The sequence below is a fragment of the Pteronotus mesoamericanus genome, unplaced genomic scaffold (genome assembly GCF_021234165.1).
Source record: "Pteronotus mesoamericanus isolate MK-2021 breed Mesoamerican mustached bat unplaced genomic scaffold, CSHL_Meso_final scaffold_550, whole genome shotgun sequence".
Taxonomy (NCBI): domain Eukaryota; kingdom Metazoa; phylum Chordata; class Mammalia; order Chiroptera; family Mormoopidae; genus Pteronotus; species Pteronotus mesoamericanus.
Genome location: NW_026555322.1, coordinates 433,496 through 505,584, shown reverse-complemented (window position 1 = coordinate 505,584; position 72,089 = coordinate 433,496). Strand labels below are relative to the sequence as shown.

At 42.6% G+C, this 72,089-nt stretch overlaps 3 protein-coding genes across 3 annotated transcripts; 1 reads left to right on the top strand and 2 right to left on the bottom strand.

The window, feature by feature from the left end:
* Positions 1-15,880: 15,880 nt before the first annotated feature.
* MORF4L2 (mortality factor 4 like 2) lies at positions 15,881-27,135 on the bottom strand. The gene is made up of 4 exons (XM_054561866.1): positions 27,054-27,135; positions 25,624-25,695; positions 19,478-19,579; positions 15,881-17,432 (listed from the first exon to the last, which is right to left on the bottom strand). Exon 4 carries the CDS (start codon positions 17,405-17,407, stop codon positions 16,541-16,543), a length of 867 nt encoding a protein of 288 aa, XP_054417841.1. The 5' UTR covers positions 17,408-17,432; positions 19,478-19,579; positions 25,624-25,695; positions 27,054-27,135; the 3' UTR covers positions 15,881-16,540.
* A 25,637-nt stretch (positions 27,136-52,772) lies between these two features.
* TMEM31 (transmembrane protein 31) lies at positions 52,773-53,907 on the top strand. The gene is given in 3 exon segments (XM_054561844.1): positions 52,773-52,871; positions 53,444-53,641; positions 53,643-53,907. Coding segments are annotated over 3 exon segments (498 nt in total). The 3' UTR covers positions 53,844-53,907.
* A 4,367-nt stretch (positions 53,908-58,274) lies between these two features.
* Positions 58,275-68,122, bottom strand: LOC129061192 (glycine receptor subunit alpha-4-like). The gene is given in 8 exon segments (XM_054561845.1): positions 58,275-58,582; positions 61,330-61,470; positions 63,007-63,089; positions 63,217-63,239; positions 63,241-63,441; positions 64,065-64,129; positions 64,415-64,545; positions 68,052-68,122. Coding segments are annotated over 8 exon segments (1,023 nt in total).
* Positions 68,123-72,089: the final 3,967 nt, after the last annotated feature.

The window sequence follows — 72,089 nt, the reverse complement described above, 5'->3', positions numbered from 1 at the left end:
TAGACAAGTGCAGCTAGCTGTCTTCAAAGTTTGTTTTCATTTGGAAGTTGAAACTGGGTTTGGGACACCATCAGTGATGCTCAGTTTACAGGCAAGAAGGATCTGTCAAAATGTCACTGTTAAGTGTCATTCTAGCAAAGGCCTTGCAACTGGATATCTTCCTAAAAGATAGTCTTGCAGACTCAGAGACTAGTTTGTGGGCTGTTGTGTGAACTAAACTGTGTGTTCTTCCTTCTATTTTAATAAGACATAAGCTTATGACCTCATTATCTGAGAGGTTTACACTATATAGGCCTCACTTTAAGAGCTCATTGGCATTGCCACCTCCTGAGACTCAACAGTTTGGCTCAGCTTAAGTGGTTGGACTGGTGAGGTATGGGGCAGTCTGTGGGCTTAAAAAAAGAGGAGATCCTAAAATATTCACCTCAGCCCAAGCTAAGTATAGTGAGCAAAAGGGCTTTGGACTGGTGTGACATGCTTTGCACACCTTCCTCCAGAGAAGCCACTCTTTTTGTAATGTAAGACATTGCAGAATTGGTCCCTACCTTTGTCATTTAGTGGTTATGGTTTTAATTGTGCCTTCTAACCCTCTGGCCAGATTTGTCCCCTCCAAAATACAAAAAGGATGCCAACTTGTCTAGCAATGCCAACCTCTGGACACCAAACATGTCGCTCTCTAGAGACAGCTAACTGACCTAGACTCTGCAAGGTCATTCCCTTGGCATGAAGGCCACACTCCACTATATACCTCCACTGTGTTAAGGATATCTGGACCCAGGGGTAGATAGGACTACATCCATGGCCAGCAGGATATAGATCCAGAAAATTACAAGACCTTCGCCCACTGTTCCTTGTGATATTACAAAGGGTCCAGAAATCTAGAAGTAGGGGTTATAATTGAGTGCAGAGTGTGGGTCTCCTGAAACTAGGGAAACAACTCCCACAATCCTGATTGGGGGAAGGAAAGAGTAGATGGTACAACATTTAAGATACAGTGCATAACAAAAGGCAAGTTAACAGCTGTGCTTTTCTGAAGGGAGGAGGGCTGCCATCCAGGGCAAATTGTATAGTGGCATGTGGAGTGACTCATGACATAGTCCAGCGGGTAGCTCATACAGCACCTGTGTGAGAGGAAAGGTGAGGATGCCCACCCCAGATGCCCATGCATCACTGGAAACTTTTGCCCTGACTAAAGATGGCAGGCAAAAGAGAGTAAACGACACTGTGGAACTGTCAGAATGGTGGACTCTAACATACCATAGGAAGGGCAGAATGTGAGGTCAAGCAGGAAGTTTGAGGCCGAGTATTTAAATTAGGGCATGCTGAATGTCAGAGAGAGAGCCAGGTGAGGTCTAGAGTGAGAGAGAAGGTCCACTGGGAGGTCTGAAAGTCAAGGAGAGAGGGCCATGAGGTCTGCAGTGAGAAAGCAGGCCTGAAAGTCAGAAGCTCAGTGAGTCTCCAGAGCTGGCGGTGTGGAGGGAAACCTACCCAGTCACTCAAATTTGAGTCTGACTGGAGAAGACGGTGGCAGAACTGGCAGAACTGTGGGGATCTGTCAGCCACCCAGATTTGTGAGAGATACTTGGAGCTGAACCATGAGCAGGAATGCTGAGCTTCAGACTTGTGCTTTTCAGAAAGATGGTACCTCTAAGTGGCATATTCTGAAACCGGTCTGGTTTAGCAAACGCAAGCAGTACTCTGTGTTTTGGGGTGGTTGTAAAGGGCGTGAGACTTAACAGCAGAAATCTGCCACTATTCTAAATCTGTATATCCTTTAAATAAACAATACCTTTCCTTTTTCACCAAACTCTTGCATTGGGAGTCATGCTTCTTGGCAGCGGGCAATGGAACCCCACAGCTGTTCCACATGAGCATTGGTGGAGTTCTGTAACATATATATATAAATATATATATATATATATATATGATTTATATACCATTGATATATATATAACCTTTTACATATCAATGTACTTTTTATATAGTATACATGTATATCACTTTACATATTATACATTCAAATATCCTTATTTGTTCATATATATTTGTAGTTAGAGCTTATATTGTAAGCATATATTTTACTATTCTTGACTTTTTCATTTTTTAAAGATAAGAATTTTTTAAAAAAGATTTTACTGATTTATTTTTAGAGAGAGGAGATGGGGGTGAGAAAGAGAAGGAGAGAAACATTGATGTGAGAGACATCGATTGGTTCCCTCTCCTAAGGGACCAAACCTGCAACCCAGGCATGTGCCCTGACCAGGAATCAAACCAGCAACCTTTCACTTTGTAGAACGATGCCCAACCACCTGAGCCACTAGCAGTCAGGGCTAGTCTTTTCTTTTTCTATGCACATGACATTCAACCATATGGGTATTATATCAGCCACACCCCTTGGTGAGAGAGATAATCTTTATTTAAACTGGCTATAATTGAACAGGTTTATTATGAGGGTTTCGACCATAAGCTTTTATGTCAATAGTGTACTTATGTAAAAACTAAAATTTAACTTTTTTTTCTCTGTTGAAAGGACAACATTTCTGGACTATTGGTCTATTCTTAATAAGAGATTGTGAAAGGGTTTTCTTTACATTTTTGATGAGTTGCAAGGATTATTTATAGATATAGAAAGCAAGTATTTTGTGTCTTACCAAAATACTTTAGAGTAACCTACAAGGCAATAAATCTGTTACTCAGTAAGCCACTTCACTAACGTCTAATATCCAGGCTCTAGGTCTTGATATTCTTTCTGTAAACAGCACTGAGAATGCCTCTCTGCTGTGTTTGCTTTCAGGGGAGTAATTTTCGATGCATGTTAACTTTAGGGGCTTTTTTGTGGACAAAACTGGCCATAATCTACTTTACTGGGAGGGGAATATTTCCACCTATGCTTAGTATGGCAGAAGAAAAGTCCTAGGGCGTTTATTCAAAGAGTGCATGGAAAGGAATATATAGCACTAGAAGAGGCATGAGGAAGGATGGGAAAAGACATCAAAGGTGTTCAAAGTGAAGGTGATCTTTTGTGTACCATGATAAGTGATGAAACCAGATGTAGACTACAAACCAAGTGATAGGTCCACAGTGCTTTGAAAGAATCCCTTTTTTTCCTAGCTTAAGCTAAACTATCTGGGTTCTCTCCAAAAGTAATGGTGGTACAAAGTCTTTGCTGTCATAGGGCTGGTTACTTAATGGCTCTCAGGACCTGTGGTCTATTTTTATATTCCTGAAACATTCCTAAAAGCTGTTCCTTTGAGATGTACATTTGCTTATATTACCTATTCCTATTCCTTTATAGTAGTAGGTCTGGGGAAATCACTCATTCTAGGACAATGGTACAGCAAGAGCACGGAGTGCACAGGTATAAAGTATGTTTGGGTCACACTGAGTTGGAGTCTTTGGGGCTGAAACAGAGGAAAAGTGGTTGACAAAGTTTAGAATATGTGACTCAGGCTGGATCTTGTAGAGCCCTGAATGTGAGGATAGGGAACCTAAGAATATTCAGTGGATCGTGGGGTTACCACCCAGAGCCTTTGAGCAGGAGAATGGCAAGATGTAATCAGGAAATAAGGTAAATCGATTTGATCATTTACTTGTTCTTTGAATTTTTCTCTGATAACTCCAGTCCACACTGCACATTATCGTCTCCAAATTCTTATTGGTCTGCTAGTGATCCCTACCTTACAAACTGGTGGTGAGGCGCATAGCAGGTACAGTAATGATGAAGTTCTCAGAGGTCTCTACAGGACAAGCATCATTTTCTTGTGGTTGGCCTTTCTGTCTCTCCAACTAATCCACCCTTACCCTAACATACCCTGGTGGATATATAAGAAATCATGACTGCCTTTTACTGCATGCCCAACTTAGATAAATGCTAAAAATCTTAGCAGCAAAGAAAATGTTGTTCAATTCAGTTTGTAACTTCTATTGGAACTGTAAGCAGTAACTAAGCCATAATCATGTATGGGAGAGGTCTGGGGAACTCACAAGTATAACACAGTTGTTTAGGTGAAGTGAAAAACTAAATGGATGCAGAAATGTAGAGGTGAATTTACCTTGAAGCTAATGAAGCTTAAGCTTCATGGCCCCTTCATTTATATGGGCACCATTTAAGGCCTCTAGGAAGGATTGTGGTAGGCAAAGTTCTAAGATGATCCCCAGTGGCCTTCACACTTGTATGATTCCCCCCCTCTTGACTGTAGATGGAACCTGCAAATGTGATATCATTCCCAACGATGCAATCAAGTTCCAAAATCATTGAGTTAATCAAAAGGCCACTGATGCGCTGACCAGTGTGGGTCAGTGAGTTGGGTGTCACCCTGCAAAGCAAAAGGTCACCAGTTTGATTCTCAGTCAGGGCACATGCCTGGGTTGTGGGTTTGGTCCCCAGGTGGGACACGAGTGAGAGGCAACCAATCAACATTTCTCTCTTTTTCTCTCTTCCTTCCTCTCTCTCTAATAAATAAATATTTTTTAATAAGGGCCAATGACTAAGTAGGCCTAACCTAATCAAATGAGCCCTTAAAGAGATGGCCTTTTCTTAGTCAGACTTGAAGCATGAAAGAGATTCCATGTAAGGGAGATTTTCTACTTTAGGCTTTGAAGATAGAGGGGCCATGTGGCAAGGAATGTGGGTGACAGCTGAGCTGAGAGTGGCTGCCAGCTGATGGATAGGATGAAAATAGTACTTCAATCCTCCAACCACAAAAAACTGAATTCTGCCACAACCATGTAAGCGTGGGAAAGAAATCTAAACTCCAGGTGAGAGTGTAGCTTGGCTGACACCTTGACTTCAGCCTTATGAGATCCTGAGCAGAGAACCCAGTCATGACGTGTCTAGACTTCTGGCTTACTGAACTGTGAGCCAAATAAATGAATGTTATTTAATTTAAGCAGCTAAGTTTGGTATTTTGCTACACGGCAATATAAAACTAATATAGGAGCTATCCTATGTCTCATATTTTTTAAAGTTAGCACAAACCACAATTTAAGACTACTTTCTTTTTCTACTTCAACTTCTTTCGTTGTTGGGATCCAGCTAAGGGGAAGTTGGCTTGGAATTACATTTTGTTTGATTTTAATTGGATAATTTATTCATGGTTTCTCAGTCCCTTCTATGTGTAATTAATTAATTACTAGTAAAAGTTCACAGGGTAGTGAGTTGCTCTAGGATTCAAAGTAGGGTTGTCTGACTCTAATGTTAATGAGCCTAAGGCTATACTCTATTGCCTTTCATATGTCCAGTGAACCATGAACAAACCTTACAGCTCAAATTAAAAGCATGATAGTTTAACATCAGCCACTTACCAGCATTTGATTCTATTTCCCACTTCATTACCTGATTTCAAGATACTTTTCTAGTCTTGGCTCCCATTGCTGTCCTATAGATACAATATGATTGATAAAAAATGGACTCAGTCTTTGTTACACCAAGCATGCTTGCGGCTTTCCCCAATCATATCCACACAGGTTCATATTAATTTCTTGGCGACTTGGCAAGAGACACTGACAGTGACAAAGATACCATAAAACTCAATCTACTACCATGAGAACTGTGGGGGAGAAAAATAATGTTACCTATACATTTCTAGGTGCTTGGCACAGAGCTCCCACTTCTATCTTCCCATAATAAAAGACAGATTAACAAGAGAAAAATAGAAGTTTAATAAGATGTATACCTCCTGTATATCTGGGAGACCCAGAAAAACTAAATAACTCCTCAAAATGTCCCAAGCAACCACTGTGAGTACCTTGTCCAGCTAGACACAATAGATGTGGAGGTGGGAAAGGCCAGGTATGGGAGGTTACCCGCAAAAGCACAGGTTGTTATGCAGATTTAAGTCCTTGTCTTCTTCCTTGATCAGAGTTTCTGGAGTTTCAGTCATCCTATTCTTCACTTTTACAAATGCTTTCCCTCATAAATGTAAATGTGTCTTACAAAAGGGTAACTTCTACTCAGTTTTCAGAGCTTTTCCTATTTCTGTTGTATTTTTTTTTATTTTTAAAATTATTTATTTATTTATTTTTAGAGAGAGGGGAAGGAAGGGAGAGAGAGAGGGAGAGAAACATTAATGTGTGGTTGCCTTTCGCACACCCCCAACTGGAGACCTGGCCTGCAACCCAGGCATGTGCCCTGACTGGGAATTGAACAGGCGACCCTTTGGTTCGCAGGCTGGCACTCAATCCACTGAGGCACACCAGCCAGGGCTCTGTTGTAATTTTTTAAGAGAATTAGCCAAAATAATCCTTATGCCAAAGAGGCATATTTTGGGGTGGAAAATTATGCTCCCTTTCAGGACATTGACATCAAATTGGTTTGTGAGTGTAGTTATTAAAAATATTTATGGTAATAATCTACACAAGAAAAAAATAAATCTGAAGCCCATGTAAGAAAGAAACTAGGTAGAGGTCGACAGCAGTTTACTTAAATTTAACAATACTAAAAATCTACCCATCACCAATAATGAGCTGTAAAGCTTAAACTTTTATCAGTAATGATAAATTGATCAACCATGCAAAAGGATTGAATTATATTTTCGTTTTCTGTAGGAAAAATGATATTGCAAAGATATCATATGAAGAGGGAATCAAAGAATTTGCAGTCACAAATTGTAGAGGAAAAAGACAGAGGTGTGCCAGGCAGTTAATTAATCAAAATGTTATTCGTATGGAAATCGGGATGTTTTGTATATGTTAGCTGTTCAAATTTTGTAATTTGCTATGATTTCTCATTATAAGTAAATATTAACTTTAGTACCTAATTGCCTACATTGCCCATACCTTTTTAAATATCCTTTTTAAAAAAGATTTTATTTATTTATTTTTAGAGAGGGAAAGGGAGGGAGGACAGGGATAGAAATATCCATGTGTGGTTGCCTCTCGCACGTCCCCTGCTGGGGACCTGGACTGCAACCCAGGCATGTGCCCTGTCTGGGAATCGATCCTATGACCCTTTGGTTTGCAGGCTGGCACTCAATCCACAGAGCCACACCGGCCAGGGCAATATCCTTTTTTCTTAACTAGTGTCCCCCCAATTTTGTTTCAGGCCCCACAATCTAGATCTGTCCTTGACAAGTTAAGAAGTAGTAGGAAATTTTGGTTGCAATTGGAAAGGGTTAATAGGGACATGGATGTGGTAGGGAACTGGCAAATAGAGCAGTTGTGAAGGTTTTTCTAATAATAATTTTGAAGACCAGAACATTGGTACTGTGAGATTATGTGACCTGAGGCTGACTTCATGGAAAGCCCTCTACCCCAAAACACACACACAGAGGACCCCCCACGAGGGGCACCTCTAGTTGCTCTGTATATTTCAAACTTCCAAAAAAAGAGGGCAGCCTAAAGGATCTATATTTGTATTATCACTGAGCAGGGAAAGCAGGTGGCTGGGTTATTTCCTCCTCCCACCACGCACTTGAATCCACCTCCTGCTTCCCAAACGACCATAGATGGCTCTTTTCTATTTTTTAATGACTAACAGGATGTAGGCTGATAGTAATAACAGTAATGATAATAATAACCATAAGGTACGGAGCTGGCAAATATTAAAATAATTAGTAAAAATCTTTCACTCACTCCTAGCCTCATTTCCACAACCCCATTTCAGTGCCTGGACACGATGGCAGGAAAAGTGAGAGACCTTGGGTCTTGAGAGGGTGTGGAGGAAGAGTGTAGGGAGCAGGAGAGAGAAAAAAAATCCTCTCTGATAATCTGAGAAAGGTAAAGAGATACATTTCAGGGAGATGATAAATTTTTTCGTGCTTCTGGCAAAAACTGAAAAGATGAACAGTGTCAGGTGGGGCGGGGGCCCGGCAGGGAGGGATCACCTGGCTCCTGCTGAGCCGCTGTTGGGTTAATTTGGGTCCCAACCTCACTGTTAACACGGGCTTCGCTGGACAAAGGGCTGACAGGAGTTAAAGTCACTGTACAGCCTGAGTCCTTTCCCACCTGAGCACGATCTTAGTCCCTTGGACACCAGGCAACGACAAGGTCTACTGCCTGCTCGTGGTCTGAGGAGGTCTGAAGGAGCATAGGATATCCGAAGACAAGGGTCAACACCAAAGCGAGTCCAGCATATTGACTTTGTCCCTTTCCTGCCGCTGCTCTGGCCCATTCTGGGGAGGGGTCGGGGGCCGGCACTCAGGTTTGGGAACAAGCTCCCTCTTGCAAGGAGAGCAGGCTGGGCTTTGGCCCAGAGAAACAGGAGGCTTCCCTGCAATTGGACGTGAAGGTCGGAGCTACCTGCAAAGTACTGGAAAGGAAGAGCGGGGCAGTGAGCGGACCGGCAGCACAGCCACGTCCTCTATCCATTTTGATTCACAAAATGGTGAGCAACGGAGAATGCTGGGGCCTGCGTAGGCTCCAGCTTCCTATTGCAGAGGATGTGGGCGTGTCCAAAAGAGAAGATGGAGGAAAAGAGGTAAGCACCCGGGATCCTCGAAGATGGGTGCGAGAGCGGCTAGTGCCTGCAGCCCCCAGGGGTGGGGGCGGGCAGACTTGGACGCGAATCCTTCCCAGAACGGCATTTCCCCCACTCACTCGCCCTGCTGTGTGCGTTACATGTACATTCCCACACTATCGACCTGCTGCGTGTACATTCCCCAGGTCTTGCCCTGCCATGTGTGTATGGGCGCATTCCCCATTCCCTCACTTTGCCGTTTGTGTGTGCGCGTTCCCCTAACACTTAACCTGCCATGTGTGCATTTCCCATAATCGCGCCCCGTGCTGTGCGAGTGTGAGCATTCTCCACAACTCTCCACCTGCCATGTGTGTCCATTTCCCACACTCTAGACCTTCCCTGTGCATTTAGCGCGCATTCCAAACCATTTGCCCTGCCTGTATGTGCATTCCTCACACTAGCTCCCTGCTGCTTGTGTGCATTCCCTACAGTCTGGCTCTGCTGTGTGTATGTATTACACACACTCACCCAGCCATGTGTGTGTGCATATCCCACACTTTCACCCTGCTCTATGTGAGTTGTGTGTGCATTCCCCAGTCTTGCCCTGCTGTGTGCCTGTGTGTACGTTTCCATGTCATTGACCTGTGTCCATTTGTGCACATTCCCCACTCTTGCCCTTTGTGTGCATGTGTGTGCATCCCTCACACTGTTGCCCTGCTGTGTGTGCACATTCCCCATATACTCACCCTTCCATGTGCATTTGTATGTACCCCATACTTTCACCCTGCGGTGTGCATGTATATGCATTTCCAACACTCATACCCTTTTGTGTATGTGAATTCCCCAAACTCTTGCCCTGCGTTTTGTATATGTATTCCTTACACTCTCACCCTGACATTGTATTCCCCATATGCTTCCCAAGCTGTGTGTGTGCATTTCCCAAACACTCGCCCTGCCATCAATGTAAATTTCCTAGATCTCTCCTTCTATGTATTACCCACACTCTCCTCCTGCTATGTCTGCATTCCCTACATTCTGGCTCTGCCTTGGTTGTGTATTTTCTACTCTCGCCTTGCTGTAAGTGTGCATTCCCTGCAGCCATCCTTCCCTGTGTGTGTGCATTTGCTACACTCTTGTCCTGCTATTTGTGTGTGTGTGTGTGTGTGTGTGTGTGTGTGTGCGCGTGCGTGCACAAAACTCTCACAAGGAATACTATGGATTCTTTTTTCCATTCCTCTCTTGTAGGGAAAGGATGGCCTTTTTCAACAAGAAAATTCCTGACATGATAACATGCTAGAACGTTAACAAAATTTCTCTGTGTGTCAGAGTTCTGGATTTTTATTTTTGTTTTTCCTCTTTGCTTGTGCCTTCTCATTTCTCCAAATAGAGTATCTGTTATCTGGGTAACAAATACTATTATAAGGTTAAAAAATGAACAAGTATACAATTCTAAAGGATACGTCAATGAGCTGATAAATCGTGTTTTTCTCCCATCATAATTCATGTCTGTCCCCCAATATATTTTGTCATACAACAAACTTTTAAACAAGTTTCACAGGTGACTCTATTACTCCCTAAACTTTGAGAGCCATTGCTTAGTTTGTTAGGTTAGGCTAATCCTATGCTGGGATAACCTCCAAACCTCAGCGGCTTAACACAGCAAAGGCGCCTTTCTAACACACAATAAATGCCCAACATGTGTTGAGAAGGTCAGGAGTAGGGGGGTCCTGCTTCCCATAGTCTGTCAGGGATGCTGGCTCACAGAGGCTCCATGATTAGAACACTGTTGGTCACTGTGGCAAAGGGGGGGTGTCTTAGACTCTTAGACTCTCTCACCAACTCTTCTAAAGTAACTTTAGCCTAGAAGTAACATATGTCACTGCTGTGCACAGCTTATTGGCCCAAAACAATCATGTGGCCTCACCTAACAACATGGATTTGCGGGTGGCTATGGGCCTAGGAAGTACTGCTTTCTGTGTGCTCAGGGAGTGTAAACTATAAAGTGAGAAAAAGAAACTAAGAAAAATAGTCACAAGAATTCCAGAGTGAATGCCTTTCTAAAGTACTCAAACAAAAAATTATAAATTAAAAAACGAGAAGTGTAACATAAGAAAATTAGGTTTCTATGAAGCAAAGCCGTTGAATGTGCCCTTGGCTTTCTGTTTTCTCTGTGATACCCATTCTAGGAACCGTGTATCTAAACCAGTCTTCAAGGTTATGGCATACTGGTCACTGTTGGTCAGGCTGGATTCAGGCTGCACTGAAATGAGGGTCCAAGGGACTCACAATAGCAGTTTTACAGACAGGATGAACCCATCTCCTTGGTGCTCTGAGGATGTAGAAGGACTTACCCCCACCACACTCCTCTCCAGCGGGGTCTGACTTTGGTTTCTTTGCTCCTGCCTGCAGCAGGCACCAGACCCTCCTAGGCTGATGGTGGGCTGTCCTGGACATATGTACCTGGAAGACGATGACTGTCCCCATCTGAACTCAGAGCACTTTGCCTTCCCCTCCTCTTTTTCTTTTGGGGAATATTTCGTAGGGGAGGACGTAAAGCCCCAAGGATTTCTAACTGGGAACATTGGTTGGGATCACCTTTGAGCAAGATGTCTGACCTGGGCCTGGTCAGGTAACATGGAGCTGAAGCAGAAGGGGCTGGCCCTTACCTCAGAGTCCAGTGAAGCAGCCCCCCTCCCAATGGGGATGGACTTCAGACAGGACCTCTCCCATCGCCCTCCTACCCACCCTGCTCAGACTCCCAGAAGGGCCTTGGATGTGCTCCGGCCTGTTGGGGTGGTTGTGCAGTGACTTTAGCTGTGTGTGTGCCTGGTGCAGTGCTTGTGATGTCTGCATCAGCCCAGGCCCAGAGGCACAGGAGACTATAGGTAAAGGGAGCTTGCAAAAGCATGTGGCTCTTCAACTCGGGGGAAAAGGGTGTCACCACCCGTGTCAATACCCCTATGCGCTGCAAGTCCAGCCACGACTCGGGGGCCAGGGCCATCAAGCTGTGAGCTGCTGTGAAGATGCTTTTGAAGGCATCGATGGTGAGGGGTCAGCAGCACCCAGAGCCTGGTTCTCTGGACCCCTCACCCCCTCCCTGACCAGACAGAAGGCTGGTATCTCCATCACATGTCCAAGAGGTGGCTTGCCTGACTAACTCCAGAGCAGACAGCACCGAGACTCCTGGACCCTGGAGAGAGAGCCCTGTGCAAACCAGGATGCCCTGGCCCTAAGGAACAGTACTTGAGAGCGTGAGCCCCTGTGGTGAGGCAGCGGAGAGGGATCAGTTTAGGGTCCTTGCAAAATACCCAGAGATTCCTCTCTCCACGATTCAGAAACACTAATCGAAACTCAATTACTTTTACACATGAGGAATAAGATTATACGGATAAATAAGGGACCAATCCTGCGTTCTAACTCAGATTTGTCTGAATAAAATTCTGCCTTGTCCTCACTCTACCACAGTGCCTCCAATTTTTTTATTGTGGCTCTCCAGGGCTCAGGAAACAATTAATTTAGACTTGCTAAGTATTAGCTCAACTGAGTGTTATCTTCATAATGAATTACTGAATTAGTAAAAAAGGAAGAGGAGGAAAGAAGGGATGAGAAAAAAGCTCTTTAGCTTTCACCCGAGGACTTTTCATTGCTTTTGTTTAATTGCATTTTAATCCATTACCATTTATCCTCCCTATACTCTCTTCCACCTCTACCTATTTCCTTGCCTCCTGCAATCACCACCCAGAGATGTCAGCCTGGTCTCTACGCTTTTTCATTGCTTTTAGAGAGGGAGGGAGAGAAAAACAGTGATTCACAAGAGAAGCACTGATTGGTTGTCTCCCATACACAACCGTGGTATCTGGACCGGGGATCCCACCTGCAACCTTTTCAGTTACAGGATGGCACTCCAATGAACTAAATCACACCAGCCAGGGCAAGAGCTCTTTAGTTCTTAATGGTATCTTTAAAGACCTTAAGAGTGTGTATACCCCAGGCTGAGAACCACAGATCTTAGGGATGTATTTTTTCACCTTTTCCTTTTGGGAAGGGAGAGAGAATGATCATGTTTGAACATTTATTCTGTGCCAGACATTTGTCTTAGGCAAGACAGGCCTTATATTTAATGGCTACCTTCTTTACTTTTTAAAGTTTTATGGGATCATTAGAGTTATTTCACAATATGCTTCTGTAAATCCACATACATTCTCCTGAACAGAAAATGGATTTATTTATGTTGATAATGATATTGATGAAAATAACAATTTTAACAGTTATTTATTATGGACCCCCAATGTCAGCTGGGTGTTGAACCTCATGGGGAAAATATACAGTACTCCAAAACCACCCTTTAGTTTTAGAAGGGAAGCCATTTAGGCATCCAGATGGTTAGATGAAAGTACATCACTTGTGTAGTTTCAGAACCAAGAACATTGCTAAATCAACAGAGATTTGGGTAATAGTTCGGGTACACTTATTAAAATTGATTTATTTTATCAATGGGATAGACTGATTTAGGTCCTAATAAAATACTTTAGGCCTCTCTTGAATGTTCCTATGGTGTTTTTCTTTTTTTAAATGAAACAATCAACAAGGAAAAATCAGCTAAAATAAAAAGAAACCACCTATGAACTCAACTGGAAAATGCTGAATTATTAGTCATTGATTTGCTAACATGCATATTGTATTCTTTTATCTTTCTCTCTCCCATTTCCTGTAGAGATCCAGGAGAGAGAGGTTTGTGTCAGGGATACAAGTAGAAGCTGCTGGAAGCCAGTGTCTTTTGTATTTTGAAAAGACTATATAATACAGGATTATATTCCTTGATGAAATCAAGCCAGATGTCCCTGGACGGGAATGAAGGGCATTTGAGGGCATTAAGAGAGGTCAGGGTTTGTGGGTCCTTCCAGTAGCAGAGAGATGAGTATTTCTCCATGCCAGGACCCAAGGGAGACTGTGGCGGGCTAAAGGAAGCTGAGCACCTAGTCTTGTCAGAGATTCCCCTAACTAGAGGATTGGATAGAGGCAGCAGGGACAAGGGAGTTGCAGATACTGTAAATGAGCAGCTCATTCCTAGGTAGTGTGGACAGGTATCTGAAGACAGTGGGGAGCTCCTTAGGATTTGGTGCTAGGTTGTTTGTACAGCTAATGGAGATGAGTATTCCCCCAGTAACAACTTAAATGGATATCCGACTAACATGCTATGTTTGGCTCTTAGGGTCATATTTATGTTCAGTTAGACAATTTTAAAACGTGGTATTTCTAACACCCATCTGTTTGCTAGGCATCCTATTCAAGTTTCAATAACAAAGGAAACAAACCTTCAGAGTGTTTCCTGAGTGACACAAGCAATTTTACAACTGTCCTCTGAATTGATAAGAATTCTTAAGAACTCATCTATTTGCAGGCCCGAGGTCCCAGAGAGGACATAATTCTTCTAAGAATACAGAATACATAGCAAAATATGAAGTATGGTTATTTCAGGAGTATGTGTACTAAAAATCTCTCATTTGTCCCCCTGATTTTTTCTCCTGGGCATTGTCTGCATAGACTACATCAAAGACTTCCTTGCCCTCTGGCTTCCAGTTTGGCCAAAGGGAACTACCCAGAAGCAGATAAAAAGGAGGGAAGAGTGAGGTCAGGTATTTATCCTCCCCACTCCCATCCTGGATTCTCTCTTGGATTATTTTTAAGGTCTCTGTGAGCTGACTACATCCTTAAGATCACAGCTTCTGTTAGTTGGCCCGTTCTGCACAGCTGTCTACCATTCCAGGCAGCCCCCCACAGCTCCCACTTCCTCTCCTCATCCTGCTCCTTCCTCTCATCCCCATTTCTACCCCTCCCCCATGGTTCTCCTATACCTTCCCTCCTCTTCACCTAGAAGTAGTAACACCATGTTACAGGCTGAACTGTGTCACCTCCAAATTCTTATGTACACATCCTAACCCTCAGTACCTCAGAACGTGACTGTATTTGGAGACAGATGCTGTATAGAGGGAATTAAGTTTAAATGAGGTCATCAGGGTGGCCCCTAATCAAATGACTGGGTTCCTTATAAGAAAAGGAGATTAGGACAGATAGGTACAGAGGGAAAGACAGGTAACTTGGCCCTGTACAAGCCAAGGAGAGAGGTCTCAAAAGAAACCATACCTGCTGACACTTTGATCTCAGACTTCTAGACTCCAGAACTATGAAAAAAATGAATTCCTGTGTTTAAGCCACCCAATCTACGGTACCTGAATGAGGCAGCCCTAAAAACTAATGCACACCATGACCCTACACCGCTGCTGACATCTTGGGAAAAAATTCATTAGTAAACCCCTCATATCATCCATTTTGAGTCCCACTTATTTCCTGCTGGGACCCTGAAGTGATCTGGTGGTTTTATATGTGATTCTTATTCCATTTCCATATTTGTTCTTGCTGTTTTTCAAAAATTTTGCAGTAACCATGCTAAGAAGTAGAAAATACTGTCATGAGGGAGGGGGTGAGGAAATGGGCAAAAAAGATAATGGGGATTAAGTACAAACTGCAAATTATAAAAAAATTTAAAGTCACAGGGATATAATATACAGCATAGGGAATACAGTCATTATTGTAGTATCTGTACAATGACAAATTACTAAATTATGGTGATCACTTTATAAGGTAATATAAATGGCTAATTGCTAGCTTTACACCTGAAACTAATATTGCATATCAACTATAATTGAAGAATGAAAATATAAAACCTGGTTATGAAACAAAAGTTGGTCTGACTGGGAAATTTCCATGTAAGATAGATTTATAAGTATAGGCATCCAACACCATCCCTCTCCTCCACAGATCCCCTACTCTAGGACTCCCAATGCTATGTCCAAAAGGGATTATAAAAACAAGAAACATGACATTAATACTGAAACTAGGGGAAGCTACTATCCGTGGCCCAAAATCTACAAGTATTTTTAAAAAGATTTTTGTATCCATTTGCGAGAAACAAACATCGATTTGCTCTTCCACTTACTTATGGATTCATTAATTGTTTTTTGTATGTGCCCCGACTGATGGTTGAACCTGCAACTTTGGTTGTATTGGGACGATGCTCTAACCAACTGAGCTACCCAGCTAGGGCCTACAAGTATTTCTGATGGATGTAATACTGCAAGGGGCTGCATGTGCTTCCTCTGGTGGGGAAGATCAAAGCATTAAGCGTAAGGTGCTGTTATACCCATTAAATATCCCATTATACTAGCCCAACTCATAGGGCACAGGGAGCAGAGAACAAAGATGGCTCTTTCAGGCAGCACTAGAAAGCTACCCCCACAGCGAGAAGCCACACTAAGAGGAGAGAGGGGGCAACTGGCCTGACAGGGCACACTCCTGGCTGCCACACCCAGTAGAAAAAGGAATTTACAAGGGGAGTCAGAACATTCCTTTGATACCACATCTAGGTCTTTCCTGAGCCTGCTGACTTGTCAGCCTCAGTAGCATTAAAGACACTCTGCAAATTACTTGCTTTGAAATTTAGAAACAGATTTTATTAAGATCTGAAATACAGTTCCTAAAATATCGACTTCTCCAGAAAACCGTGGCTACACAATAATGCATTGCCTCTATCATGTTAGAACGTGCATTAGACTCAAATACAAAAACCATGAGACAAACCACCATCCTTCGACAACTGGAGCAAAGATAGAATGCCTAAGGAACAACATAGATGGACTTGCAGAGGATGGGCTGTTTTACTTCAAGCACCAATAAAAAAAAAAAGAGCACAAATGCATGGGTTTTCGGGTATATACATTAAGTTGAACCTTTGGCACTAGAAATCAGGGCATTTTATCACATAGCATTAACACATAATTAGAAAATTGTGTAGTGTCAAAGGGATAGAACCACCAGCATTCAAGCAATGTTGTCAACTATGCAAGAAAATGTTCTACTGAATGTTTCTTCTTTGCCTAATTACTGCATACACTGGTAGCAACTTTGAAATGAGAAAAGGAGCTTGTACTCCTTTTATTTTCTGTTTCAAATGAAACAGAAAAACTGAAATATAAGCCCTGTTAAACATTAATAATTATAAGGAACATCAATTATACAAGAAAAAGACTAAGAACAAAAAGAGTGTTTACAGATACCAGACATAATAGTCGAGTGGTCAGTAGACCCTCACAGGGCTTTGCGGTGATACTCAGCAGAAGCCACTTTGTAATCACTGGCAGTAAACAGAGATGCAGCATTCTTTGCCAGATACTTTAGGAAATCATGCAAATAGCCCAACAATAATGCAAGGCTCTTCTCATCAAGGGGTGTATACGCCAACATCGCCCCAATTCTTACAAATAATCTCAGTAGGTGTGGCGCACCATAAACCTGGGACATTGGCGCATCAGGGTGAGCCAAGAGGATTTCAGCATACTGGGGCCTCTCAAATTTGTAGAGCAGCTGAGTGCCCAACATCACGTTGAAGTATTCTTTTATTCCTGCAACAACTTCATTCACTGCATATTCCTTATTGTCGACATTTCCTTGCGATTTCTTGCAGCTTGCATACTCTTCTAGAATGGCGTCTACATTTTTCTTAGCCGGGAGTTGAAACAGCTGTTTCTGCCTGGTAACTAAGTCCCAGTCCTCAACAAGCCATGGTTTTAATTCTTCAGGAATCTTCACTTTAACTTCCATTCTATTCTTAAACGCCTCCTCGCTTTCAACAGTGGGGTCAGCCCGGGCCCTTTTCTTTCTTGGTGGCTGAGGGGCTTCGCTGGTACTGCCACCATCTCCATTTCCAGGAGTCTTCTGTTTATTCTTTCTGGTCTTCCTCAAAGATCCTGAAGGTGGGTTCTCTGCAGAGCGACCCCCCCATCTGCCTGGGAGGGCTGGTTCCAGGTTTTTCTGCTGTGGACCAGCTGTCTTCTTTCCTGACGAAGCCCCTCTCATCTTACTTCTCTGCATATTGCTTCTAGTTGGTTTTTTGAAGTTGTCTTCTTCTGTAGATTGTTGTCCACGAGTTTGAGAACCCTGCTTTCTGGAACTCATTCAACCCTGTTTTTTATTTCAACCACTGTAACATATAAAGTATTTTACTTGGTTGTTTTCTATGGTGACCTTTAACACACTATGCTTCATAAAGCACATGCTGGGCTCTTGGAATTTGAATTTCAAATCCTTTTTCAAGACCATTTCTAAGTGATTTACTACCTCCTCCCCCTCTCTCTTCTTATCACCACCCCCCACTATATCATCACAGTTGCCCAAAAATTCTTTTTTTGATACCATCAAAAGACAGGAATATAATTTTGGAGGAAAAAAATAAATGGGAAAGAAACTACAAAAGACAGTGGAATTGAAATTCAAGATTTCCCAAGAGAAAAAAAGACAACATCAAAGAAAGAAGGAAAGATTTAGTGAACTGGAGGCAAAATTAGTAATAGTAAAGGTTTTGTGTTAAGGTCCACATAGGCCTGACTTAAGGTGATAAGAGTCCAAAGAAACTGAATATAAAATTTGATAAATGAAGAGGAAGGAGTCAAAAGTGGCTCTGCAATTTTAAGCTTGAGGAATTAATTGAATTAATAGAAGAACTGACTTCTAATGGTTAGTTTGGAATCAGCAATAAAACAATAAATAGGTAATTTGTCCACTCATTAATCTAAGTCATCATAAATCACTGCATATCTGACTCAGAATAGGTACTATGCTATGTGCTAGAGAGTCAAATATTTAAAGTGACAATTATAAAACAACAAGGATAGGAGTGGGATTGTACACTGGTGCAGCCACTGTGGAAACAGTATGAAGGTTCCTAAATAAATTAAAAATAGAACTACCATATGACCCAGCAATTTCAGTTCTCGGTATTTATCTGAAAAAAAATTAAAAACACTAATTCAAAAAAAAAATACGCATCCCTATGTCCAATGCAGTGTTATTTACAGTAGCCAAGATATGGAAGCAAACTAGGTGTCTATCAATAGACAAATGGATAAAGAAGATGTGGTACATCTCTACAATACAATGTTATTCAGCCATAAAAAGGAGTGAAATCTTACCATTTGCAACAGCATGGGTAGACCTAGAGATTATTATACTAAGTAAAGTAAGTTAGATAAAGACAAACACCGTATGACTTCACTTATATGTGGAATTAAAAAACAAAAATCAATGAACAAAAGAAACTCTTAAATACAAAGAACAAACTGATGGCTGTTGTAGAGGAGTGGGGTAGGAAGATGGGTGAAAAAGGTGAAGTGGATTAAGAAGTACAAACTGCCAATTATAAAATTAGTTATGGGAATGTTAAGTGTAGCATAAGGAATACAGTTAATAACTATATATGATGTTATATATGATGGGAGGTAGACTTATCGTGATTTCATCGTAAGGTATAAGGTATTTTTTTTACTTTTCAATTATAGTGATTAGACATTCATATACCTTACCATTTGATCAAAATAAATAAAACAAGATTAGTATAATAACAGTTATAGACAGAATATTCTGGGAGCAAATAAGAAATGGTACATTGTACCACTTTCAGCAATAGCTTGTTGGGAGTAGGTATTAAATTGGTGAGGGAGAAGTCAGTGCGGACTCCAGGTTCTGAGGATGGGTAATCATGTTATTAGTATTATCTTCAAATGAGACTGCATTGAGGAGAAAATGGATTAGAGGGGCAAGAATATCAGTACTGGATCTAAATATTAAATGTGAGGTATGTCATTAAATATATGACTTTAAAGCTCAGGTGAGAGGCCAGAGCCAGAAATGGAGATCTGAGTGTAATCATTATATAAACAGTAGTGGAAATTATGAGCCACGAAATCATTCATGGAGAATAGAGGGAGAAAAATGGAACCAAGTGTGAGATTCTCAAAGAAATTAGGAAAGAATGATATTTAAGGTGTGAGCAGAGAGACCACAAATAAAACAAAGTGGTCAAAGTAGCCATAGGGGAATTAGGAGAATGTTGTTTTAGAAAAGTTGTTGAGTTTCAATAAGGAAAAGGAACAATCGGTAAAATACAGCAAAGAGGTCTAATAACATAAGATGAAAAAGTAGTGTTCTGATTCTTATGGTGTGACAGATGCAGCAATTCCCTAGACTTACATAATCCTCTTCCTTCTTGCTTTTCCAAGAACTAGTGTTTTCCCAGATTGAATCTTATAGATCTTTCGGGATGGTCTGGAAGGATGAAGTGGGAGACACAACCTAGAAACAAAAGCAGGTATCTGCAATGAAGGCGAACATTTGTGAAATACAGGAAAAAAAATAATCTAATCATAAACATGCAGTTTACAATTGTGGCATCAGAGGGAAAAAAAATGACTTCTGCTGTTAGACACCCTATTTCAATTAGGCTCCACCATGAGTTGCAAGGCCTTAGGCAAGCTATGTAAGCTCTTCTAGCCTCTTTTTCTTTTCTACAGAATGTGGCAAATCACCCATAGCCTTCACAGGTTCGTTCATGTTAAGAATTTCATAAATATAATGTAACTAAACAGCAAGCAATATGACCTTGCAGGAATACCTGCACATGTGAACAAGGACACAAAAGATGTTCATTGCAGTGGTGTTTTTAATACTGGAGAACTGGAAACACCTAAATATTTTTCAATAGGGAAATGACGATATAAATTATATATGCACACTATGGAAAAACATTCAAATGAATTAAGCAGATCCATGTACTGATATAGAAAGATGTTCAATTGTATTAGGTAAATAGGCAGACTGCATAACTTGTACAATAGGATCCAAAAGACAGCACAGGGAGAGAAATAAGCACCAGTCTCAGTTCTAAAGTACAATGTGATCCAATTTCTGTATTTTAAACTGATGTGTATCAGTACATAGAATAGTATCTTGATGGAGAAATACCAGAATTTTAAGGTCAGTGCAACCTCCTAGGAAAGAATGGGAGATACTGGACCAGAGTTAAACCAGGTGTCCCTGGCACTACAACTTCCACCCACAGAAAAAGCCCTCAGGCCAATGTGTGCAGGTGTCAGAAAAGCTTTGTGCGGGGGGAGGGGGGCGGGTGTATGAGGTGAACAATGCTAGAAAACTACAGCCCTGTATCACTGAAGTTAGTTATTGGGAAGAGACTTGGATACCAGCACTTTCATTAAGCAAACAATATGCTGTAACTGAAAGGGCACAAAGCTCTGAGCAGAAATTAAAGGGCTATTGTGGTCCTCAGCATTAAAATTTGTGAATATAGACAATGACCCTCTGGGTATCTGAAGCTTTCTGGCTGAGGGCTAATACAGATACATCCTGTGAAGGACCAGTGACCAGGGTGCCATGACATTTTATTGTAAGCTATTATAGTGACAAAATGTTTCTGAAAAAATATTGTGACGGGGACACAGTATCTGAAGGTACTGGAAAACTCAGTTAATATAAGAGAAATCCAGAAAACCCACCTGGGGCTAATAATACAGAGCTTCCACAAAACAAGGAGTTAAGCTACAAACTAAAGAACGTTAAGATGGCCCAGGGCCAATCAGACTGTATGATACATAGTAGAGCCAGGCTGGACAGGAACTATTTTGGAAGCCACATTTGTTATCCACAATTCCTTAGTGAGAAGGAACTTAAGAATGATAGCCGAACCTACTTTATATCCTTGGTATCGACTGTGTGTGTATCTACAAAAAGGAATTCTATCTGGCTTTCATTAAGTGGATGAATTCCGTCATTCTCTACAAATGCTTCTATCATTCATATAAAGTCCTAAGTTGATTGACATTGTACAGGAAAACACCTGCACCACTAGGTAAGGCTTGTGCCCAGTGAATAAAGCCAGAGACAGGCTTTCTCAAGAACTGTCAGCACCTTTACTTTTACCAGAGTACCCTGCAGATCAAGTAACTATTACTGCCAGGGATCAGAAGCTACGCATCAAAAAAATACCCATCCTTTTGATGTCTGGTCCCTACCTGTCATACAAGCTTATGGATAGCTTTACTCAGGTCACTGCACTCTTCACCTCCCTTCCCAGCTTCCATGGGCTGATGACGGATGTGCTGGGAACTTCATTTAAAGAATTTACGCTCTAGTGTTTCTTTGCACTGCCTTAAACTTTCAATCTGCCCGTCCCCTTCTTCAATTTCAGGCTTTTGTCTAGTGGCTTAGCGTACAGTAACTTGCTGTTTACTCCAATCATGCTTCCTCCCTTCATCTCCCTACCGTGAAGTCCCATTTCTTTTAAATCGCCCCTAACTGCTCAAGCCCCACCCCCTGGTCCACTCCTGTCTTCAATACTATATAAAGCTAATATTAGTACTCTAGAGCTCAGAATTTAAACTTCATGTGTTAGTTTTGCTTATGAAACTACACCATTAATTTCCATTTGCCATAGATCTTGTGTTTAAAATATTTTGCACTTATATCCCCAGTGGGGTACACTATATTGAATCCAAGTGAGGTGATTCAACCAATGAACGAAATGCAGGCGCTATTTAGGAACAAATCTTTTTCCACTTGTTTTTTCTACAGGTGAAGCTCTAGGGTACATCAGACATCGTGAGAACACATGTGTGTTTGCCTTAGCTTTCTGTCTTTAGTTTTTGTGTACTCACTTATACAAGGTGAGCTCCTCCTGGATATCAAATCTCAGATCTCCCCTTTAAAAAAGTGGTATTTCCACCTCCTCAATTTATCCTATAATTATTAAAACATTTTGCCCTTCCATATTATTCCTTTAAGATCCCTAGATGGAGATTTAGTGGGTCAGGAGGTAGTTAAGGTGTCGAAGTACTTCCCCCAGAAGCTTTACCAATTTCCCATCTCACACACTGGTCAGTACTATTTGGCTGTCCTCATTTAGTTTTTGAATTTGGTAGAGAATGGGTTTGATTTTTGAGTTTGCATTTCTTTATTACTCTTCTAAACATTGAAAAAAATGTGTCTATTGGCCATTTATATTTTAGATGTTCATTTATTTGAATTGGTTCTTACTGACTTCAACATTTATAGATCATTTTACCTCTGATATTGATGAAATTTTATGCAATGAAATATATAATTTTCCATTTTAAGTTTAAATATTGAGATGGTAGGCTTTTATGGTTATCTATTCTAATTCCTTAATCTACCCAGAATATGTAAATTATGGACTGAATCTATATACTTTCCCCCAAATTATTTTGTGGTACCATTTATTGAGTACTCTTTCCTTTACATACGTACAAATACCAAATATATAAAGACGTGGGCATTCTCCTTACCACCTCCCCTCCCCAACCCCAGAATGAGTGTGTATGCTTTCAAATCTTTTTATGAACACATTTACACAACATACTTTTAAAACTAGTATATACATAAGTGAATATAGATCATGCATTTACTTGGTCTTGACAAAGGTGAAATACATATTGCTGTGCACCTTTTCTCGTTTTATCATGGACCTCCTTCTGTCTGCACATACATAGGCTCATGGTTTTTAATATCCACATCCTCCTATAATCTCTAGATACCATAATTTAACTACCCTCATATTAATGAACATTCAGGTTGTTCCCAATACTTAATTACAGAAATGCTGTAATACACATCAGTGTACAGATATATCAGAGCATTAGGAAGTGGGATGTTCAAAGGATTTGCTGACTTATTTTTGCTGAGGTAGAGGCAAATTTGTAAATAACCACTTTAATTTGAACTCCCAACAAAAATGTGAAAGTTTGTTCACCCACACCTTCAGCAACACTGGATTAACTTTTTTTAAAAATAAAAATCTGTTTTTGGGGGGCCAATTTATTATGTACTATTTTATTTCAATTTGTGTGATAGTGAGCATTTTTTCAAATGTCTTTCTCGTATGTGAATATTTTGCCCCCTTTCTACTAGTTTTTTTTAGATTCTTAATAATTATTAATTTTTTATGTTATGTTGTAAATATTTTATCCAAACTGTCAATGCGCCAACCTTTCCTTTGTGAACTTTGGCATTTATGTCGTGCCTAGGAAAAATGCTCCCCCAAAAGTGCTGTAAAATAATTTCCTATATTATTCCTTGGTATTTTTATAGTTTCTTCCAAACACATAACTGATTTTCCTATTATTAATTATTAAAGAGCCCACCATTTCCCCACTGATTTGATATGCTATTTTATCACATTCTACCTTAGAAGTATATGGGTCTCTTTTAAGGTGCTCTCTTCCCAATGATTTTTGATTATTCAATTTTTAAACATTATCAATGTTTCTAGGTGATCTGTCACAGCAACACATCTGTTTTCACACCAATATCACATTGGTTTAATTATCATAGTTCAAAGCCATAAATGTTGCCCTAGAGTAAATGGGTTCCAAGTATGTTCCATGCAGCATTACTTGAAGTAGCAAGACACTGGAGTCAACCTAGAGGACTATCAATAGTGATTTGGAAAAATAAAATGTGGTTTATCCATAATATGGAATATCATGTCAATTAAAGGAATGCCACTGGGAAAGGAATAAAATAGAATTCTATGAATGGACACGAAGACATCCCATACAATTTGATTAAATACAGTAAGTTGCAAAATAGTACCTATAGCATGACAGCGTATTTATGTAAAAGAACACAAAACAATATTTTATGTATTTCCATACACATTTTTTTAAACAGGTACATAACTTAGAGATCTAGAATAAAATAAAACTGATAATAATGGTTAACTCTGGAGAGAGCAAGACAGTTGGGGTGGTAAGAAAAGGAAACCTGAGCCTACTCTGTTAATATTTAAGTTTTTAATATTACAAGGAGACTGTACTCAATTCTGTGACAAATTTATACTGAAATATATGTATTTAAAATCCACGATGATTTTCTGATCTTTTCTTATCCATGGATTTCACATATAGCTGGACTTCGCAGCTAATTATTAGAGTGTACTGTACACTTTGGGGGCATGCCATTCAAACTGGCTTCCCTCCTTCCTTCTAAAGTCCTGCCCATTCTCACAGGCCCAGGTCAAGGTCCTTTTTCTCCTTGAGGCTTTCTCCATTTCAGGCTACCCTGGCTCTTGCCTTCTCTGAGCTCCTCCTATTGGCCTAACAGTCCATCTCTCTTCCTTTAGCCCTTCAACACTCTCAAGTGGCCTCCCGTAAGGGTTTTGTGCCTACCCATCTACTGCACGTTTTCCACCAGGTAGCGCCCTCCTCTGCAACCTAGCTTTCAGAAAAGAAAAAAATAAAAAGGAAAATAGAGTGATTCCACGGAAAAATGAAGCTGTCAAGACTGAAAAACCTTCCTTCATCTCCTCATGCAAGTGATGGACCATTCAGGAATGCGGACTCCAAATGATAACATTTTTGTGTATGGGCATGTCACAAATGAGTGTGAACAACATCTTCTACAGTTTGTTGGAATAAACCTTTAAATACACCTATATGTCAGTTACATTTATATCAATTCTTTCTTCTGGACCTTGGGACTACTTTTTCTATGTGAAACATGTTTTTGAGTCTGAGACAAAGGAGAACTAATATAAAAGCTGCTAATAGACTAAATATGGTTATGATATGCTGTTTAAATTTATAGCTTCTGAAAATTCCCTTATAAACATACTCAGTATCTTTCTAGATTGTTAGGACAAGTTATAATTTCGGAATTAAGTCCTAGTGGTAACTGCTGTTTCTGGAAAATCAGGAGAGAAACCAAGAGTATTAATTTTTTCACAATTCAAAAAAGAGGTATTCACTGCTTTTATTAGTGTACCAGAAGGACTGATAGAGCCATAATTATTATTAAAGCAAACACTTGTATGTCAAGTACTGCCCCGATACTCTATATGTAATCCCCTTAACAACTGTACGAAGTAGGAACTATTATAATTATCTTTATATTACTTCTGAGTAAATTTAGCAACAAAGTAAGTATCTTACCTAGGATCACAGGGTTAAGTGGCAGAGCCAGGATTTAAGTTTGGGAAGTCAGTATTTGCATTTAACCACTAAATTATACTGCATATGGGATGCCACAAAGTAAGGGAAAAAAACATGGATGCATGGGACTAACTATCAGGGATCAATTGTAGTATCTTTTATTAAGGAATGTAAGATTACACAGTCCTTTGCTTTTTAGGTACTTTCTGTACTGGAAGCACCAATGGACTCAGCTCCATCCCTTCCCTCTTAGAATTTAGAGTGCTTTCCCAGATACACACTTATTAATCTTTAAAATATTCCTGGACAGTAAAGAATGGACAGTAATGTGGCATTATCTTGTTTGAGAACTGAGGCCAGGGCAAGGGAGGTACTTACCCAATATTCTGTAATCAGGATCAGATCTTCTGATCCTTATTATACAGCAAACTTAGCTTTTCTGATAGTGGCCTAGAAGGTCAAACAAGGGGACGGGAAAGAACATAAAATAAAGATATGAGATGATGGTTTACTCCTCCATCAAGCGTTGCATTTTATCACACACAAAGGACACCAAAGCTGATAAATAATGTACAAGTGTTTCTTTTTCCTTTCTTGTGGTTACATTTTCAAATTTACTTTATTGTACATTTACCCTCATTTTGGATGAAGTAATTTGTGTTTTGCTTTTTAAAAACTTTTTATTAACGAAAATTTCAAATGGATAACAATGTAGAGGGAATATTACAAACCCATACGAACATCATCCAGCTTCAACAATTACCAACTGAAGGCCATCTTGTTTCATCCATAACCCCACCCACTACTCCCCCCAACTCCTATTTTTTTAAAGCTCAACAAATAGCTGGCTTTCTGTATTTTATTATGAAAAACTTCAAACATATCCTAAGGAGGACAGAATAATATAAGGGACTCTATAGGCTCATCGCTCAGCTTAAATGATTATTAACTTAGGGCCAATTTTGTTTCATCTATACCTTCTCCACTTTTCCCTACTGCTGAGATTTTGAAACAAATCTTAACGTATTTTGAAGCCAATCCCTGACATTTTATTATTTAACCTGCATTTTCATATGTATTTCTATAAGAGAAAGACAATTTGAAAACATAACCACAATACCATTATAATGTCTAAAAAAATCGGCATCAATTCCTTAAAAACACATCATACAGCAAATCCATCTTCAGATTTTCCCGATGTATTTTTAGGCAGGGTTCGAATCAGGATCTAAACAAGGCCTACTCATCGCATGTGTTTCATCTCCATCCAGCATGTTCTCCTTCTCCATGTCTTTCTACCCCTCCCCCATTTTTTAAACTTTTCAATATGGAAAATTCCAATCCTCCCTATTTCAGGTAATTCCCAAATAACACATTATTTCATCAGTAAAGATTGATACGTCTCATATCTCTAATCTCTTCTAGGAGTGAAGCTGATGGGCAGGAAGAGCACTATAATGAACGAATTTACATAATTTACGTTTTTTCCCATTCTGTTACGCGGGTTTTTCTTGCCACAATAATAGCTAATATCTTTCGGAGCAAGGCTTCCTTTTAAATGCCTTATGCGCACTAATATACAGTACACGCCTCTGAAGTGCGCGTCTCTGAGGTAGATACTTATTATTAACACCATCTTACAAACATGGAAACCGAGACAGTAAGAACAGGAGCCAGCCTGAGCTGGGCGTTGGCGTAGGAACCCAAATTCGGTTCTGCCCGATCGTGAAGCCATTAGTTAATCTTTTCTACATACACGCCAAGAAGAGGAAATCGTCAACCCTTTCTCCCCACCCCCACCCCGAAACCTGAAACGAGAATCCAGTTCATTCCAGCAGCCGACGTGTGATCACTGCCGTCCCTCCAACAGCCATAGTAAAGCCAGGTTTCTCTGGCAACTGATATCCATAGGCAGACACGTCACCCAGGGGGCGGGCTTATGACCTTCATCCAATCACAATCGTCTTGTCTAAGTTTTAGAATGTTCCATAACTGAATGATTGGACGAGGCCCATCACGTCACAATGACACTTCGCCGCAGTACACGGGAGGTGCTAGCAACCCGCTTCTTCACGGTTAAGGCTTGAGGCAAACCAATCATCTTGCTTCTTTAACGTGGGCTCTGGCCAATGATGTTCGTTCTCTTAGGATCTTAGCCCGCCCCCCAAAAGCGCGACAGTCGTTGGGTCATAAGTCTATAGGGCAGGGTGTTCACGTGGCCTATTTTTACGACCCAGAGTTCCCCTGACCAGAGGTTCTTCTTTTTTTTTTCTGCAGGGAGGCATTATGGGTTCCCCCCAACCCCGCACTGGGAAAGGAAGTGTCTACGTGGCCTACGGAAACAGGATGGGCGGAAATGAGCTAAGTTTCCCGCGAGTGGGGAAGCGCGAGGTCAAATCTGAGGCCACGCCCTCGAGCCATTTGCGCAACTCTTGAAAGAAAATAAAGTCGGAGTACGAGTTTTGATGCGTTCGAGTGGGGGGTGCTGTGGGCACGTGGAGGTGGGGCCACTGTGGGTTTGCGCGGGCGAGCTCACGTGGCCTTGGGGTTGGGGTGCGGGCGCGCGCGCTAGTCTTCATGGCGCTGCAGGCGGTGGGTGTGCGCAGGCGCGCGACCCGAGAGTTGGGGTCGGTAAGTGTCCCGAAACGAGGGCGTGCATATGTGTGCTTGTACGTGTGTGTGCCACTTTATAGGGAGTGTTCTGTACTTTTATGTTGGATATTTGTGGAATGGAAAGGAAAATAAGCCAAGGCGATTATTTCAGATATAGAAGGCTTTTGGTATTAGTATTTCCATCTCCTCTACTAATTTAATTTTAGACCCTAAAAATACACTTTCTTCCCACGTCTTTCTCCGTGCCACAATACTGTACTAAGCCGTAGCCTTCCTATGGTTAAGAGCCAAACCCTCACATTCACATATTAGCAATTGCAAGGAGCAGCTTCTTTACTGTTCCCTACTATCTTTCTCCCCCTTTTCTGCTCTGTTCCCCCCCGCCGCCCCCCACCCCCGCTTCGCCTTCCCGCAAAGTTGCGAGCGGTTCTGGCACAAACAATTTTGTGCTGCGAGCATCTATATACGACAGACTTCCACTCCACTATGGTCTCCGAATTCTCGTGGGGCTGAAGCTATCTTACCTTTTTGTCCTGATGTTGAAGCACAGTGCCCATCAGGCAACTACGCACTCCGTTAATTTTCCAGAAAGTTCGAGTGAGGTTTATACCTCTTGAGTCTGCCACCAGATGCCGCCAAATCCCAGCAAAGGATTGGCTGTTTGGTTGTTGGAATGATGGGGTTCCCCCTCCTTTCTATTTGCTGAATTCTCCAATCTGTAGGGATTTTATATGTATAAAATATATATAATCTTTTATTGCTAATGAAAATCAAATTAATTATAAATAGCCCTACCAGGCCGGGGACTACACCCTAGATCCAAATGTTTGTACTGGTTTCTTCTTAAAAAGAAAATCCCCTCTCCACCCCTCTCTTCTTTCTTCCTTGTCTTTTTTAGGGGGGAGTAGTGGTCAATTGATGAATGACCCCAGGCATTAATGCTGATGAAAATCTTCTGTGCAGCTTTTCAAATGCTTACCACCCCTTACCCCAACAAAAAAAAATTGGAAAATACAGATGACTGTTTGGTCACTAAAAGCAGATAAGAATTTAGACCCTGGTATTGAAAACTGATCTTTTCTTGAAATTTTTATTAGATATATGTGTTTACACCCTCTTTTTCTGTAGTGGTATTGCTAAACTTTATTATGTCTTTGGAGTCAGGGAGCTGATTTTAAACCCCACTGCACCACTTACTAGCACTGAAACCCTGGACAAATGATTTATATTCTGTGATCCTTAGTTTTTTGCATGCTTTATACATTTAAGGTGCTGTGTCATTTTGTTGTTACCCCTAAAATCCTTATTAGATAGGTACTAATAAATCAAAATAAAACGACAAAAGTTATATTTCAGTTATCAGATATATATGCCTGCATGTGCGTGCATACAAACACACTGGGGAGGGGTGCAGGAATTGGAGCAGTGGTGCTTAATGTGTGTTTTCCAGACACCTCAGCAGCATCATTATCACTGTTCAGGAAGTCAGATTCAGATTCTTAGGACCTACCTCAAAAGAATCCTAGGGGTAGGATTTGGCCATGTTATAACAAACTGTTTTGGTGATTCTAATGCACACTGGAGTTAGAGCCACTGTTTTGGAGGGGCAGAGATGCAGTGCTTAGTTTTTTACACTCCACTAGATGGTGCTACAGAATTTAAAGCAAAATAAATGATGTACGAAGTTTGTCCAGAAGGTATCCAGCCATGTAATATGAAAAACAGAGACATTTATTGAAGGAGGTATGAGATACAAGAAACATTGTACATAGGACAGTGATACCTCAGTCCCCTTCAAATAGGCACCTTGGGACCTCACACAATTCTCATCAGCTGCACCATCATAGTCTGAATCTCATCGGTAGTCGGAAATCTCTTCCCTTTCAAAGGTGGTTTTAGTTTTGGAAAAAGCAAGAAGTTGCAGGGCGCCAAATCTTGGCTGTAGGGGGCTGAGCCACCTGGGCAATTTGATGTTTTGCCAAACACTCTGCATGACGTGATACATGAGCAAGCGCGTTGTCATGATGAAGCTGCCAGTCACCAGTTGTCCATAGCTGCAACCTTCTGAATCATCCAAATAGTTCCTGCAGAGGAATGTTCAAGTGCAATGCAAAATTTGATGCAGATACATTGTTTTACTTGCTCAGTCATTTTGAATATGACAGCTACACAGTACACATGCTTACTCAATAGTGTCTGCGAGCCCCACTGCCTAGTACACTGAAGTCATCATTGTTCACTCATGCACATTCCAGTCCACTCTCCCTGACTGCCAGGTTACATCGATGTTGCACAAACTGTTCTCTTTATATAGCTAGACTTTTTCTGGACATACTTCATACATACTTTATTGAGACACCCTGCATATTGTCAGTCGTGTTTATACAGATTATAAACTACTGTGTAGAGGTGTCAAATTATTTTCTCAGTGCATGCAAGTATGAAAACCAGGATACGGATTTTACCTTCTAGAGCACAGCCCTTGACAGTATTCTGTTGTTTAGCCATAGTAGCTTGTCATTCTGGGCCTCAAAATATATTGCAGATAGCTTGCTTGTTACCTGATTTGGTTAATGTTGACTAGAGTGCCAAGAAGAAGGCAGGAAAGCAAACTAAATAAACGGAAATATTTTGATGATTTCGTACCCTCCCTCATCTCCATTCTATATTGCTCTCTCTGTGCTGCAGGGTTTTTTTTAGTTTATGTCTGAACCTCTTTGTGTGTGTGGGGATTTATGGTGGTGAGGAAGCACAGTTGTTGAAAGCCTGTTTGTTGTGGGCCACACTCTGTATGTTTCCACACCCATTAATCCCAACAAGGGGCCCATAAATTAGGTGACAGTTATCATGATTTTAGAGATGATGAAAGTGGATTCTAGAGGCTATAGTTATTTTTCTTTGGCTCTACAACTTGTAAGTAGTGGAGCCTGGGTAATTCCTGATATACCTGGAATACTACCATGCTAAACTTTCTACTGCTTGGTTTTGAATCTGGTTCAGTTGCTTAATACTTATGTGACTTTCAGCAAGTGTTTTGTTTTTTGTTTTGTTTGTTTTTGTTTTTACTTTCCCGAGCCTTAATAGGGTAGCCACTAGACACGTGCATAATTAAATTTGAATTTATTAAAGTTAAAAATCAGTTCCTCAGTCGCACTAACCACATTTCAAGGGCTCGGTAGCTACTTATGGCTAATATTAGTAGTGTTCAGGGCCAAGGCAGACCTCCCCAAGATAGCCCACAATGACATATTGATTATTAAGAATTAAAATCACTTGAGAAGGAGCAGAAATGTGAGGAGCTCTCAGACTCTGTCTCCTAAAAGCAGGAAATAAATCTCCATGTGATAGGTGCCCGCCCTTCCCCTGAGGACTGAGAGACAACCTTATCACAAGAGTTATAAAATCCAGAGTCAAAAAGCCTATATAAACAAAGCTTGTAAAGCTTTTACTAATTTACTACCTAAGCCCAAACCTTGCTTACATTCCTTTCTAATGAGCACTAACTTTCTTTGTACTGTCAGTTGTTCACAAATTTATTATTTCTTTATCAAAAAAAGTAAAGTGCCTAGTTTGATTGTCTTTTGAGCTTCATTTTATGATCTGAGCATCATAATGTGATTCTCCCGTATGCACGTATTAAATTGTTTTTTCTCTTGTTAATCTAGTCTCATGTCAGTTTTATTATTTTATTATTGGTCCAGCTCTAAGAACTAAAGAAGGGTGAAAATGGGGAATTCTTCCCCTCCCCAACAATACTGTATTAGATGCCAAAAGATACAGAACATTCCTACCATTACAGAAAATTCTATGGGACAGTGCTGATTTAGAATATATAAGCTATATAAAAGGGCCAAGTATAGTGCATATTAATGGCAAGTGCCCAAGAAAAGTGATTTCCTGTTCTTTCCTTTCATCATCAGAGCTAAGCATGTTCTCTTGTTTTATTGCTGGAGTCAGGAGATGGGATAACTTACTCAACATACTGTAACAGGGGGATGTGTCTGGCATTGGGGCTCACGTTGAGATCCACATCTTTCGCTCCCATATTCTGTCTAGTAGACTCATCCTTATGCTCTCCTGAGTGAGGTGTCAAGGCCAAGGGTTTTTAATAATGTGAATTAACTTTGGAGTCAGGGTAGTAGCAGAAAAAGACATAAGAACTGAACACCTTCCATGTGCCAGGCAGCACTGTGGTCAGCTCTTTACATCCATTATCTTAGTGAATCCTATGAAACCGAGAGGAGTTAAATACTCCAGGTTGCCAGCTGGTAAATGTCAGAACAAAGATTCTGACTTCTCTCTGCCTCCAAAACCCATGTTTTTTCCTCATTATCCCATGCTACCCTCACAAATCTGAATACTCTCCTGTCCCTTCCACTTACTAGTGGGGTAAAGTTTCAACAGATTCCTGATTCTAAGTGGGTCTTCAGAAAATGGGAGTTACTCTTCTGTTGGAATTTACAGCTGAACCACTGTCTTTAAAATGTTTCAACTGGAAGGGAAGGTTTGCTTAGGTCAACGTTTGTTTGACTTCAAGGCCCAAAGCAAGACAGACTATGGCTCTAGCCTTCACAGAACACCCAGTGGCTCTAAGGTCTCTTATGTTAATTTTTAAGGCCAGCCGCTTACTCATACAATTTCTTTGTGCTGATAAAAAAACATTCGCCACTCAGGGGCAGCCAATTTGCAAAGAAGTGTCCACTCAAGTGGAACAATGAGAAAAATCCTTTCCTTTCTCAGGGCTGTTGGAACTTGATCAGGACAGATGAAGAATAACTTTTAGCCTCCATTTGTTCCCTCTAAGTTGGGTAACCTTGTGCAGGATGCCACATGCCCTGCCCAGCAGAATCCACTGGTCTTGCCTGTCTTGTGGCTAAGAGAGCCTTTCAGTGTCTGGAAAGTAGCAGTCAGCCTGTTCTGGAGGATGGAGAGGGACATCGGTGGCTTCTGGGTAGTAGATAAAATTGCTCCATTCTAAGGTCAGTTTGATATTTTTTGATTTGGCTCTAACTTACTGGGTGACTTTTAAAAGAATATTTGGTTACTTTCAAAGTTAAAAATCCTAACATTTCAAGGCTAAGCACAATATTTCTTTAATAAGTTTTTTTTCTCTACCTGCCTCATTCCATAGGGATTTCATAGGGCAAAAGATGGAAATAGTCATAGGAAAGTTTTATATCCTTTTAGGGTTGTTTATTCTCTTCTAGCTCCTCTCTCCTCTGGTAATCAGCGTTCTCCCCACCCTGCTCCCAGTGGCCCATCCATCAAGTGAAATAGGTTACTTCAAATCACTGAGAACCTTAATCCAATGAACGTAGTCCTTGGGTGACTTTGGGATGTCAGACTGGGACATAATCCCTCGGTTTCCCCTTCCTGAGTCAGTAGTTTAGCATGCAGTTTACCGAAATTTGTGATTTTGTGAACCACAGACTTCACTTTGAATGATCATGTCAAATCACCCATGTTACACATCAACCAACAGAGATGAAGACTGATTTCTATCAGTCTGTGCTGACTCCTGCAATCTGAACATTGCCTAAGAGGATGCCTTAAGCCAGTTCTCCAGAGATATTTTGTTCATGCCTGTATACCCTGTACCCAAAGTCCCTATTTTACTGGAAATGGTAAAAGCTATGTCTTTCAAAGATTTCAACTGTCATTATCCAAGAGGACAAACCGGGAGTACTTAAAGCACTGTATCTTTGGTCTAAATTATTGAAGCTTACTGATAGGTACATGGAGAGTTCTTCCTACTTTTGTGTAGTTTTTGAAGGTTTCCACAATAAAATATTTAGAAAAGACAAAAATATTTAAGAGTGCTTCATCAGTCCTGGGGAGGAGAATGCACATGGGTTTCTCTTTAGAAGAGCACTTATTAACCAAGGGGTTGGGTGGAATGCACACCCCTTTAGTAGGGATGTACTATGGAAAAATCTGAAGACGGGGGTGCTGTAGGTTGAAAAAGCCTCTGTGCCCAAAATTCTGATAAGATCCCTTAGAAGGGGAATTGCTTCCAGCCTGTAGTCCCTCTCCATCAGACTCCTGTAGAAGCCTTTCTGTTGTCAACATAAGAACATTCAAACCTGTAGAGAATTTTTGTGAGCTTATTTGAGCCAAACTAATGACAAGTGCCAGGAAGCAAAACCTCAACAAGTTGAGAAAAAGCTCCAGAAAATGGCAGTTTTGCACTTCTATTTTATACATTACAATAAAAGGAGCAGGCATAAGGGGGTTACATGAAATCCATTGGTGATAGATTAGGAAAGCCGGAGAAAGCCAAGGGAGGGGGTGATCTCTGGGATTGGATAAAAGTAAAATGATACCGACACAACACACCTCTTACATAGATCAACAATTAACATGATAACGATACAATAAGAGTATTTGTGGTCTCTACTCAGGTGCCTGTGTTTTGAGGGGTCTGGAAAAAGGGAAATTACTCTGTTATTGCCTTTGCAGGTATGTTATCCTTGATGCAAAAAGACAACAAGCTCAGTTAAGATAAAGATTGACCAACATGAAAAATACTGCCCTATCACATGACTACCTGCTATGAACTGCTTTTAGTTAGAAAGTTTTTAATTTCAGATCATACTATGCGGTTACTTTCTGTGTCTGAGTTTGTAAGGTTGCCAAGCTGGCCTCCCCTGAGCTTGTCAGGTTAACATGTGGCCCCTTTTCTTCCACACTGTAATGAACCACTGATAGTGAAAGAGGTGTATCATATTCCTTGGGAGTTGGGGGAAGTTGCAAACCATGGAAACAGGCCTCAGTGAACTGGTGAAAACTGTGTTCGCCAGCAGGTAGAGAAACACAGGCAAAGGGAACCTGGGGACAAGAAGCAGTTAGTGGTGTAATAGGGCTTCATTCTCACTGCAGGTGAATGCTGGGGGGAGCAAAGCTGCTAAGGAAGGAGGAAACCGGGAAACAGAATGTGGCGAAGAGGTCCTTACTTGGGATCTCAAAGGATATTCTTTGGAGGCCTCAGAGCCCATCTGATTTGCAGGTTTTCAAACAGTGGAAAAGCCACCTGGAGACAAAGATTACACACACATACACATGTACCGCAGTCCTCCGTAAAGTACATACTGAAAACTGTCACTTGATCCTTTTATGTGGTGTTTTTACTGTGTGACTGAGCAAATGAGGGTGTTTGATGCACTGCTGAGAGTGAGAAGATACGGCTGGAGACGTGGGGCATTGCTTTAGGGTGTGGGAACCTAGGAGGCCAAGTTCTTGCACAGCCCTGAGGTTGAGCTAACATTAGAAACAGGATAGAGAAGAGAGCCAGGATGGTTCCTAAAAGGTACAAAGCTGAGATTCACCCAGCTGCTCACAGGCCAGAGTTGTGGGTAGGACGTCAGTGAGACCCAGGCGGGTATAGCCAGCTTTCAATAGAGCTGGTCTGTGAAACTTGGCTGAGAGGACAGAGGAAGATTGATGTTTGGTCCAGAGTGGGGCTGTCAGCTGCGCTTACCACCTCACCATGGTCCCAGCTGTAAACAAAAGTCCTGGCCCTTCATGGCACTGTGTAGCAGTCCGGGCTGGTGTAAGTCTCTGAGGACAGATAGACCATTTTCTCATCCTAGCTGAAAACCAGAAGACAGAAGAAACAATAGAAGGTGGTGGTGGTGGGAGGGATGCAGCATCGTAAGGGAGTGAGAAGCAGTTAGCAGTGAGAAGGAGCTATTGACTTCAAGACTTCGGACTTTGGATGCCAGAAGTAGAAGCTTTTAGGGAAAGCAGACCCTTCATCAGCTTCACAGGTTATTGTGAATTACTAAAGGAGGCCTGCGAGGACTCTAGTGCCTCATTCATTCATTTATTCAAATGAGTACCTTACTGATCAATGCCATCACTGTGCTGGAGACCCTGGTGATGCCAAAGTAACTGAAGACAGTTCATAAGTTCAAGGAGCTTGTAAGGGGTTTGGCTATGTGTGCCTAGTTAAGTAACAACACTAAATAGTGTATCTTTAAATGCTAAATGACAAATATGAATTAGGAATCTAAAAACAAGAAACCATATCTGGGTCTGATCAGAAAAGGGGGGATTTGCGAGGGCTTTAGAAAGGCAGACATGATTTGGTTAGGAGTAAAAAACATTCGGTGTTCCAGGTTGTCACTAAAGCATTAGTTAAAGGAAGAACTGCTTTGACTAAAGCAGGTTACAGTGCTGGAGACTCTCTTCAACTCCTCACACCCTCCAACTTCTCACCAGGGCTGACCCAGCCATCAGGTCTCACTTGAAATGCCCCTACTTTGGGGAAAAGTAACCTTGCTTTCTACTATGTTCCCCTAGTGCCTACTACTTTCCCTCTTTTAAACCTCCACCATTTCACCTAATGACCTGCTCTTGTCTCCCTACAATTTGTTTTCTACACTGTACTAAGAATGTTTTTTGCAAAATGCAAATCTGTTACATTACTTCCCTCTTTAAAACTCCCTTATCCCTAACCCCTTCATTCTTTTTTTGCTTATCTTTATGTCCTTCCTGCTTACCTTCCTCTTACTTTTTATTCACATCGTATCTTAAATATTTCTGTCTCAGGGAGCCCTTCCATGACATCTCCCCCAAAAAGTTCCAGCACAACAAAGTCAAGTCCCCCTCACATATTTTCACCATACTATCACATTTTCTCCGTTTTACTATTTTCCAATATCTTAGTCCAAATTTGTCTTCCCTGCCAGAATATAAGCCCTATGAGGCAGTAGCTGTATTTGTTCTTCACTGTGTTGCCCTTGTATTTAGTATAGTGGCTGGCATATTTTTCTAGGTGACATAAGGCAATATTGATAGGTTAAAGCCAGCCTGAAGAGATTGTTTTTACATCTCTGGGTAAAGAGAAACCTTTAAAAGTTTTTGATTATGGGATGAAGAAATCATTAGGCAACACTGACTTTTGGGGGAAAAAAGAAACAGCTCAGACAAAACAGAACTCCAACCTCAACTTACCTCAAATCCTAGCCTCCCAATCATAGTATGGACTCATGTTCTCTCCTTATCTATTTCCCTCGTCACTCCCTCCAAAAACACAAGAAAATATACTCACTGGTTTTTGCAACCAGACAGATTTGACAGTACAGCCAAATGCACTTTTCTTCTTACTTCCACATGTACAGTTGCTCATTCGGCAGGGGTTTATTGCCCACATCCCTTGTTTCAAATGTGCTCCTATCCACAGATGAAGAGCTTTTTTTCCTGCCTTAATGGAGTTACAATTGAGGGAACCCCTCTTAATAATCACTCCCTTGATGGCTTCACATTTTTGGTGAAGGGCTTTGCCTTATCTGGACTCAATTAGGGAGGCTTTTCAAGGCACTAAGAGCCTGCAAACAATCTAAATCTCAGGGGTAGGTTCCCTGTAAAACTGGGGACTCGGTGAGACTCAGAGGATAGATGCCTGTCCCAATCCACTCGATTTTACACTTCCGCAATGAGGCTAAATGGCAGCGTGGAAATTGGAAGGGTGTTCAGGCAGTAGCCATTCCTTAACCTTATAAGCCTGGGCCTAATAAGGTAAATAGACCTCCAAGGTGCACACCTTGAGTGAAGCAGAATGGAGGAACTCCAGGAATAACAGGAAAAGGAAAAAGATTTTCCAGTAAATTTGAGGCGCTGTCCTGCCCCCTGAGGGGAGGCTGAAACAAAAGTGTGGCTCCAAGAAATCTTTCAAAGACAGTCAGCACCCACCCTCATCTTTGGGTAGACATAAATGCCAGGGGATAGTTTATTTTCATCTTAGATTCAGATCCCAGATGGTTAGGAAGATAGCAGTTGAAGATGTCAGAGAGTCAGTGCAACCCTGCCCCCTCCCCAAGGACGGGTAAAGGGAAGAAATGGGTACTGCAGTCCTAGCCGGTTATCTTAGTTGAGGGATAACATCAAACATGGTATCAGTGACACTTTGAAGATACATTCATTAGTTTTTGATCTCTTTTCTCCCCTGAATCCTTTACCCTAAACATGAATCCACCACCAGGATATTAGGGAGAAAGATTACCTACGTAGCGGATAGACAAGAATGAGATTAATTTTTATGATTCAGTGCTCTACTCTGTTAGGCAGCTTTGGGTTAGGAGGGTTCATTCACCTGGAATTTGAAATCCTGAGAGATGGGACAGGAAGGGTTGACTCCCAAATCAATGGAGTGTATTGATGGCAGTGTGTTAATTAGAAACCACATTGTGTGCTTCCTTAAAGAACAACCTGACACTTAAGCCGATCAAACCATGATAACAGGTTATATTTCTTTTAGGGAAAGGCTAGAAGAAGTGTAAGTCTAAGGGGTTCACAAATAAATTCACAAAGGAACTGGAGAATTTGAATTTGGAGCTTGGCATGACCATGTCACACCTGTAATATCATAACTGTGGCCAAGACTTGTGCTATCCTCCTCTATGGGGACTGTGCACATCTAGTATGGGTATCAGCCAACAGATTGACATAGCAAAAGTTGGGGACTAAATGGTTATCACAGGAACAGTTTCCTCAGCTACAGCCTTGAATCTGCCACAATCTTGTGTCAGAGCAGTCTCAGCAGTGAGCCTTTGGGGCTAACATTATGAGATACTATGGATTGTTTTTCACTTTCTATTTCATTGTTTCCCTTCACGGATTCAACTAAGTTGCAAAAATAAGGGAGTTACACCTAGGGCCTGGGCTTTACGCGATTGTGTCCTCAGTTTCCCTATATTGTCTGATGAGCAGACTAGGCTAAAACACCTGGAAGGCCCTTCCAGCTCTGTTGAGCCAGGTTTCAGAATTCTAAGATATTTTAATCCATTGACCCAGTTGCCTTCTGGGAATCCCATGAGAGATTAGTTTTCTAAAAGAGCCAATTGTTTCTCTGTGCAGTCAAGTTAGCAAATGTTATGCTGTGACCAAAGCTCCCAAGCAGTCTTGTCCTTGTGATGTCAGGGATTTATAACAATGGCTCTCAATGCCTGAAGTAGTTAAGGATTAGTGTTAAATTGAGGGCTGAAAAGTCAGTAAAGCATTATTAGTAACAATAAGGAGAAGGATTTTGATAGGATTCAGGACTTACGTAGGTTGATAATTTGAAGAGGAACTTCAGATTTTAATTCCTTTTCATGATAGCACTTCATTTTGGCCTATTCTAAAAAAACAAGGTCCTTCTATACTATTATCCAAATAATACTGTTGTAACACTCGACCTAATAAATGGAGTACCTCTGAAAGTTGTAGATGATTCAGTGTTTCTTCAAAATGTTAAAGCAGCAATAAACTCTCCCTTTGTCCCACCCCCACCCTTAGCAAAATATTATGGTGAAGTAAATAGATCAAGTTAGAGTTATTCTGCCTGAAAAGTGTGTGTGTGTGTGTGTGTGTGTGTGTGTGTGTGTGTGTGTGTGTGTGTTGGGGGTGGCCGCCTGTTCTAGGACTCCTTGAAGCTGACTTTCAAAATCCCTTGCCCAGTAGATAAGGCATTGAACTGAAAAACAGGAAACCTGGGTTTTGGTTTTGCCATTGTCACTAACTTATTGTGAGACTTGGCTCCTCTGAGCCTCATTGACTCACCTCCTGCATGGATATATGGTTATTTTACTTCTAAGATTTGCATTTAGCCTGACATATCACTTAAGTGCTTTGGAAAGAAAAAGATTACAAGGATGCTTGTTACCTTCATATTATAGTCTTTCATAACACAACCCTTGCAAAGTGTAGTTAGTGAGAACTAATGCTGCAATTGGGTGGTTAAATTTTTTTGAAGAACTACGGTACTCATCAATTAAAAGATTAGCAAACACTAATTCATTTCGGTATGGGGAATTCAAAGGTGAATGCATTATACTCCTTGACCTCAAACTCATGTTTATGTGTGAGGGAACGAGACAAAAGAACACTATATAATCTTACAAATACAGATATAGAGCTATGTACAGGACATGATTGGAGAGCCCAAATTCATTTGGCTATTGGGGTGACAAGGGTTTGAGAAAGACTCACAGGAAGTGTGGTATCTGGCTAGAGTCTTCACAGATGGGTGGAGGAGTGGAAGAGGCCAGGGGAGGGCATTTAAAAACTAGGGAACAGCATGTACAAAGTCAGAGAGCATTAGGCAGGATGAGTTTTTGGGTTCTGGGATGTGCAGGTGGGTCAGGTGCATCGCCAAATGCAGTGTGCCTTGAGGGGAGTGGTGAGAGAAGAAGTTGGAGTCACTGGCAGGGCCAGAGCAGAAAATCTCTTGGAGGCCAATTTAAGGAATGTGGACTTTTTCCTGAAGACAATATGGAGCTATCAAAAGATTTAAAGCAAGGAAGTGTCAAAAATAAAGCAAGGAAGTGCTGTAAATAGACTTATGTTTTAGAAAGGCCAAATGGACAATAGTAGGGAGGGTAGGAAATGAGGCTGGAGTCAAAAGCTGAACCATGATGAGGCCAGAAAGGATAGAGGAGGAGGGGCAGATTTCAAAAACATTTGAAATGCGGACTCAAAAAGACTTGGTGGTTGATTTGATCTGAGGTCTGTGGAAGAAGGAGTTGTAAAGACTGGCTCCCAGTTTTCTGGCTTAGGTGATTGGGTAGGTGGAAGTGCTACTCATCAAGATTGGCAAGATTAGAGGGGGTGAATGGAGGAGGAGGAGGTTTGAAGGAGATGATTGTGACTTGTTTGGCTCTGGACATGTTGAGTTCAAGGTACTGTTATGAGAGAAACTCCCAGAAACTCGGTTCTTGTCACCAATGCAATAAAGAATTAAAGATCAGTGAGTCTATTAGTATGCAAGTGCAAGTAGGGTTTATTGGTGATCTGTTCTCAGTGAAGAGAACTGGCCTGGTTAAGGTGGGGGTTGAGGGGGTGAAAGGCATAGATTCATGGCAAAGCAGGGTAAGGGCAGCAAAAGTAAAGGCAGCCAAAGAGTGGCCAAAGGCCAAGGCGGCAAGCACACACGTGGCCAGAAGCCGGGTGGCCTGAGGCCAGGCGGCCAGAGAGTCAAGAGTTCCAAGCCCGAGAGTCCTTTGTTCTGAGGACTTATATGATTGGTGGGATGGGGTGAAGCAGTTACATAATGATTGACAGGTAAAAGTGGTGCCAGCTTTGGGGGGGTGGCATGGATACCCAGAGGTGTTAATGGCTTCTTCCTTTGGGCACTGTGGGCCCTTTCTCACCTTTCAGGCCTTGGGACAAAAGCACAATTTCAAAGGCTTCCTTTCCCAAATAGTGGAGACAATACAAAATTCAAGGACTGCCCTCCTCCCATGTTAGTATGGTGTTTCCTGCAATGTTGTAACACCTAGCAAGATTATGGACCAGGCTCAGGACTGCTGAGTCAGTGGATGAGACATGTCTCCCTCCTCCTCCCTCCCTTGGTTTGCTTATCTATCCTACCTCACAGTACTTGTGGGATATCCAGATAGAAATGCTTAACTGAGAATTGGAAAAAAGAACTAGAGCTGTGGGGAATCTGAACTGAAGGTAGAAATTTGAGAATCATCATATTACAGCCATAGAAACAGTTGAGAACATGCCATGCAGTAGGTGTATAATGAGAGGCGAAAGCCAGAGACGAAATCCTGGAGAATAAGAGCACTAAGAAGTGTAACTAAGAGGGGCAAGAGAAGAAACTGGAAAAATGAAAACCAAGGGAGAAGAGAATTTTGAAGAAGGTGTGACAAATGTTAAAGTAGATCATGAAAGATTAGGACAGAAAAGTGTTGCCTTGATAAAACAATTAAGAAGGCATTGTGACGAACATAGGAAAAGCATTTTCAGGAGGGAGTTAGGGAGAAAAAGGCAGAGGGTAGATAACATTGTGTTGAGGAGTTAAATGGGAGTCATGAAGATGCAGAAATGTATAATAAGGTTATTGCTTTTAAGAAACATGGTGATGAATGGAAGGAAAGCAATAAATCACTATCTAGAGAGAAATTTATGGTCAAATGAAGGGTGGTTTTTATTTTTTCATTTTGAATGAGTTTTTCCCTCTTTCCCTTCCCAATCCTGCCCGCTCCCCTGCTTCTCTTTCTCCTCCTCCCTGCTCTTCCTCCTTCTCCTTCTTTCCTTCTTTCTTTTTTGTTTTTTTAAATTTTTGTTAAATTTTTTATTGTTCAAATACATTTATCTCCATTTTCCTGCCACCACATTCCCCTGCCCCATCTTTCTTTCTTTCTTCCTCTTTTTCTCTTCTTCTTCCTTGTCCTTGTTCTTGTTCTTGTTCTTCTTCTTCTTCTTGTTTTTCTTCTTCTTCTTCTTTCCTCTCTCTGCAGAAGATGAGACTCAGAGAGATTAAGTAATATGTCATGGTTACATACTTTGTAAGCATGTTGTAATCCAGCAGGAAGAACCCAGTCACTGGCAGTGGAGACACTGAAAATATGAAAGTGCGAACTCAGTAAGATGAGATATACAAAATGGAAATCTGAAGTTCCAACCAGGCCCATGTGCTAGAAATTTGACAGATGTAGAAGAGAGACTGTGATGATGTGGTCTGGTCATGTAATAGCTAATCTTTATTGAGTACTTACTGTGTGCTAAGCACTGAGTTAAGCACTTTACCTACATACTCTCATTTAATTCCCACAACAACCTTATGAGGTAGGTACTGTTATTACCTTCATTTAACATATGTGAAAAATGAAATATGGAAAGGTTCAATGATTTGCTCAAGGCCATATACCATATTTTGCTGTATATATAATGTGCACCCATGTTTTTGGCCTAAACTTCCAGGGAAAAAAAATCTTTCATTTTAGTTTTTTAGTTAGTTTATTTATTTATTTATTTATTTATCTATTTATATTTAAATGTTTTTTGTATTATAAAGGGTATTATTTTGCATACAGATATCATTGCTTTCTAGAGTTATGCTTTTAACTCATAAGCATAAATAAGAGAATTAAAGACATTTATATAGATACAGAATTAGTGCTACCCATGTATAATGTGCATACTTATTTTTCCCTAGAAAGTTTGGTCAAAAAAGTGTTCATTATACATGGCAAAATACGGTAGTTATTGTGTGCTAGATCTTTCAGGGCCTTCAAATGGCCCTTTAGAGGAGGAAACTGAGGCTGAGGGAGGTAAAGTCATTTGTTCAAGAACCCATATCCAGTGGATGATAGATTTGTAATGCAAATGCAGACTCTGTTTGGTATACTCTTAATCACTACATTGTCATGAATGGAAGCTATTAAAATAGAGAATATGTGCATATTTTTCTAGATCCAGCTCTGTAAGGCAAAGCATTCCCTGGACTTAAAAGGTAGAATTGCCCTTGTTCTAGGGAGTTGATGATGAGAGCATGTACTTCCTTGTTAATGCATCACCCAGTATAATGCAGCCAGGACATTTGTAGAAAGCCACATGGAGAAAGCAGAGACTGAGAAAAACAGAGTACTCAGGCGAGGTGGCAATGCCTGAGCTGTCATGTGACTTTTTCAGGTGACTGCATGCAGCAGCCATACTTCATTCTTCCATGGAGAAAATGTTCTGTGAGTGAGAAAGCCCCTGGCTCAGCTGTCCTTCCTCCCTGTGGTCTATGATTTTCTAAAATGCTGTTGTGATGTTACCAGTCCAAGTTCATAGACTTGTAAATGTTATACTAGGTGTGAAGTATAATGGAGCAAGGAGTGTGAGGCTAGAAAGAACAGCCTAATTGCCATCCTTTCAGGGATGACTGGCTCTCCAGTGGGAACAGCATGGGGAACAGGAAGAGGCAGGGGATTGTACTGCCAAAAACCCCTCGACTTTACTCTCTTGTCTCTGCCAGAGTTTTTATTTGGTGATTGGTTTTTAAAATATAACTTGAAACTAGTCTTCATATTTGGAATATGATGAATACTTAATCATATCATTGTCATTCTTTACTCAGCAATATAATTTACTAAGTTTTGATGTCTTTTTAACTTTGCTTCTGTTATACCCAAGGACCAGCCTGTGTGTGTGTGTGTGTGCGCACGCGCGCACATGCTATTTGATATTATAAGTTCCTTCCAAGGTCCATTTTTCTGTAACCAATGGGTGAATGAGAATGAATAGAAATATGGTATATAATATCCCTAAGAACACCAAAACGCCAATACAAAAGAACCTATGCACCCCAATGTTTATAGCAGCACAATTTACAATAGCCAAGTGTTGGAAGCAACCTAAATGCCCATCAGTAGATGACTGGATCAAAAAGTTATGGTACAGATACACAATGGAATACTACACAGCAGAAAGAAAAAAAGAACTACTAAACTTCGCGACAGCATGGATGGAACTGGAGAGCATTATGCTAAGCGAAATAAGCCAGGGGGCAAAAGACAAATACCATATGATCTCACCTATAAGCGGAACCTAACCAACAATGCAAAGATGCAGGGAAAATATGACCAGCAACATTGAAAGGAAAAGAAATCAACAGAGACAAGAGAGAAGGGGGGGCAGGGAAGGGGAAGGGAAGGGGAAAGTCCAGGAACATGTAGCAAGGACTCATGGACAAAACCAAAGGGGAAGAGCTGAGGTAGGGAAGGAGGGAGGGGGCAAGGGAAAGAGGTGGGGGGAAAGCAGAGACAAATGTATTTGAAAAAATAAATTAAAAAAAAAGAAATATGGTATATAATAAACTGAGAATTCGTGCTTTTATTCCACATACACAAATGCTGTGTATCAGGAATTGTGTGGATTAAAAAGTTGTGTAAGATGCAATCTCTGCTCTCAAAGGGCTGATTCTACATTTCTTCCATTCAGCAAGTAATCATACTACCTGGATTCCTAATCCCTTGTTCATTCTCATGCTTAGCTGATTTGTCTTTCATTAGCAGAGCAGCCTGAGAAGATCTTTAATCCCAACAAAGTGAATTTGAATTTAAGGTTTTGACAGCCAGAAATGATAAGATAATAAAAATTATTACAACACTGATAATAGTAAATCGAAAATGGAGAGAGTCAAGTGGAGGAACATATAAAGATTCCCAGGAGGTTATATATTCTGGATAAAGTGGGGATATTTGCATGACTCAGTGGAAAGGAAAAGGAACTTCAGGAGTCAACTTAATGTTTCAACTAGAAGAATGTCAGTTCTTTGATGATGGATGAAGAAAAAGGCTTATCAGAGAAAGTAAAAGGAATAAATTGTATTTCCTACCTTTCTTCCACACAGAAAGCTCTGTTTGATTTGACTATGAATTCTGGGAGAGCCAGAGGCCCTGCTAATGGATTGAGGGGCACAAGGAAGACCAATCACTGCTTTTTCAAAGAGCAGAGCAAACTGAAGAAATAATGGATGCACTGATAACCTCAACAGCTGAATAAATAAAGCCCTTTCCCTGGAAAAGTAAATGTATAAAATATTTAATTGGCATTAAATATTAATGATGAATCAATGAAAACACTTTATTTATATAGAAAGTCTTTTCCTATTAGAGAATATGAGGTTTTAAAACTCAAAATCACTTCATATGTGACCCAGGCAGAAAGTAGTATGGGTCTCTGGAGCGATGAGTACTATAAGAATCATGATTAATGGAAATGACCTCCAAGCGAGTCTCTTATATCATCTCCTCCCAACTCACTGGTGAGAAGTGTCCAAGTTCAAGAATTTCATGATTAAATATATTTGCAGGTGACAGATATTTCCAGTGGGACCCAGTGTTCCTCCCCTCCCCAGTACATGCATAGGAAAGGCGAGGAAAATGAAAGCTATTTGTACCCGATTCTGACACCATGTGTTTCCCTTCTAAACTCAGGTGCTCTGATAAGGAGGGAGAGCACCTTCCACCTGGCACTGCCTCTGAGTAGCTTTGTAAACTCCTTTGGACTATTATGCTCATTGGTACTTTGGCTTCTTTGGCTCCCAGCACCAGCTGATGCCCTGAGATGAGTCCCAGTTGGGCAGGCCCAGTTGCTCAGTGCTGTAGCTGTCTCCAGGGCATTGTTCTTGAGACTTCCAACAGGGCAGATTTGTGCAGTTGGCCCATCTGGACAAGATCTATAACAAGTAGAGCTCTGTGAAATAAGCTCATCTCCATAGTCCACCCCCCCGCTATCCCCGCTTTCGGGCTGCGGCAGCCTGACACCCCAGCCCTGCAATAGAGAGTATCAAAGAGATACTCTCTGCTTCTTTCAAAAGGGTATTGCTTGTGGCCTTTCATTGATTGGCACTACCTGGGCAGAAATGGGAAAACAGGGACTCTCTGGCCCTTAATTCAATTTTCTCGCTTAAGCCAATCCTTTAGTTTTGAATCTCCTTGGCACCAGAATCATAATATCGTCAGTAAGATTAACCTGGTCCAGCTACCCTGGTCAGCCCAGAATGTTCTCTTCAAAGTCAAGAGGTGAACAAGAGGAATATCTCAGTGAATAAGAAAGAGCAGACAAGATCAATAGGAAAAAGGGAGGAAAAAGCTGAGTTCTTGGTTTGAATATAGGATTTTCTTTGGTCGCTAGGTTTATTGACTTTCAATTTGAAACAGTTTTGAGGAGGAGAGGAAGGGAGAAAAGAATGGGAGGGATCAAGGGGGAAGGGAAGGAGAAGGGAGAAAAGGGGTGGAGAGAGGGGGGAGAGAGAAAGAGAGAGAGAGAGAGAGATTGAACTTAATATAGTTATTTATTCTAGGCCAAGATGTTTAAAGATCATTTGATAACCTCTGCCTTCCAGCTATTAGCCCTGCACTGGAATCTTCCCTTTTTCAGTTCTTCACAGTTGGGTTATTTCATAGGACTCAGTGTAACAAGCCCCTGCTTCACCATGTCCATGTGCTATGTCAGGCCTGAAATAGACTCTTCCACAGCCTCTATTCTGACATTTCTGGTGTCTTCAGATGACCGCTGCCCCTCCTTGCTGTAGATAGAGAAAGAAACCACGAGAAAGGTTAAATGATTCCAACTCATTTATGGCTCTCTAACTTCTATAACTACTACCCTGAGGTGAATGTTTGCCCAGGGTAGAGGCCCTCTATATGCCTAGTTCTTCCTGGGCTCCTCAAAGCCCACTTATCCTATACAAGGTTGCATGACACTATTATTTGCTTACTAAAAGGAGGGGAAAGACCAAGTTGTAAATGAGGGATCCTGAGAAATAGAGACTTCAGAGAAAAGGAAGAAACAAAGGAAACCCAAGGCAACAAAGACTCTGAGGATATTTTCTGTATTCTGCTCCTTCTGGGTCCTACTACCTTGGATTTCACTTCCCTTGAACATTTTCTAGCATCATCAAGTTCCTTGAAGAGTAAGCATTTTTTTTTTCTTTTTCACTATCCAGCAGGCAAACATACCCTGTCACCATGCTAGGTAGTTAGGGAATAAAACCCATTCTGAGACTATGAAGTTCAGGTAGGTCTGAAAGGGTGGTCTTTCTGAGGGCCCAAAATTGCTGACCCCATTCCAACAGTGTTGAGCTTCTTAGGAGACCTGAAAACCTCTCTGTTGGGTCGTAGAGCAATGTCCTACCCCAGTGCAGCCGGTGACTGTTTCAGCCTTGCTGACAGGTGGGGAACCTATCACCTTGCCTTCCTACCACAGTCAGGTAATCTGACTGGGTCACATAGGACAGCACCTGTGGATGGGAAAGACTCTTTGTTTGAGCCTGTGGTAGGAGGGACAGATGGCACTGTAAAGGCCAGGCTCTTGGTGGGAGGTGACAGGGCAAAGAGTGGTGCAGATTAAGATGACAAAGGCTGGAATCTAGTAGCAGTGGTCTGAATAGTCTCCACTGGAGAAATGGAAAACAGAGTCTCCAGCAAGGGCCACAGAAGGTCATCCTGGCCCCAGGAACATGGTCAGACCTTACTCCCATTAGAAACAGGATAGATAGCATGGGAAAAAATCCGGATTATGGTAGATAAACCATCTTGTGCAGCCACCGTTGGCAGTATGTAGTGTAGACCCACATAGTTTTGGGATCCACTGATAAAGTTCTGAGTGGGAGATCAGGAAGGAACTATTTAATCTCCTGATGTAGTCTAATGGAGGGGGAAAACACCCCCAGAAGGAAGCAGGAAGCCAACAGCTGGACTCTCTAGTCCCAATCCTATTCAGAGTACCTGGTGGATATATTCTGACCGTAGCACTTTATAGAAAACCCAGTGGGAGATGTTGAAGGTGAGGAAAGTGAAAGGGAAGAGAGCCTGAGAAATGGTGTCAATCCTCTTGGGTCAGTCCACGTAGTTTCCATATGGTTTCTCTCTCCCTTAGAAGAGGGGCTGGTAGCTGAGGACTATAAATGCCAGGACCTTCCATTGGAACTCCATCCCTTGCCTGCAGGCAGTGGCCTGGGCCATAGCCACAAAAATAGAAGTGACTTTCTTGGATGATATCTTCCTCCTGGAATTACTTGGGAGAAAAGGCAGAATTTGACATCAAAGCTCTGAAGCAGAATGATAGAGACCAGGCCACACAAATATCTCTTAGGCGAGGCTATGTAGACTAGGGGTCTGGGTACACATGCCCTTTGTGTGCATTTTTATGGCCACAAAACTCATGAGGTACATGTATGCTAAGTAGCTATACATGATATGTATGGTATGTTTTGATTCCACTTCCATTTGAAGATAAGCCCCAAGCCGCTTTTTTTAAATGCAAAACATCATTTAGAGCATCTAAAACCCAGTGAAGTGCCAAGCCATTCTGGGAGGAACACTTCAATGTCAAGTTATCTCTGACTGATAATAAACAGAGCAATGAAACCTTTAGAAAGCACAGCCGAGGTCTTTAGACTTGATGAACTTGAATTCAGTGACTTTCAAGAGCTGCAGAATTAATTCTCTATGTACATGGTATCTTTTAAAAAAATTGTTTATCTTGACTCAAAGCTGAGAATTCCAAAAGTTTTAAATAACATAGTGGGTTATCTGATTTAGGGTAAAGCTGATTACTCTATTGCAGATACATGTGGTGTTCTGCAAATGAGCTGATTTCAACATAGGGGTCAGTACATCTAGGGTAACATTTGTTACCCAATACACATTCTTTTCATCTATGCTGAATGCATTATGGTGAACACATTAAAGTCAAAGAAATACATTTTATGTAAGCACCAAGGAATGTAGCCGACTATGCAAAGTTCATTTATCTAATTGTCAGCTGATAACTTTAAGTAGCTATAACACAGCTGAGAACCAAGAAGTAAGGACAGAAATATAAAGTTGGAGAGAGAGGAGTGGGGTGGAGAGGGAGGGAGAGGGAGCCTCTGAGTGATTAATAGAACTTTACTCATAAGAGCCTTTCACACCCCCACTCATATCCTATTTACTCAGTTGATATAGGACTCAAACATACCTAAATCTGTCTACTTCTAAAGGACACACTGCCTCACAGCTTGAAAATTAGCAGAAGACAATATATGCCAGAACCTAGAAATACTTTATTCAAAGATGGTTCCACTTTTTAAGAATATTGATGTTTATAAGAGTAAAAGCTTCAGCTATTTAAGAAATCACCTGAAGTGAAATGCCCCCTTGAGGAATGATACCAACTACCTTCTTGGTTTGCCCAGGAATGAAGAAGACTTCCCGAGACTAGGGACTTTCAGTGGTAAAACAGAACAAGATATATGCATATTGAATGGGTGTGACAGATAAACACAAAATGTGAATAAAGTAGATTTTTATACATGCTGTGCAGTTATAAATATATGATGTTTATAGCGGGACCTTTGCAGCTGTGGTAAAGTGGCTTCGCAGATAAGATATTGGTCTGGTGGGTCCCAGTGCCCCTTGATTATTACATCACTAGAAGGTCTAGACTATCACCAGGCATCAGGGGAAGGCAGGCTCAGGCCAGAGGTTCAACAACAAATCCTGCTTCTTTCCCTGCTTCCACTGGGCTCATGGTACAAATTTGGGAAAGATCGTTTGTCTTGTTCACTGCTCTGTCCCCAGTGCCTAGCACAGTATCTGGCATCTAATAGACAACCAGTGGCTATCTATTGAATAAATGAATGGTCTGATGAGTCACATGCTTTAGAATATAGGACAGGGAATGGCTTTGTTCACATGAAGCCAGCATTCTCTCAAGGGCTTAAACTGAAAAGTCTTATTCAGTTACAAATTCCTTGGCAGAAAAAACAATTACTTCTTGCCCCACCCTGGTGCCGTGTCCTGATGCCCTTCAGGCTCTAGAAAGAGTGGCACCCTTGACATAGGGAAGAATCTTAAGTCCGCCCACCAGAGAGCTTTGCTGACCAGTCTTGTAGGTTTTGTGGAGATAGTTGAATGTGTGCAGGCCAGAAGGAATTCACAACTGTAGTTCTTTGACCCTCAGTTGTTGTAGTGAGGCAGCCTTAGCTCTCTGCTCAAAAGTATTTACATAATCTCAGTTACCAAAGTCCCTGCTTCATCTCACCTGTATTTTCAAATTCATTTCCACATTATTCCTACATGAGAGATTGTGCTGTACCCATTTTAGAAATCAAGAACCAGAGGTAAACAAAATATCTCCCAAGTAGTTGGAAAATAAGGGGGTAAATAAAATGATTTTCTATTTTGCTTTCCAGTTCAGGTCCCTCATATTTCTCATTCTCTACTGTTCCTCTTGATCCCCTCATCCCCCTAGCTAGAGGATACGAGCACAAAATATATTTGTTCGCAAAAAGCTCTGAAAGAGGAAGTTGAATCCAACTGCTGTTTCTGCTTCTATAGATTCATTTATTTCCCATTTTATCCAGTCACAGTAAATCTAAAGAGAATTGTTTGGAAATATTTCCCAGGCTGAAAAATGCTATTTTACAGAGGAGAAAAAAATGTGGCTAATAGAGTAAGCTGTTCGTGGCCTAAAATTATTTTAATGGATTGCGCCATTTGTAGTTGGGGGATCAAAGATGAGTGGCCTGAAATCTGAGAGGGAAGGTCCTGGGTTTGGGTGTTAGATACTTAGGCCCAATTCTGAGGGGTGTGTGTGCTGGGAAGGACAATGGAGATTTAAACACCACATTATGGGTGCCATGGCTGTTGAGATAGAACATTTCTGTTGTACCTATATATAGGGGAGGAGGGCCGAGAAACTAGAGAGGGAAGATATTCCAAAAACAAGCTGGGGAAGGAATGCACAGTGTGGGAGGTGAGATGTGGAGATGGGAAGGAATGATAGGTATTGAAATGAAAGTAAGAGGTTGGAGAATGGGGGAGGATGCTGTGGAAGGGAAAGGGGCAAGCAGCATTCTGGAGCCAAGCCTCCGAGAGGCAGTATTTTGAAATTCTTTCCATTTCTCAAGGTATCCTATTGATAATGTCAAGGTTCTCTCTCCATCCAACTTGAAAGAGACCCCTTACCAGTCAGCCTGCAAATGTTGGAGAATTGGGTTTCATGGTGCTGTGTCCATAGCCTGATGCTAGGGCCCAATGAGGTTATAAAAACGAGAGACAGACCCTTCGCTGTGATGCCTGGACTAGCTGTGAAGACAAATCAGAAATGTATGGAGAAAAAGGTAAACTACTTCAGAAAGTGACATGAAAGAAGACCACCAGGCAGTGAAGATACACGGTTGAGGAGAGATTAGAGAAGAACAGTATTAAGCCTGGAGCTGGGCGAACAAGTGGTGGGCTCCTAAAACATTCCTATCTTGCTCTTGGCTAAGGGTTCCCTGAAAAGCATACGGATTATCTTCCCTCCCTTAAAAGGGCTCCTCTCAAACTAAAGACTGCTGCTTCTCCAGCAGGGCCCAGAGAGGGGTTCTAGAAATGGATGAACTCTGCATCAGATTTTCCAGTATGCTCAGTGACTTCCAGGATCCCTGCTACCATTCCACTGGGATAGCAATGGCTTTAGGAAACTCCAAGTGGGACAGGGGCTAATGACACTGGTTTGGATTTTCAGGTTTTATTTACACTAATAATAAGCCTAGCTCACTTTCAGGCAGGATCCAGGAGCCTAAGCAGGACCCAGGCTGCTGTTATAACTTTTTCATTATTGAGCATTGATTATGACAGCCTCCATTATGAGATCGGGCTCAAACTATATACAAGGAGGGAGGAGTAGGCTGTGGGCAGTTGGGGGAGAGGGAGGTACAGTGGAGGTGCTGGGACTAGTGTCGACCTGGAGTAGCTCTACATTAACTGCTGCAGCCTTCTGTTGCTGGGGCACCCACACAGGCAATTTAGCTGGCAAAAGTACTCTGGAACTGTTGAGCAACCTGCTCTTTTTTTCCAAGGTAGGCATTGAGAAGGCATCAAGATCAAAATGCCTGTAAAGGTAAGATTTTGTACCTGCAGGCAGGTTTAGCATAGATCAAGAAGTGGTATGGACAGTTAGCTTAGAAAAGAATGCATCCTCTTGCCCTTGTGCCAAGTCTCTGTATTTTTTCTTCACCTCAGCGTGGGATAACAAGGGCCTATATGAGTAGGTCTATTGAAGAATGGGTCCTATTTAAGGAGATGCAGTTATGGATCATTCCACTAGAGGGAGAACTTCCCAGGGCCCAACTAAAGGATTTAAGCTAGGCAGGAATTGTCCTAAAAATCTCTAATGAAACAGGAGCCTTGTCCTCAGCAGAAAGGGACCTCAGCAAGGGACAGTAGTTTGTGAGATATTTTTAGCGCAGACTTATGGTAGGGGTAACTCAGGAGCAGCTGAGGTGGGAGGTGGGGTGTTAGGAGAAAAAAGCGTTAGTGTTAGAATGGCCCCAATAGAGGGCTCAGATCATCGTTTTTCTCCCCCTCTCCCTTTTCACCTGCCCCAGAGATCATATGCGCTTGCCACTTTGACTTTAAAACCTCCGTATTTAGCATAAAGCAAGGAGTCAGACCTCAAGACACCAGATCTCTGTGTCTGATGATTAAGCGACCAGTGTTTAGCTCAGCAAAATCTTTGCTCATAATTGGGCACTTGTTTCTGTGAGAGTGGTCCATGCACCTCTGTTGCCATAACAACATACCTAGCACTATTATTTGGACAATGGGGGTAAACTGCCTCCGTTGTCATGACGACAAGATCCCTGCTCAATTGCCCCAGGTGATCAATCTATTGTAGAAGAAATGGGGTTAACAAATAAGAGTGAGGGAGAACAGGTCACACCCAACAACTCTGATGTGCCAAATGAATATCAAGGCAAAGACACCTAACAGCTAGAAGAGGCAGGGGAAGATTTTTCAATTCTAGCTTAGCTGTGGGAACCCCTTTTATAATGTTCCCCTAGAAAGGCACCAATGCTGACTCTTGAACTCTTAATCAGTATATGACAACCTAGGGTACCTTTCTCCTGGGTGAGGGGAGAGCCAGGAGCAACCACTAGTAATTCTTAAAGCAACCTCACATTGATTAACATGATAAGGTTCTAATACTGGCTAATTTTTTTTTCAGTGCTTAATGTGTCAGGGTCTGCGCCCACACTCTTAATCACTCTAGTAAACTTCCATGTAGGGATTAATGTTCCAATAGACAGATAAAAAAATGGAATCAAAGGGGTTATAGTACTTATCTTATCTGTGACCATCCTGGGACTACAATCCAGGGTTTCTGATTGCCTGTCTAGTCCTTGCAGCTCTAGGTTCGCTCTTGGTTTGTGGAAAGAGTGGTAGGGAGAAAGAAGTCCTGGGGAGAAAGGAAGTGGGCCCCTCCTTAGTTATACACACCACGCACTGGCGCCTCTACTTTCTTTGAAGTCTTACGAATTCCTTATGATGATGGGAGACAAAATTCACAGCAGTATAATCCGGCAGGGCAGCAAACACTACAAGCAGGCACACAGCCATCCAGATGTCAATTGCCTTCACGTAAGACACCTGCAACATCCATCAACAGAGCAGTCAACCTTCCTGGAGTCCTCCCATGGCCTATCCGGTGAGTTGCCAGCCCATATTAACTGTCTGCTGTTCTTCATTTTTATCCTGAATTTCTTCTGGTTTTTTAAAGAAGCTTTCCACGATATTTCCAATTGCCTGAAGTCCCATGTCAAAAAGGTCATCCTTCATCTCTCTGTGCTGTCCACCCTCCACTTCCATCTGCCTTTCCTCCCTACGCTTCTTTTTCTTTCCTTCTTTTTTCTTTTTGTGCTTTTGCTTCTGATTCTGCTGCTTCTTATTCTTTTCATTCTTACATTCTTATGATTCTTTTCTCTCAATAAATAGCAACGAACATGAACTCTGCATTTGTTTGCCTTGTTATCTCCTAGGGTTCTCACAACCACAGTGGTAATTGGGCAGGATTTATTATTCCCATATGAGACGTGTGAGGACACTTGAAGCCTAGAGAGAGTCTTAGGCAAGATTACCCAGCGAGAAGACATAATCTTGGTGTTGGGGGTTCTGAGCTGCAGTCTCCACATCAGACTAGGAGTTTCTTCCTTTCCCTCTTCTACCCCTCTTCTTCCCTTGACCCCATAGTTTCTCCTGCTGCTCTTTGTGAGAGGCCCTGCTGAAGAACTGAGCTCAGTGGTGAGCTGGGGCCTCAGCTCCCACACTGGAGAGCAGAACAGAGAAGGGATCCCAAGGAAATGCTACCTACCCCTGGCTATGGAAACTTCTCTAATTTCTAGGTACCCTTGGCATTGCCCATCTAGTCTCTAGTGCTGTCCTCTCACTACCTGCCTTGGCAGCCCTTAAGTACTGTTCTCTCTCATTTTCCTTGTGAATAGTGGACACTCACTTCTCCTGGAACATGGTTGTGGCTGGGTGGAGCCGAGAGAGGGTTTAGAACTTAGGTTTATGAAGTCCTTTTACCTCCTTAATTAGACTGACTCCCTACATAGTTTCAAGCTGCTGAGCTCCCCCTAGGGGGCTCCCCAGCAGGAGCAGAATTGATGGCAGACAACTTCTTTCACAAGCTTTTGCCATGTTGAACAGTGAAGGTACTGCAGACTCCAGGTAAGGAGCAGGTCTCACTGGATAAGAACCTTCCGTAGTTCTTACCCTGGGAGAATCCCTCCCTCCAAGGGCATTTGGCAACTTGGAGGCAATTTTGGTTGTACAGTTTTGTGGGTGGTGGTGGCTACCAGCATCTAGTGGGTAAGAGGCCAGGGACACTGCTAAACATCCTACAATGCACAGGACCCACCCCCACCACCCACACTTCTCACACACACAACGGGAATTATTGGGCTCAAAATGGCAACAGTGCTAAAGTTGACGAAACCCTGCTCTCTCTTTTAGGGGAATTCCACTGAGGTGGGTGGTGGTCGTGGTGGATTGCTAGGCAATCCAGATACAGCCTCCTTTGGTGTTGCCATTTTGCCACCTACTACTAAGAGGGCATCCTATTTCATTCACCGTCTCCCAGTCCCACTGTGCCACTATGGATGTCTAGTAACTGCTACAAAGATTAACAATGGGGTACTGACAAGGGAGGTCCATAAAGGGCTTTGGATCCTCAAAAGAAAAGTACACCTTAGGCAGCAGGAAGAAAGTCTTTTTAAGAATTGAGTGTGTTAATAATACATGTTAAATATCTCTGAAATCCATCCATTCACTATCCTAGCTCATCTGAAGGACTGCAACAGTTTCCTAAATGGTCTCCCTGCATCTACACTTGCCACCTACAACCTGTCCTCAAAACAGTAGTCAGAGTTTTGTTTTCAAAATCTAAATGTGATCATATCACTTCCCTGCCACTAAGCCTTCATTGGCTCTCCAGTACTCTTACAGTACAGTCTATACTTCCCTTAGCATGCCTAGTCCTTCAGCCTCTTCTCACCCCTTGCAACCTATGACCCTGCCATGATGAACTACTATTTCAGTATTCTCCCAAGGAGACAGTCTTTCTGTGTCTCTCTCCTTTACCTATATAACTTTTACTGTTCACTTTGGATATCACTTCCTCTAGGAAGCCTTCCATAATCATTCCAGCCTGGGTTTGTTGCCTCTGCTATATGTGCCCAGGTTACCTACAATTTCTTAGTATCCATCCAATAGAGCTGGCCATTTCCTTCACTAGACTATGAGCTCTTGGATGGTAGGGACGGTTTCTATTGTGTCCACTGTTCAATCCCCAGTGCCTAGCTGAGTGCCTGGCACATAGTAAATATTTTTTAAATGGATGGTTGGATGAATGAGTGCGTGTGTGGATGGATGGATGGCTTAGCAATGTATCTGTCTCTACTGGCTTCTGTTTCCTCTTTTTGCCCTCATCACTACTCCTGAGAACTATGGACCATTAAGATTGCAGGATCTCAAGAGAATTGAGTCACTCCTCCAACTAATGAAACTTTTATCTGTCAGTCTCTTGTAGAAAGTTCCATTTAGTTCTTCCATTTTGCATGGAGCCATCTGCAGTTGTATAGATCAAGAATGGCAGACAGACAAAGATCAGTGCCTTTGGGCAACCCCATAATGGCAAAAAAAGAAGTGGTTTCCTGGGAACACGGTGAATAGCTATCCCAGCTGAGTTACTTTACAAAGTGAGCCTCTGCTTCTCTCATCCTTCACACTAGATTTGTATTGGGAGTGGGATTAGTGTGGTTTGCAGAAGCGTCTGACCTGGCCCCATCTCTTTCCTTGGGGCTTCCACCAAATCTAATGTTACACATACTCAAGAGTGAGCAGAAGCTCCTGGATTTACTCAGCCCCTTGTTCTGTGGGAGTGGTCAATGAAACTATTTTGTTTGGGATACAAGCCTTCATATTTTCCTTACTGAAAATGAGGCCACAAAAATGTCATCAAAATCTTAATGAGAGGGCACCAAAATATTGTAAAAACAAAATAAAGCAAACCCTCCAAAAAAAGTTCATTTTTCTCCCAAGTGAGGAAACAAAGTGATTTCTTGGAGCAGGCTGATTGTGCTTGCTCCAAGAGGGAACTGAAGAAGGAAGTGCTCTTGGTAAGAATAAGACATAAATTACAGCACTTCCCTGAGTTAGAGAAGCATCTCCTTGCATGATGGTGGCAATAAACTAGGGCAGGGTTCTTAGGTCTGAACTACTTTCCTGCCTCTGGTCTTCATATAAGGCCAATACCACAACATGGCCATCATAGTCCCTACTCAACACCCCTGTCCATTTAGAAAACACAGTTATAGAAAAAGGTCTCTGACAATTTCCCCTGGGATACTTGATCCTAATCTGAACTTTCTCACCAATTATCTGTAAAGGTATTGGACCACCTCAAAGGTTTCCTGGCATCTCAAAAATAATTGTGATCATCATCCCAATTATATAATAATTATGGCTCCTTTAGCCATTGGTCCACTTACTCAGTTATTTCTACCCTGACACCTAATAATTATAATAGCCAGCATTTACTGGGTGGTTATTGTTTGCCAAACAGTCTTCTGTGTTAAACATTGTCTTATTTATTTCTTGTAATAACCCTGTGGAAGAGGTAATATTCTTATTTCCATGTTACAGGAGAGGAGATTGATAGGTTTAGAAATTTACCTACGGTCACCATTAGTAAATGATAAGGCTGGGACTTAAACCCAAATCTGCCTGAGATTTGGGTTTCTCTTAACTTCTCTTAACTACTGCTCACTCTCATATAGCAAACTGGTAAATTCACTTTCGATGTTCAGATTACCCCTGTTTAAGTCCCCAGTAAATGTCTTTTTAGGAATAAACACCAAGAGATAAGAGATCGCAGGGCCTAGTTCCCATCAAATCGGAGCAAGTGGGAATATGTTCACTATAAGATCTAAAAGGAACTGTGTTGCTTTTACTTCCCATGACTTCTCTGTGGCATAATACAGTGCCTGGTACATAGTATATGCTCAATAAATATTTATAGAATGAGTGGGTTTATTCCATGATTTTCTCAGGGCTTTGCTGTCTATAAGGACTTTGAGGTGACCTCTAAATTCCCTACATGAAGACACGAGGCAGGGAGAACCTGGCCCAGTCCCATCAGTACAGATCTCTCAGTATAATAAAAAAATCACCAGGCCCCAGATGATCAGAGTCCACTGACTTTAATCGCTATTTGCTACCTCAACATTTTCTCACCCCAAAAGAGCGGACATTTCATCTTGAGCTCTTTACAATAGTATCTGATTTCCTGATGTAGTAAGAGAAAGGTGTTGGTTTAAAATGCTTGTATTTCTTTGTATCTTGTGGGCCATGACCTTGAGAAAGTCATTCTTTCTTGGGCTGTATTGTCCTCATGTGTACCATGAGGGAGGGAAACTTTCCATCTTCTATCGGTCTTTGTTTTTTTAAAAAAAATTTATTTATGTTTTTATTTTTAGAGAGGGGGGAGGGAGGGATAAAGAGATGGAAAGAAACATCAATGTGTGGTTGCCTCTAGAGAGAGCCCCCTACTGGGGACCTGGCCTGCAACTCAGGCATGTGCCCTGACTGGGAATCAAACCAGCAACCCTTTGGTTTTCAGGTTGGCACTCAATCCACTGAGCTAGACCAGCCAGGGCTGCTATGGGTCTTTTGATCTTGAACATGCTAGTATTTCCTGGTGAAAGTCAAAGTAAGTTGGGCACTGTCTCTGCCTGTTCCCTAGGCAGACAGCATCTGCAACCCCAGCTTCTACACTGTTAGCAGTATGTTGTAGGGGGCAGAGAATGCAGGTCACTTGCCCTTGCTCAATGGCTCTTCTCTATTTTAAATCCAAGAAAAATAGAGCCAGAGGGACCAGGGGATGAATGGGAAATGGGGAGCTCTATGGCAAGCAAGTTCCCTTGCATGTCTCTTCACCTTAGGCAAAGAGATCTGGGAGCCAGAGCTTTTAATGGTCATGGTGAGTACGGTGGTGATGTTTAGGCCTACACAGACAGGGGCAGCATCCATGTTGATCCAGAAGGAGACCCAGGACAGGATGACAATGAGTAGGCTGGTGATGTACATCTGAATCAGGTAGTAGCCCATCTGCCATTCCAGATGAAACTTTACCTCGATGCAGGTGAATTTCCCTGCAAGGAAAGAGATGAGGTATAAGACCCCAGGTCCCCAGGCTGCAGCTGAGCCTGAGAGGCAGAACTAGGGCAGTCTTATCTCTGAGGGCTAGCCTCTGGCACCTCAGCTGGACCAATAAATGAGCCTTCATAATGGCCCCAGGGAGTGTGGAGGGAGGACTCCAGAGCCAGATTGCCTAGGCTTTAATCCTGAACCTTCCATTTACTAGCTATGTGCACTCAGGGAAAACACCTAAGCTTTTTGAGTTTTGGTTTGCTTGTCTGTAAAATAGAATAATAATACTATCAACTCCATCACTGGGGTATTGTGAGAATTAAATGAGATAATGTATTAGAGGTGTTGATCACATAGGTAGCTGGTACTACAATCATTATTAAGAAAGTAATGAGCTTAGACTCTGCTCAAATCTCAGCAGCCTTGCTTGGGCTTGCCGGTACCCCAGAAGCTCTCTAGCAACAATGATTCACTGAAATAAACACTGCCTGTATCTTAAGCAAGTGAAAGCAGCTGGATAGCAAATATCTGGAAACAATGTCCAACAGAGACCAGCTGTGGACAGCATGCAGAGGGTTGCTTCCCAGAGAGCATGAGGAAGTAGCATTTTGGTACACCAACAAAAAGTGCATTGGCTCCAGGCGCACTTACCAGTGCTCTGCCTCCTCTGCCACCTATTTTCACTTTTCCTTGCTTCCTACACCCTGAGGCTAAGAAAACACTAGGTCAGAAGTTTTCCTAGAAGTAGAGGCTCAGGATAACCAAAGCAAAATGCAGAGGATGCGTATACTGTTATTTCATTCTGGCCCAGGCTTGCTGTTATTGGGCCTGATTCTTCAAGGCTAGTGATTTCATGAATGACTGACTATGCATTTGACATACTGTGTAATGCCATGATATCCTACTGTCTCCTTAATCCACCCTACCTCACCTCACTCTGGGCTTCTTGCCATGACATGCCTTTGCTAGGTATCTATAATTTTCTTTCTTTCCTTCCTTCCAGTTTTTTTTTGGTAATAGCAGTTTTGTTTGTAATGACAAAATTCACACTTGTTTAGTACCAAAAAGTGAGAGGTAGAGAAAAAGTAGTAATATTCATAAGCTGACATTTACCAAACCCGTACTAAGTGCACTGAGTTTATAAAGTGTGTCTTATTTAAATCCCATAGGAACTCTTCAGGTCAGGGAAAATTATATTCTATTTTATAGATAGAGATGCTGGGGCTTGAAGAGATCAAGTTATGTTTCTCAAGGGCACCTGACTAGTAAATGGTGGAGCCAGAACTCATTCATCTCTGACTCCAGAGTTCTTGCTCTTGTCCAAGTGTATCACAAGATTTTAAAAACATTGTGTGCTATTTCCTTCCAGGATTTTTAACCGCATGCTTTTAATTTGCTTCTTTTCCCAGAACATAATTATTCTGTGTATATAACTTTGACTCTAAGCCTTTTTCACTTGTATTTTCCTATGTTGCTGTAAGCAAATTGCAAGCATCCTTTTGAACATCTGGATAATATACCAACAAGCAAGTGTACTATGTCATTTACTTAACCGCTGCCCTATTAGTGGATATCTATAACAATCTGAAGTTTTTGCTGGTATAAACAGTGACCTAGGAGCCTTCTTGGGGTCTAAAGTCAATATGATACTTTAGAATAATTTTCTTTTAATAAATTCCAAGGAGTGGGGATATCTGGATCAACAGGGATATAATATTTTATTGAGTCGTATACTTGAAACCTGTATGGTTTTGTGAACCGATGTCACCTCAATAAATTTAATTAAAAACACTTTCTCAAAACGTGTCCCTCTGCACCAACTTTATCAGAATCCTCAGGATGGTTGTTCAAATGCAGATCAGAATCTCTGAGGGGTAAAGCCTACAAATCAACATTTTAATAGACTCCCAGGGGACTATATACAAATTGCCAGGGTTTTTTTCCCCAATAAAGGTTATACCAATTTCTACTCCTACCAGTGTTTTTTACATTCAATGGCCCATTCTTCTTCTCATTCCCTGCACCCCCATGTACACAAACACACATACTCATAGAGTGGCACCCAAAGCAAGTTAGCACACTATAGGGGGTACCTAGGATCTCCCTTCTTCATCCTGTGTCCTCTATTTCAGGGTCATAAGTCTTGGCAGCCAAAGTGCCTGGGGAAATGAGGCAACATCAAGGTGCAGATGCTCTGGCAGCCCCTCTCTACTTCCTGGCCCATATTTCATACCTGGGAAGGAGAAGCCAGTTCAAGAGATTTGGGCAGTGGTAGCAGCAGTAGGAGGTGTGTACAAGAAGCCACCAGTGCCCTGAGGCCTATTCCCTCCTGGTTCAGTGCAGCCATTGACTACTTCGAGATGTAGATTCCCTACCTTCCCAGAGAGTTGTCCCCAAGACCAAGTAGAACATTCCTTCTACTCAGTGGCACAGGCCCATTTACTCTGCAGCATGTGACAGCGACAAGGACATGGGCTTTGGGATTAGACCGATCTGAGTTTGAATTCTAATTAGCCATTTACCAGCTGTGTAGCTTGGACAATTGATTTAACTTCTTAGAACCTCAGTTTCCCCTTTCTTGAAGATGGGATTGATAACCCCTACCATAATGAGATGAGGAATATAAAGCACTTAACACCACACCTGGCACACAGATTGAACCATCCACAGAGGTTTGCTGCTTGCCCCCTTCCCTCCCATCTGGAAGCCCTCCTATAACTCACAGCCAGTAAAGATCCTGGGTTTTTACCTGTGTTATAGTACTTGGTACAATAGCCTAGATCCTTTTCATCTTGCAAGATAAACTGGAGTAGAGACAGCCCCTCAGCCACTTGTACAGCAGGAGCATCTTCCAACCACTCAAACACGAGGTCATTCATGGTATAGCCAAGTGAAAGTGACAGAGATGACAGACAGCTGCAGAGTGTGGGTGGGGGATAGAAGTAGGGTAAGAGTTAGAATTGGCAGGAAAGAACAGATGAGTAAGACCAGGTTTTTAAGGGCTCCATGTTCATCTTAGAAAGGGAAACATTTCTGAAGAGGGTACTTGGTCAATTGTCTCACGAGCCCATCATATGTGGGAAAATCAGAAAGATTTCTAGACTCCTCTCTTGCTTAGTTTTCAAGCTTTAGAAAAGCCCAAAGAGAAATTATTCTGGAAGACCTAGAAAGCAGGTCCAAAAGGTTGGAAAGATGTCAAGGAACCCAGCTGGGAACCTCCTGGCATATCTCAAACCCAGGGGAGTGAAGCATGTGTACCGACCACATGTCTCAAGCTGAGCCAGCCTCAGAACCAGGGCTTCTGCTATCTCACCCTAGGGAGGAGAGAGCTATTTATACCCTGCCAGTCATGCATGGGACAATGTGTACACCACAGACTCTTAGCCAGGGCCCTGAACTGGGGAAAATTGAGAGCTAACATCTGAACATGCCAAGTTGCTCACAGAGAGCTAGAAGTTTGTGAGGGCTCCTACCACATCTTTGACCATATTCACACCTGTCAGGGAGAAATCAGAGCAGAAAAACCAAGGCTCATGGATGTCCAGAGTAGGGCCTTGACATAGAGTAGCTGTGTGACATTGGGGAAGTCACTTACCCTTCTGTAAAACACTCCATCTACTTTCTAGAGTTGTTGTGAGAGAGTAATGGGAACCTGGTCATGAAAGTGGTTTATGAACTCTAAAGAGCTGACCATATATGGAACATTCTAGCAATCAAAAGTATTACATGCTGAAAACAGCTTAATAAGCCTTCTTCTCTGAGGACCAAGTGAATATCTCCTGATATCACTGTGTTACCTCACCCAGGAGATGGCAAAGGGGTGAACGTAGGTGATGATTCAACCTTGTCTTTTTGCTTTTCTGCACTTGGTGCAGCACCTGCAGGCTGGCATCTCTGCCATAAAATAACCTTTAGCTGACTTAGCTACCATGGGCACTGTTCTATATCTAAAACTGTCCTTGTCCACCTCTACAAGTTATGTGTTCATGAGGAATCAGAGTTCAAAGAATACCCCATCCCTTCCAACTCTGGCAGTTTTACAGGCATCTTGAATGTCTTAACTCAGGGGTAGTTGAAGTAGAATCACTTCGGGCACTGTGAGAGGAAACACGTCTTTGGTCAGAGGAAGTACCCCCTAAATGACCCCCCACAACCAGCACAAACAAATTTGTATGTAAGGCAGGGGTCTTCCCATTCCCCAGACCCATGGAGCAGCCAGGCCAGCAAATTGTATGGGGATGGGAAAACACTGTGTATTGGGTGTTAGCAAGTGCTGGCTGCTGGTCTCATTTGTGCCAAGAACTGTGAGTGCTTGGCAATGTCCCTCCCCACTCTGGGATGCCCTTTTCCTGTCTGGAATATCTCAGGATGGAGTTAACTATCTGGGATACCAGACCTTGTCCCATGATTCTCTAGGGACACTTACAGCTCTCCAGCTGCATCATGCAGGTCTGGATGTCCATGGGGAAGTTCTTGAGGTCCATCAGGCAAGACAAAATGAGGATCAGTCTAGAAGGGACAGTAAGAAAGCAGTGACATTTGTTTACTGGGGCCAAGAACACAGGGAACCATCTTTCCAAACCTCAGCTTCCATCTGGCTTCTTCCCCCTGGCCCAGACTCTCCCAGCAGGCACACCTGGTGCTGTAGAGCGCATTCTTTATTCTTGAAGATGCACAGTAACTTGTTGTCGATGGTTACCTCATGGAAGTTGGCCCCTTTCTCATTGGCAAAGAACAGGTTGGGTTTCTAGATAGAGTCCAGTATGGAAGGGTCAAGGTCTAGTGAGTCATCAGGATATTCTCCATAGGCCAGGCATGGTTCATTCCACTGCTGTCACAAGAAGACATTCACCCAGTAGTCCTACTAGGGTGCAGAGATGGGCCCATCAGAGACAGTGCTATTCCAGGGGCCCAGCCAGCCTTACATTGACAGGAGGATCATGAGGTAGAAATGGTAGAAATGCTGGGAGCATATCTCAGGGGCAATGGGCATTTTTCACAGGAGAAGGAGCCAACCTTGGGCTGATATGGGAAAGGCGGGAAGGGGAAAGACATTTATTGAACACTTATGGTGCACAAGGCTCTCTGTTAGGTGCTTTCTTTATGTGCTCCATCTCAGTTAAATCTTACACGCCGAGGAGGGTGCTGTTATGACCCTCATTTTCCAGATGAGGAAACTGAGACAAAAAGAGACCTGCCTAGAGTCATGCAGCTGTTCAGTGGTAGAGTCAAGGTTTGAACACAGGTTTTCTGATTTCAAAGCCTCCCAGGCTACCTCCCAGGCTGGACATTGCTGCTTAGACTAGTCTGCCTTTAGCACACTGAAACCATGGGCTGGGAAAAGTGTTCCTCCCAGTGACCAACTTCACACATAACATGGGCTTAGCCATGAACATGAGACACCGCAGAGGGAGAAAAGGCTTGCTATTTGGGGGGCTTCAGCCATTCACACTAGAGTAGAAGTGGGAAACAGAGAGACCTTACCACGGTAGTCTCAGTGATGGGGCCAAAACTGTTGATGATGTTGCAGGCCACATTCACAGGTGGGCCTAAGGGGAGGTAGGAAAGCACAGCCATATTGTCAGGGAATTCCAGGTGGCTGGGAACAGGTTCTAGGACTCCCTCCTCGAGCTTGAGGCCAGAGCACTGCTAGGAAAGGGCAGCGTCAGCTACACAGATGCATGGGCAATGGGGAGGAGAGGCTCCTTCTGAGCTGAAAGACCCAGCCTTGTACCTCCAGCTTCCTGCCTTTGGGGTAGGCAGTAGGGGCTGAATCAGCAGTGTGTCCCCCAAAATTTGTCGGGGTAGGGGTTTGTAGGATGAATGCTTCTTACCTTTAAAATTGGGGCAAATCCTGGCATTATATCCAGATGTCTGACCCATAAGCTTTTCAAGAAAATCAGAGGGGGACATGGACTGGGAACCCTTGGTCCCAGATTTGATTTCCTTTTTTGCCAAGGCAGCCCTGGGCAGGAGAGATTTAAAAAGTCTAAGGCCAGTTGTATTCTGCCTTTATCACAGACCTTCTCTTTCCCTGTCCCTAACCACCTCTGGCTGGTCTCCCCATTAGGCAGGAGGATGGGACAAGATGAGTCTCTGGGTGCCCATTTGCAAAATGAGAACAGAAATAGCAATAAACCAACATGGCAGATTACCAGTTAGTCCTAGAAAATGGCTTTCATTTATATTAGTTTTCTTTTTTACCTTCACCATTCTCAGTATTATGGGGATGAGGACTATTATTTCCATTTTACAGATGAGAAAACTGAGGTTTACAAAGGAGGAGGAACTTGTGTGACTGGAAATTGGTGCAGCCGCTATGGAAAACTATGAAGTTTCCTCAAAAAATTAAAAGTACAACTACCGCATGATCCACCAATTGCACTTCAGGGTATTTATCAAAAGAAAACAAACACTAATTTGAAAAGATTTATTCACTCCTATATTCATTGCAGCATTATTTACAATAGCCAAGATATGGAAGCAACCTAGGTGTATATCGAAGATGAATGGATAAAGGAGATGTGGTAGATACATACATTGAAATATCACTCAGCAATAAAAAAGAATGCAATCTTGCCATTTGAGACAACACTGATGGACCTAGAGGGGATTATGCTAAGTGAAATAAGCCAGTGAGAGAAAGCAAATACTGTATAATCTCACTTATATGTGGCATCTAAAAGAAACAAACAAACTGAAAGGAATGACTCGCCCAAAGTCTCAGAGCTAATAAGTGACAGGATCAGGACACACACCCAAGGCCGAGGCCTCCTGCAGTGTTCTAATTCTGGAGCTGCCTTCAGTGTACTCAGAGAAGAGTGACCACTCAGTGGAAATAATGTAGGCTATGCCAACATTTTGCCTATGAGGTCTAGCCAAGGATTGGAGGGGCTCAAGAATAATTGCATCCCTGAGAGTTGGTTTCAGTTGTTTGGCCTTTGTGCTGAGCTACTCAGGCACTAGGACCTAGCTTCTGGAGAGGGAGGCTTGGATTCTGGTGTTTGATCTAGCAGGAAGTTGTTCTGAGTTGGACCATACTTCAGGGTTGTGGCAACTGCAGGCAGGTGAACATGCTTTGGCAACAAAATAGGCGAGGAAGCAGGGTTCTCGGAGCATGCAAAAGCCTCCCTGTAGGGTGGCCATGCTGAGAAGGTCAACTCCCATCTTTTACTCTAAATAAGTTGACTCTGAGTAAGGAGCCGGTGTGCTTTGACCTATGCTAGAGGCCATCCTTTCTTCCTTGACAAGTTTCCTTCTAAGAGCAGCAAAACTCTTTCCACAGGACTGCTTGTCTGCTTACCAGCGAAAGCTCGAGGAGGGACCAGGGGCTTGACAAAGCCTTGAGGGCAGAGGTGGGGCTCAAGGCCTGAGCTTAGGCTGGGCTCCTGGTGGGGCCCTGTGACTCCTGCTCTTCCTGCTGTCACCATTGCTCCCGGTCTAGAGCTAGCTCCCCGACTGCTGCACTGTGAGGCTGGAGGCAGGGTGGCTGCTGTCTTTCTGGATCTGAGTCTCTTTTGAGCCAGTGTTCTCCTCTCTCCCAGTAAATCTATGCACCTACTAGTAATCTACTGGTAATGGATACAATATGAAAAATAGCTAAGGCACCGTGCTAAATGCTTTCCTCACCTTACCTGGCTTAGTTCCCACATCAATCCTCTCAATAAGTGCTATTATTATCCTGCTGTATAGATGAAGACACTGAAGATCAGCCAGGTGAAACAACTTGTTCACAGAGAGCTAGTAAATGGTAAGATCAAGACTCAAACCCAGAGCTATTGACTTTAAAATTAAGTCCATCTATAATACCATAATACCACGATGCAAGCAGGCCAGGGTGGGCTGCCAAAGAACCAGAGTAAAGAAAGATCTGTGGCAGCTATATCCTGACCTCCTAAAGTCCTGTCTCCTTGAATGCCCTGAGAGGAAGCCCTTACCCTGGCACAGAGGCCACCTTGGCCCCAATCAGAGGCTTCCAGAGCAGGTGGCCTAAGGAGGCTGAAACTCTGAGGAGGCTCGTGGTGGTGCTGGAGCAAGAAGTCCATGGCTTTTCCACAGGGTGCCCACACCAACCAGGTGCTACTTTTGGCCAGCAGCCACCTGCCTTTTGGCAGGCCACATGGCCCCACACATGGAGCAGCCAGACCCTTGCCACCCTTCTCAACCCCACTCTCAGGTCACTTCTCCTGCTACCCCCATCCCCAGGACCCTGGCACAGGCTGTGAGCATAGCTGTTTTGGGTCCCAACCCCTATTTCAGCTCCTTTATTCTGAGGCTACTTTGTCTGTAGACCTGAGAGCAGCGTCGCTGTGTGATTTTCATTCTAGAAAGTCCTAAGTCCTGGCAGATGGGTAAGGTTGCAATGCAGTGGGGTAGGAAGAGAACTCTGATTTACTCCTGGGTACCTGAGTGACTTTGGACAGGTCACATCTCCCCTCTAGGCCTTAGTTTCCATTTGCATGATAAAGGACTTAGACTCAGAACTTCCTAAGGGGCTGCCTTGCTTTAACTGCCCAAGAGAGAATGCTGCTGTTGAAGCTTGGGCCTTGAGGTAGCCTCCTCTCCAGGAGGTCCAACAAGGCCCATCTGGGTGCCCACTTTTGCCTGCATCCTCCTGTTAACTCCAGCTGAGCCGCCATTCCACTTTGGGCTGTTTTTCACTCTTCAGAGGTTTACTACCCCTCCCCTACATATTGCATCTCTGTCTGCCAGCCAGCTAATGTGCCTGCAAGCAGTAAGGCAGGAGGCTCCTCAGTGGCAAGCAGTGCCCGTGTGCTCCCTGAACTAAGAGGAGGGGCATGGTACTGCGGTGACCCTCACCCCCATCCAGTTTGGGAGGTACTGTTCTTGTAACCAGTTCAGCCCAAGCCACAGCCATCTTTCCTGTTCAGCAAACCCTGTCCACCTAGACTGGTTCCTGGTTTAATGAGAAAGGGAGCCCAAAGCCTGTCTTGCTCCCAAGGTCAGGAAATGACTGCCACTTAGTGCCCACCCAGGGACAGTCAGCACCCATGTGCACACAGGCAGGATAACTGCAGAGGGCCAAGGTTTAGTTAGTCCACATGCATTCTGATGTGGTTTGGGGCAAACCCTTGCTACTCAGAGCCTCTTGGTTGGGCAGCTGGCAGATGTTGGTGTCACTTTTAGGCATCTGAGCAGAGTGTGACCAAACTGGTAGGGGGATAGAATTGGATGGCAGGACTGATGGCCTCTGTTCTGGGGCTTAGCTAACTAGTGCCTTCCCAGGCCCAGAAAGCTCCCACCCATGCAGAAGTCTTCCCACTAGCTCCGGGGCCTTGAACTACTTCATGAAAAGCTCCTGGGTCCTGATTGGAGGAAGGTGTGTCATACCCTGGAGCCCTCCAGAATGTGGGCTTTTTTTTTGCAAACTTAGAGGAAACTGTGACAGATGCCCCTGCTGCTCCCTGTGAGAGTTTGCATGCAACTCCTTCTCACCCCTACTCAGCTTACCTGAGGAGGACCCACCCTGGCAGGGTCCAGAGGAGAAGAAAGGAGAGGATTGCAGGAACTTGAGCTGTCATTCTGTGAACCCTGGATCTCTTTCTCAGCCTGGCTGAGATGAGAGGGGATATCCTGTGGGGTCTGCTGAAAGTACAGATCCTTCCTCCAACTTGGTCAGCTCACAAGAAGTCAGTGGGGCCAGGATAGGATCTCTCTCTCCCTCCCCCCATACCTCTCTCTCATCTGCTCTCTTCTCTTCTGTCTTGCTATTACCAGTCAGGGACCAGAACTCTTCCCCTGGAAATGATCCTGACACAGACAACCCTGTTGGCTCCTGCTCTGGTTAATTTAGACTCCCAGAGGGCCTCAGCCTGCCCATGGTGGGAGCCGGGAGAGATTCTCTTTGGCAGCAACCAGTCTACAAACCCTAGAGAGCCTTGAAGGGGAGGGGGAAGGAAGGGAGGAGGGAGACCGGGAGGAAGTTTCCCTCCTCCCTCCCTCCTCCCTTCCTTCCCCCTCCCACTCCCCCCAGATGTCCCCTCCAAAAGCAGCAATTTAAAGGTACAATGGCTGGCAGCTGGAGTAGGTTTTGGAGCTCATCAGTGTGCCGGGGAGGTGCCAGGGCTGCTGATACCTCCGGGAGAAGACCCAAGACCCAAGATTTTCTGTCCAGCCTAACCCTCCAGCTGGAGGAGTGTATGCAGGCTGCCCTGCTTCCTGCTCACCAACAGCTTCCCTTTTACCCTGGAGTTATGCGGGGCCCAACTCTGAAGTCCTAATGATTTTTATAAAGGGGGAAAATACCTGTGGGGGTTTAGGTGGAGACACTGGGTATTTGCAAGCTGACATCTTCAGATCTGAGAGGAGGCAAAGAAGAGGTGGCCAAGGGCAGGGCTGACTTTCTCAGTCTTCCGGATGGAGGCACAAGGAATGGAGGATATAGAACTTTGGAGTCCTCCTCATACGTGGTCTGCTTGCCTGGCAATCTGTCGAATTGTCTATCTGACTGTCTCATCTCCTTCATCCTTGCAGATGCTCATCCTTTTCCTGCTTTCCTCCCTTGGGTCATTTCTGGTGAGCTTGGTTGGCACTCTGTAGCACCTGGAATTCCTCTTTCCCTGATACACTTTCTCTAGCTCAGCTCCACTGGGGGGAAGAGATAGGTAGGTGTCCCTGGTAGGGCCAGGGCAGGCCTGGCACACAGCTTCGGAGGAGTCAAGAGGGCCAAGAACAATGACCTAGCAGCTTCCAGCCCTGGACAGAGGACAGAGGACAGAGGACAGAGGCAGGGAAGGTGGGCCTTCTCTTTTGCCTCTGCCCACTTGTTTACAGTATCCAGGTTTTTCTGCAGCTCCATGTCCTCTCCTGGACACTTCCCCAAATTCCCAGATGTATTATTTAAACTGCTCTGGGACTTCCCCAAGTGCCTTACCCTTTCTCCCTCCCAACCTCTTTCTTTTTCTCCATCCTTTTTCTCCCCCTCTGAAGCTTTCTTTTATCTATCCTCTCTCCATCTCCATTTTTTCCTCCCTGTTTCTTTGTTTCTCCTATGTCTGTCTCCCCCTCCTGTTTTGCCCTCACTTTCTCTCCATCCCACTTTTATTTCTCAATCTCCCCATCATCTCCATTCTCGCATGTTCTCCTCCTGAATTACAACAGTAAAAAGCCAAAGGTTTTGATTTCTTCTTCATTGGAAACCCACACGCCTGCTCTGCTGAGTTCTGAGTGTGTGCTGGGAGGACATATTCGTGCCAGCTTACTGGGGTCAATCTCAAAGCTAACTGCAGCCCCTCTCCCAGGTTCACCAGAGAGGGGTTTGTGGGTATTGGAAGCTCCTCTATGGACCTACTGAGTACTTAGAGGGATTGGTGATGACAAGGCAACGATGGTGGGAGTTGCAGCTGCATTAATATTAAAGAGGATGAATTTTAAAACTGCAAATGAAAGAAAAAGAAGGTAATTTTATTTTATTTTTAACTATATTTTATTGATTACGCTATTACAGTTGTCCCATGTTTTCTTTCCTTTATTCCCCTCTGCCTGGCATCTCCCCTCCCACCAGCATCCCACCCCCATTAGTTCACGTCCATGGGTCGTACACATAAGTTCTTTGGTTTCTCCATGTCCTATACTATTCTTAACCTCCCCCTGTCTATTTTGTACCCACCAATTATGCTTCTTATTCCCTGTACCTTTTCCCCCATTCTCCTCCTTCCCCCTTCCCACTGATATCCCTCTATGTGATCTTCATTTCTGTGATTCTGTTCCTGTTCTAGTTGTTTGTTTAGTCTATTTTTGTTTTCTTTAGGTTCAGTTGTTGATACCTGTGTTTGTTTTAATTTTACTGTTCATAGTTTTGCTCTTGTCTTTCTTACATAAATCCCTTTAACATTTCATATAATAAGGGCTTAGTGATGATGAACTCCTTTAACTTGACCTTGTCTGGGAAGCATTTTATCTGCCTTTCCATTCTAAATGATAGCTTTGCTGCATACAGCAATTTTGGATGTAGGCCCTTGCTTTACATGACTTTGAATACTTCTTTCCAGCCCCTTCTTGCCTATAAGGTTTCTTTTGAGAAATCAGCTGATAGTCTTATGGGAACTCCTTTGTAGGTAACTGTCTCTTTTCCTCTTGGTGCTTTTAAGATTCTCTCCTTATCTTTAATCTTGGGTAATTTAATTATGATGTGTCCTGGTATGTGCCTCCTTGGATCCAACTTCTTTGGGACTCACTGAGCTTCCTGGACTTGCATGTCTATTTCCTTCTCCAACTTGGGGAAGTTTTCTTTCATTATTTTTCAAATAAGTTTTCAATTTCTTGCTCTTCCTCTCCTCCTTCTGGCACCCCTTTTTTGCCTAGTGATGCTCTGTCTGCACCTATGTATGTGTGACAGTCACTTTTGCATGCCTTCTGTGTCTGGCTTACAGCATTTGGGGACAGAATGCTGGAACCAGGCCATTTTCAGTTTGTCTGAGACTTGTTTACCAATTATGGGTCACTCCTGTTTACTTCTGATGTCTGCTTTCTTCTTTTTCTTGACTTGTCTTGGGAGAGGGATGGGTCCTGATCAAGGTTGAGTTGAGCTGAGACTGGCTTATGGCCTTTTTGTCCCCTGCATTGCCTTCTTTGAATAGGATGAATTGCATGTTTTTTCACTAAATTCACAAATATTTAAAGAGGTAACATATTCCCTGCACATCCAGAAACAGACTAAACAAGGTTATGACTTGTCCAAGAGGACTTGCTCAAGAGTACATAGCTGCTAGGGGGAAAGCAAGCCATTATTGCCTTTGTTCAGCAGCAGGAACACGCTATGATGTTGGAATGTTTAAAGCTGTCCCAGAGGTTCCTAAACTTCTCATTTTTTTTGAATTATTGTTTCTTCATTCTGTTCTGGTTGAATGTTTATTTCTTCCTGTGTTCCAAGTTGTTGATATCAGTCCCGGTTTTCTTCCCTTCCCTGTTGGTTTCCTGTATATTTTTCTTTATTTCACTTTGCATAGCCTTCACTTTTTCCTCCATTTTGTGACCATACTCAACCATTTCTCTGAGCATCCTGATTACCAGTGTTTTGAACGCTGCATCTCATAGGCAGGCTATCTCTTCATCACTTAGTTATATTTTTTCTGGAATTTTGATCTGTTCTTTCATTTGGGCCATATTTCTTTGTCTTGGAGCTCCTGTTACATTGTAAGGGGTGGAGCCTTAGGTGTTCGCCAGGGCAGGGCAACCACATCGCTGTGTTGAGGCACTGTATGTGGGGGTGGGGTCAGAGAGGGAACAATGTGGCTTGCTCAGCTCTCAGCTGTCTTTCAGTCACTTCTCCCACTACCAACAAGCAAATTGGGCCCTTCAGGTGCTGATTCCTGGATGGGTGGTTTTGTGTACATTGTAGGACCCCATGGGTCTCTCCAACAAACTCTCCTGTGAGGCTGGGAGTTTCTCCTGCCACCATAACTTGCACAGGTTTTTACAGCCAGAGATTTTGAGGCTTTCTTTCCCCATGCTGGAACCCTGGGTTGTGTGGTCTGTCTTACTCCCCAT

Coding starts and splice junctions, on each gene's coding strand:
- MORF4L2 (XM_054561866.1), bottom strand. CDS start 17,407: ATGAGTTCCAGAAAGCAGGGTTCTCAAACTCGTGGACAACAATCTACA.